Below are 72,089 nucleotides of genomic sequence, written 5' to 3'. Positions count from 1 at the left end.
GCTCTACACAGATCCTAGGAGATACTTGGATGTGAAATGATAATAAGTAAAAAAGTCATTTGTTTGTTTTGTTAGACTCTCACAATCTTTGAGACCTCCTTTCTTCCTTTTTTTTTTTTTTTAATGTTCCTGCGGCTGAAGAGGACAGCAGAGAATTGTTTATTGGTTTGGCTGATGAATTGCATGTTTACAGGGAGGCTTAGAGGAAGCTCCGGAGGGAAAGAGCAGATGGAAGATACAGCCTGATGGGGAATCTGACCAGGAGAGAGACAGGAGTGGGGATGGTGGGGTGGGCAGAGTAGAGAGTCCGATTGGCACAGGGAGGTGAAATGCAACAAGGAGAAAAGCAGGCAGAAGTGATGCAGTGCAGGCCACAAATGAGACATGAAACTAGAATTTGATGTGAAAAGCTAAAAAAAGGTACTGACAGGAGATGAAAAGGACTCGCCAGAGATGGAGCACGTGGTTCCAAGTGATTCAGATGGAAAGACTGGCAGGCGATAAAGCAAGAGGCCTGGTAACTGTAGGTTGTCAAAGTTAAGGAAAGAAGTAATAAAGCTTTGGGACTGAGGGAATAAAAATAATAATGAGTATTGAAAGGGATCAGCAGGTCCCAGAGGGCATGTGTAAAGGGAGGACAGCAAGGCCAGTGCAGCCACCCATAGCTATACCAGAGAGGAGAGGTCCAGCCTCCTGTGCACCCAGTTCTCATGCTGATGCCAACAGGCACCAGGCCAAAGCCAAAATGTGAACGGAGAGAAGGGCCAGGAACAGGTCACAGAATGAGAGCGAAAAGAGCTGAAAGAGATAAATGTGGCCCTCAAATCTGTTGACAGTGTGATCTGAAATGAAGGTTGCAGTCAGGAACATAGTGGCTACCTGCCACCTGAAGCAAGCCGCAGCCCCAGGTGGGCATGCAGGCTGCTCAAGGGATGCAGGTAATGGAATGTGGACGTGAGATTCACAGAAGAGGAGGAACCTAATAAGAGATCCTCTGAGCATGTCAATGTGAGGGAAGAGCATAATTCAGAGCTAGACACTTCTCACCATTCACGCTTGCTTTTGGGACAGACACCCTAAATACAATCAGTCCTGTTGGAGCTGGCAGATGAAAGGAAAGAGAGAACTACTCCTTTTTTTTTTTGGCCACAGACCTCCAGGAATAAGGATGAGGGAGATAAACAGAGGGGATTCTACATAATTTCCTATATTGCTCTGTGAAATGGGTTGATGAAAGGTATCAACAGAGACAAAACGTGTCACTGTGGACAAAAGTGGAAACATTTTCATGCTAGCATCCAGAAGGATACACCTGTGAGTATGTGAGATGATAGCTGCACTAACTGCAGGCCTTCTTTGATTTTAAGTTACCTACTGTTGGAAAAAGACATATGATAAAAATTAAAAGTTCAGAGAGATGTTCCACCATAGTCCATCAAAAACACCACCACCTGAGAACAAGCTGATGATAGCCAGAATAGAAATTCACCCTCAGCTTATTGACAAAATTTTTGAGTGCTTTGAATATATACACTGAACCAGCATGTAGAATTAACAATAGAAAGAAACCATTATGACATTGAGCAGCTCCTTCACTTCTGCGTGCCTAAGGCATTGTGATAATAACTTCCTTTGTAAACTACTGTGAGGTTATTTCCTACAGAGGAAAGCAGATATGTAAGTGCCGTGTATAACTATAATACTGATGAGAAACGGAGCACCGCCTCACTGCCTTTTGTTTCCTACAGAGGAGAATCATTACTCAAGAGGACGATCCTTTTTTTTTTTTTTTTAAGAACTTGCAAATGTTTACTCATTTATCACTTGTCTCTAAGGAAGGTGAATGTGAGTACCTTACAACAATGAAGACAGACACAAATCCAATTTATGAACTGGCCCCCCTTACGGTTCATCAGCCTCTGGCTTGCTCCCCCTTTTATGCAAAGGGTCAAGCATAGTAGAATTCAAATCCTATGCCATAAATCTCACTAGGCCACAAGAGGGAGCAGCTTTCAGAGGTGCAGGCAGACAGGGAAAGAGAAAAAAACCCTCCAATTAACAAAAATAACCACAGGGGAGATGGTCAGTCTCAGAAAAGAACAAAGAAAGAGTGGCACTCTCCCAGCCACATGGGTGATATTTCAAAATTTTGTAGCACATGACCAGCAGGCTCAGCCTTCATGCTGAAGTGGCCAACAGGTAGATATTTGCTCTTCACAAATGACTCAATTTAACAGATATTCCTGTGTTCATTTCCAAACCTTTTCCTGGGCTGATCTTAACACTTTCTTCCAGTGGAAGACAGATGTTGCAGCCTTAACACCTCAAGCCGAGTAGGCATAGGATCTCTTTTCTGAAAAAGAAGTGCTCCCTTGGAGAATAATGGCAGGTCCAACCAATGCTATAAAAACTAATCAACAGACAAAGATTCAGACGATGTTTTGAAGCCACCTGCTGTATTTCAGCACCTTCTATAACACTGTACTTTAAGGTTGTTTCTCCTCCTTTAAAAAACCAACCAACCAAACACCCCCACACACAAGTGCAACTCCACTCCCTGGCCTCCTTTAATCTTGGGGAAGAAATTTGTTCACTTAAGCAAATTGTTGTAAGCTGAAACCTACTGCAATGGATCTTACCTCTTGCAGTAGCCATTAACACAGAAAGCTGGATTTTCTGCATCAGATGAATCTGCATGCCCAGGCATACCAACTGCCCTCCTCATTCTGTTGCACAATCACAGGCTGAAGCAACATTTCTGGGTCAGACAGTTGAAGGCACTGTGTTGTACAGTACCCTGAAGGGTCACATGCCTACTTAGTAGAAGCAGATATTGGTCTCCCCTCATACCTTTTCTGGCACAGACATCGCTAATGGGATGGAGTTATAATACTTTTTTTAAAATCATTGATTAGTCCTCGTTCGGTTTATAATGTGGTTTCAGGTGGAATTTCTCCTGTCTCTGGACTGCAGCTTTCTTTAGAACATGTCAGAATATCCTCAGAAACTTTTTTTTTTCCCCTTGAATACTCACAAAGCACAGTGAAGACTCTGGAGGATGTTTGTCTCTTAAAATGTCACATCAGTGTATCTGCGAACAGTGTTGACCACGTGTCGGACTGACGTCCCTGCCCGCCACGTGGCTGTAAAGCCTGATGTTGCACAGTTTCCTAATTGCCCACGTACACCCACATGTCAGTGTGCAGAGGGACATTACTTTTGCCTCTGCTCCCTAACTCCTTTCAGAAAAGGCACCTGAGTGGTAGAAGTACCCAGTATACACTGGCATACCATTCCTACATGCAGGGCAGATCTTATTGTCGCACCTGAAAGAAACGCAAAAGCCTGGACAGTACAGATGCAGCCAAAGTATACTAATTCAGCTAAACAATTCAAGTTCACATCAGGTATTAAACATAATGGCAGTGTCTAAAGACTCAGTTATAATTTTCTGGAGCTCTTGTGATCAGTTTATGGAATCAGGGGAACAAGGGGAGAGATGACAAAGGCATTAAACTGAGGCTTATGGTCCCTTTGGGATCCTCATTCCCAAAGCAGCAATTCTCACTGCCTCCACACATCATAGGAAGGGTTTGGTGACTAAGAGAGACACTTCCCTGGTGTGAAATGCTAGGGACAACAATGTCTAAGGTATGCAGATGCATGACGCCCAGCTACATCCAGCTGGGGTTCTCAGCTATGGCCCCTCTTTTGGAAGCAGGCAGCTAGGTTTCATTGCTATGGTATTTCAAGCAGGAAGGGCTTTCCTTGTGTCCTGTTGCATGCACAAACAGACTTAACTCAATGGTCCCAAGAGCGAGAGCTTACATGAAGACACAGAGAGACCAGCTTTCAAATTCTGTTTTGGCTTGCTGTAGAGCAAGGACTTGGATTCAGGTCTCCCATTCCCCAGGCTATCCCCAAATGAGCCTTTCTTCTCTTTAAGCTATATAAATCCCTTTGTATAAATAATTAAGTGTTCATTGGGCCAGACAGGGGAATGGGAAATGTAAGGGAGTGATTCTCCAGCCTACTAGTTAGCATGCTCATCTGGGATGTGGGCAAGTCAGGTCCAAACCACTGCTGCAATGACTAGTTAATTATTCATACAAAACAGAACAGCTTCTCTGGAAGAGAGGGAGTGCAATTATCTAACAGATTGGTAGTGGATTTACTCTCCTGGGATGTGGGAGAGCTGAGTTCAATCCCCACTGCAAATCAGGGTGAGGGAAGTTTGGAGAATGGCCTGTTACTTTGCAAGTTAGTGCTAACAATTTGGCTGTTGGGTGGAGTGCATGCATGCAGATAATTCCGGTAAACTCCAAATTCTTCTCCCCTTGGTACAACTGCTCTCCTACCATGAAAACTTATGTATCACGGGTGAGACTTTGCTGCATAAAAATAGATTGTACATCAAACAAATAATCTAGATTTCCTTTACAGTAGCGGGAAAAAAGATCAAGGGCAATTTCTGAATGCAATTCATCTCACTAATAAAAATCAGTGAGATAATTTCTTCTCCAGAAGTTTTAGTTGACTGAGCCTAGATGTCCAGTTTAAATGCGGATCTATGTCTAGGAGGTATCCAAAGTCAGCTGAGAAGCCGTGCTCAGGTTTCCATGGTGCACCTTGCACCAGGATGCAGCCAGGCATGCAGCAATGGGAGTACCCTGATGCTCAGCACTAAGCAGCAGCAAAGCCTCCTCTGGGGCCATGAGAGCCCCAGGCCTTGAGATATGACACATGCTCTCCATGCAGTGCTCTCTCCAATAGCCATCTAAAATTGCTCCTTCCTCTTTGCTCCCTTACTTTGGCCTTTTGGTTTTTTAACTGCGCTTGAAATACACATCACAATAGCTGCTGCTTTTTCTAGGGCTTACACCTAGAACTATAAAACATTGTCAACCTGCAAAGAGATGGTATAACTGAGCAGTATGTGATGCAGTTTTGGTTTTAATCAATGTATGAATTCCAAACACTGGGAGATCCTAATTTATATGCCAATGTCAGTTAATGGAAGGGCATAGTACCTCCTTGGTTCTTGTATTAAAACTGCCAGTAGAATCAATGAGTGATGGTGTGCATATCCCACTGACATTAACAGGGATCTGATCCACCCAATATGCTTGCGGCAGCTCTCTCAGTAAGACTAGCTCAATGCCATCCAGATGGGGAAGCCACAAGTGAGTAGAATTAATTTTTTTTTCCTAGGTTGTTTTCAAATTAAACAAGTAATAAAGTTGCATGACTCTGTAGCCAGCATTATGTCTTTAAATGCGGTATTACAATGTCATTGTCATCTCATAGCAGATGGGGCAGGAGTTCCTCTTCATGGTAAAGTTTTCTAGGGAAGCACACTAGGGAGAATGTTTTGGCAGGAAAGCCCCTGACAGTAATGTCATCCAAAATGTAGAGGTATTGCAGGGTGAGAAGCAGGGGAAATGCTTGAGGCTTACCAGCAGGAAAATGAGTGTAGAATCTGGGTCAGAAAACACACTGGGCTTTGGGTTGTTGCCTTGTCTGACCTCTCTTGGAGGTCAGACATATAGCTGAAGGGGCTAACGGGAAGGAGTAGAAAGGCTACTTTGACATGCAAAATGACACTCAGGAAGTACTAAAATCCAAGAAAATAATCCAGAAAACTCATACTTCAGAAGCTGCAAAGCTTGTCTGATCTTTGAGTAATTGAATACCAACTTATACATCCTAAAATGTCCATATCCAGTTGCCAGCATGCACAGGATCTCATAGTTCTGGCTATACAGTGGCTATGCAGGCTGTGTACTTCTGCAGCAGAGGCTAAAGCTCCTTTCTGACACTTCTCTGCATAAGAGTCTAAGAGATGGGCCTCTCTCTTCACAGGCTGCATATGAGTATCTCATTCTCTGCTCCAATGAAGAAACTTGAAGGCTACCAAAAGACAGCGGGGAGTAACTTTGGTCTGTATCTTAAAGAGAAGGAGCCTGGCTCAGTTTGGCAGACAAAGACTGAAGTAATGAAAGTGCTGTGCTCCAGCAAGGAACATCAGCGCTTAGACACAGCTTTGCTCCACACTTGATGCCGGTGACCTCTCTGTAAGGACTTCCTCAGTGTGTGTGTCACTGTGGCTCCTCTTCCTCCGATGCCTCACTCTTTCCAGATACTGAGCCTGGGCTTTCATTGTGCGTCTCTGATTCACTCTGCTGGGGCAACAGGCTCGACTTTCAGGAACCACGAAAGAACCAGCTTGGCTTGCCTTTGGTGATTCCTCTTCATCCATGCCATGCAAAAAAGCATGGAGCAGATCCATGTCTCTGATCCCAATGCTTGTGATTGGGATCCCACATGCAATGTGCACTTCCTCAGTCACTAAAATAGAAAGGGATGTTGGGCAAATTTCTGTACTTCTTTTGTACTTTTTTTTTTCTCCTACAAATTTGTACAAGCAGTAGAAGGGCACAATACATACTTTTTTGCTTTGGAGCTGTACAACATAAGCTGCACAGCAGATGTATTCAAGAAACAGTTTGCAACTTTGCTTAACCTACAAATTTATGAACATTGCTACACAGGTTTTTAGCCAATAAATAGTTAACATGAAAATGAACTACACAAATGCAGGAGTATGTGTACTTGATTTATAGAACTAGTATACGTCTCTTTTCCTATATGAAACTAAAGACATTCAATTATCAGTATAATTACAGGGCAAATCTCTCTCTTCCACATCATGTGATTTTATTTTAGATTTGAACAATACACATGTATGGTTTGTCTGGTATTTAATAGCTACCATATTGCTCATCCATTCTGCTAGTTGTATAACTTTATTTAACATTCCTCATCTCTGCATGGTTCTCAATTTGTTTTTTATGTTTCCTCTTGAAGGGAATTGCCACTCATTGGTGGCAATTGTATTGGTTTCAACTCAGAGCTGATTTCCAAGTGCTGTTCTTCAAGCAGGTATGAACTGCATTTAAAAGCATCACTATATAAATGAAGTATCTCTTACATGGAGTTCACTAAGCTGGAATTGTGCATCGCATGACGTTATCACTATGTAATAATGTTCACAGCTTTTTACTCCGGTCACTCCCTTCCCTGCCTTCAAAAAGCAGGAAAGGGGCTCTCTGTGCGTCCCAGCTGTGCTCTGTGGGACTTACTTTTGGCTAGATCTGTCAGTGGATAGCACCCAAAACACCTGCCCTCAAGTACCACTGCAACATTTTTGCCCAGAGCATCTTGCCACCTCATAATGAAGATTTCTTTTGCAAATTCATTCTGCTGTTACTCTTAAAGTTTGCTGCACTACAGTCAGAGCTACTTGCCTTGGTCATGGCTGAAATTGTACTTGTATATAATATTTAATCTTCACTTTGCAAGGATTCACCTAGCAGGTGTTAGTGAAGGCAAACTCACCAAAGGAGATGTAACTCTCACCATACACTTGGAGGGGAATGGTTCTAGTATTACATGTATATTTTTGCCCAATGATTTTTTTTCTCGAGGCAAGATCATTAAAAAAGTGACTGTCAAATGCTTTCCCATAACATCTGCATTGGTTATCCTTCAGTGCACAAAATCTACTTTGGTTTGTTTCAGTCTGTGTTTATGTCTTTACTTGACCTTGTGTGAATCATCTGTTATTTCAGCTGGTTTTGTCTTAGGCTTTTTTTTCTGTTTGCTGATCAATAACAATAATCCAACTGAGTCCAGTTCCTATGCCATGACAGTATAAGCTTGGTAGCTGCATTGTTAGTGATTCTTAGCACTTTCCAGTATCTGAGAAGTTCATCTGTACATCTGCCGAACTTTCACAGAAACATGGTTCTTTTTTTTTAGTTTTATTGCCAGTGGATATAACAAGAAACATTACATTTCTCTTAGGTACCTATTACTTTTCCAAACTATTTAAGATTTTGTTGGATCTTTCTTTAGTTTAGCTCTAAAGACAGATGTTAAAATCATCCTTTGCCATATGTTCTATATTCACTGTGGCACCCCGATAGCTGTCCTTCCTTTATCTATTTCACATCATTTTCTATGCTTCCCTGGAAAAAGTCCATTTTTCACAAATAACCCATGTATACAGATTGCACCAGAGAATGAAGTATTGCTCACAGCCATGCCTGAAGTCATTCAGTCAGCCACAGCAAAAAAGTTAAGCAGTGAAATTTATTTCACTTCTGGCGCCACGCTAAGAGACGCACTCAAAAATACATTTGCAAGAAAGAACAGCAGCTTTATTGAATCTACTAAGTTATGAGCAATTTTGCATATGCTAGTAGACATTGCCATTTACAGTAATAAATAATTATGCACACACAGAGCCTGCACCAATGCAGATATCTAGAACTCACAAGACTACTGTTTCTTCCTTCCTCATGAGTAAGAAGTTTCTGGCTGCTTGCTCAGATTATTAAAAAAGATAGAGGTCAAACAGAAAACCAGTGCAAAGTGGCAAGAAAAACAACTGTGCCTCCTCTGAAGGCAGTAGATTACTGCAGGAGTTTTCATTTGCTCAAGCCAGTGCTATTTTTAAGCAAATACTAATCTTGAGGTGATAATATCTACCCTCCAATGCCAAGTGACTTTGAAGCTAAGTTCACCATTCATCTACACTGCTTACCTGCTGCAGCCTTTGGTCCACTTTGGGGCTGTTCAATTAGTTCGCCAACGAAAACCTTATGTGTGCACTAAGTATTAAAACATACTCTAGGACACGCTGTCCTGCACTGTGGATGAGCCTCAGAAGTGTCTGCCTGACCCATTACCTCCGTGTGTCCCACCTGCTGTTGTGACATTGTCATGACCAGGGGGAGCAGAAAGCCACTTGCCACATGGGCCAGTGTTTGGTAGGAGCCTACACTTAGACTGTGCTTCTGCTGTCCACCACGACATTGTGAAGACACAGAACAGGATTTTGGAATGCTTCACGCCTTTTCCAGACTCAGATAAAATCAGGCATAGGCAACAAGACCCGAAGCTAAATAAGAAGAGAAGCATTACCTTTGCTTTCTGGACCTGCCTTCTCTTCATCTTCACTAGCAAAAATCCCCTGGATTTATGTTGTATTACCAGGAATAAAATAATCTTCCCTACTGTATGCATGATTTTCAAACAAATGTATCATTGTTTCCTAGGGTAGAGAGTATTAGCAGCAAGCCAAGATACAGGTTCCTGGTGCATCCCAGAGCTCTGCCGATTTCACATGTCCACTCATGCGCGCGCACACACGCACACTCCCTAGAGGCCACCCAAACTCAGTCTGGTGGTAAACAATAACAGGAGATCCACCTACTCCACAGGCATGATTGCATCTTTCAATGCAAAACACATTAGCAGTGATTCAACCTCCAGACACAAAAATCATGCAATGACTTCTACTTATTCAGAAATTTAAGTGTGGTTGAGTCATTGGAAACAGCACAGAGTGCTGTGACTGCTGAAATGGCACAAGACATCTTAAAAGTAATTGTATTGTTTTCTTAGTGTTTAAATTATGTGAAAAAAACTTCAGCCTGAAAAATAAAACATTCAAAATTTGCCAGTAATTTAGAATTATTATGATTGCTTGTTACAATCCAGCTATTAACTCCATGACTGACACCTTTTTCCACAGTCAGCCCTGATCTTGAGGAATATTTTGATGAAGGGAAGCAGAGGCTCTGACCACATGTCCAAGATCTGTATCTCAGAAAGATAACAAAAAAATAAGAATATTATTGATCTGTTATTAGAGTGTTACTGTATTATTACAGTATTACTCACCTATTTGTAGCCTATTCTTAGATATGCTGAAGCCAGGTGCCAGGGTTGCTCAGGAGGCAATGGAAACCTGAAATCAGTTTGCTTAATATTTTCTATCATCTTCATTCAACACAAGCAGAACTGAATTTGTTTTTCACTGAACCTTTCTCCTCAGAAATTTCCTCAGGTGTTACAATGACACACTGACATTTTGTGCAGAGAATTTAACAGGCCTTTAATGCACAGGGAAATGGGAAGGTTTATGCTTTCAGTTATCACAACTGACAACATTTCTGATTGACTGGAAATAATTCCCTGATGACATAAAAAAATCAGGGCTGCACTGTCAACCCTTGCTGAGTATACGGACAACTAGGATTTGAGGCTTGGTTCAGCATCAGTCCAGAAAAATACCAAAAGGGTGCAAGGAGAGGGGAAGTGATCTGAAGCACTCATGGCTAGGCAGAACAAATTGTCTTCATTAAAGACTTCTCTAAAACTACTACTCACAAAGAAAAATATCGGGTCAAATGGGCCTTGCATGGGCAAAACTCTCATTTGCTTCAGCAACTGCCTCTTAATATAAACCATTTCCACACATGGATGTCTCTCTCTACATCTGTGTTTTTAATACCTTGCCATTTGCACTCATGTTCCTTAAGGCAAAACTCTGCTTTTGGTTACACGAGTGGAAATGCAGTAGCTTTTCTCTGTATTAACATTAGCATAGTGAAGAGCAAAGTTTGACCTAAAACTCTGAAACAGTTTCTATATATCTTTTTATTGGTGTGTCAGCAAAATATAACAAATACTCTGCCAGCAGTCAGGTAAGTGGTATTTTCAAAATTCCCATGGAAAGAACAAGAACACAAAGCCTGTTCTGAAAGGGATTGTTTCCAGCACTGTAACCAATTTCACGGCTGATAACACACACATCTACCAGCAGATAAGCAAAGAAAATATGCTTGTGTGATGAACTACAACTCTGATGCACTGTATGGTGCATGAGTTGCACTTCTCCCTTCTCTTAACTTTAGAGCTACTTAGCAATGCTGTTCCCATTGGATTCAACAAATTTCTGTTAGCTTATTGTGAATAGGTCTTGCATGCAACTAAGCATTTCATATTGCAGGATACCAGAAGTGATGCCTGAAAATCCAGAGGGAGACTGCACAAGCATTTCAGACAGAACATAGTTCTCCTGTGTTCTTAATCTGGAGTCAACCCTAAGTGAAGTGGGGCCATCATAAGCAAAGTTTTGGGCACCCAGCACACAGTGAGAAACTTTCCAACATCAGAAAGGTCCTGGTGCTTATGCATGACAAAGAAGTTCCTTCAGCCACTTCTGATGCAAAGAAGAAGTAGCACTTATGGATCTTCTCAAGTTTTCTCTTGAAGAATTTAAAGAACATCACATATAATACTGAATTTTAATTTCAACTTTTAATTTAACTTTAAATAGTAGATTTTGCATAAAGGTATGTAAAATTTTCTTCCTAAAGAAAATTGTCTTCCATGTCTTTTTCTGTTCTGTTAATTTGCATAAATCTCCATCAGATAATGTAAAACAAAACTATCAGTAAAACTGTGGAAGTGACAATAAAAAGCAAGTAAACAGCTTTATGAATCCAATCTAAGAACATCTGCAGAGAAAGGGAGGAGGTTTATCGGAACATACTGTTCTGGTTTAAACCCTTTTCATGACAATGACTTCAGAGAATATCTGGATTCGTATCATCTCCAAACGGGCACCCTTAAGGATCTTCCATAAGGCTGAAATTGCTCCTACTGAAAAGGAGTCCAAAGAACAAAAGATCAGAAAATTCATGCTACGTCATACCACTTACATTCCTTTGGCCAAAGACAGCGGTAAATGACATGAAAAGAGCTGACAAATGTATTTCTCACAATATACATTGTCAGTCTCTGAAGATACAATCTGGACTCTGTATAGGCAACTTCCACCGAGGAAAACATACTATGTTAGTAATAATTTCTGCTGGATGAAACTATGCTTAGGATTTGCTGTATTTTTTAACATTGTATTTTGGAAAATATGCAAGCAATGTTTTGGTAACTAAGGCTAATTATTCCTAATGTAGAGTCAGCTATGCCAGCCAACTAGTTTCTTGCTGACAAAGCCTGTTTTGGTCATGAAGGTTAATATGTACAATAACAGTAAAAGTGCCTGTTAGTGGTTGAAGTTTCATCCAACAGCTTATTATCAGTGGTACAGCTTTACCACTACTCGTGTATGCTCACTTGTGGCCACTCTAATTCTCCAACATGCTTGCCCAGCAGACACTTCCTATCACCAAGTTACTACCAGTGGCCCACTCTAGGGAAATCACTGCATTTCTGAAACACTTTCCTCACACAGCACAGTGAGCTTCCTGTTGCTGCTGTTTGATACAGCAATACAGTGCTAAACAAGAAGAAAAAATATGAAATGGGCCTATATTTATGATCCGAATATATTTCAACAACCAGCTCATAAGCAATATTCATAACTGTCTGTCATGGAAGAAGTATGACAAATAACTAATTTTATGATTATGCAGAACATGGGAGGGGTTAGGACAAAGTCCTAAGAAGTCCTAGATGTTCCTGAATTTAGGCTGAAGTCAGACTTTCTGACCATGATAGTCAATGCAATATATGTAAAAATAGCTTGCCTTTTTTTAATCCTCTTTCAAGAAAAAATAATAGGACTTTGACTATATGAAATTACTTAGATCAACACCCAATACGCTATTGGGTGAAACAAAGTGAGTCATAGCAGTTTAGAAAAGTTTTGGGCAGAAAGAGTATGTGCATTGTAACCAGCTGAAACAAGAGAAGGAGACCAGAGAGGCAGAATAGGTCATATGCCTGAATGGTCACAGTCTTACTCCTGTACTTTAGCCAGAGACAGCATCTTTCAACAGCATAAGCCCACCTTCCACAAAATGGCAACTCACTTTTGGTGGGACATGGGTATCCAGGTACCTTTGGTCTCCCAGGTACCAGATGGTCTCCCAGTACAGTTCTGGAGCATTGGTTTACTTTCAATACCTAGACAGGAAGTGCTGCTTGCTGAATCTCTCATTATGAGCTTAGCGCAACACAGTAACTCTTCTCTGCAATTTCTTCCCAGCCAGGCACTGCCCCACACTTAATTCATTTAAAGCTGAGACTAACAAGACCACGCTCCAGAGAAGTATTTGCCTGTTTCAATACACAATGTGATCAGCATCTTTCAGTGCTATCTCAAGAAACATGGTAATATGTACTAGAAGATCAAAAACTGCTCACACTGCACTTGATATGTTCAGACACCATACCATTTGGAAAGTATAAAAATGCAAGATAAGTACAGTTTTACCAAGAAGATGAGATTTATTGTAAGGTACACTTAGAGAGACTTTTATCTGTAGCAGATTTGCTATCCCTGTTTGCTCTCCCTGCTCTAAACAGTTTTACAAAGTAAAAAAGAAAAGGTGGAAAGACTATTATCCTTATCTTCAAAGTAAAGTAAAGTTCACTGTCCATGATTCCTACAAATGTTTCCAGTTAATGTAATCAATGACACAGAGACTGAAGGTAGATTTGACTCCGGGAATGAAAGAGTGAAACATGTAATTAGCTGCTTCAGATAACAGTTTCAGCAGATGGGTAGGACAGCAATGCTTCTAATGGGCATTTTTTTAACCCAAGGGAGGTTGGCAATTGCTTTTGCTGACTGGATGCGGTATAGAGGGCATCTGGGAGATGAGTCTCTGATAAATGGGTTTATACAGTTTGTCAAACAAGCACATTTGTGAGCAGCGCTTTTGTGATCATTCCCAGAACAGAATCACAAAGATGACTAATCGTTATGAGCCGTCTCTCATGTTCTGCCAAAGACATATAGGTGTATGAAATCTTCCTTTAATTCTCAAATAAATGCTGTACACCATCTCCTGTGTATAGATGATTGGCTGTCACCTTCTCCCTCTCTATGCTCTGTGCATTTTCCCCTCCTCCCTTTGTTTCAGTTATACTACCATATTTTAGAAGATCCCTTGTTATTTTGGAGGTGCATTTTGAAAGTTCCTTACTTTTCCTGTATCCTAAGTCTCACTTTTTAGTAGTTGTCCTAAAGGCTTCACAGGGTCTAAGCAACATTTAAAGCCAGTTGTCACTCAGAAGTTTCACTTTACAGATTGTAGTAAGACTTTGAATTGTGTTTCCAGATAATTAGAAAAAATAGATATTGTGAATTCCCTGAGAATTAGAAATGTAAAAATACTTACACTAAAATTTTCTACAAATAGATTTGCTATTTAATTTCAAAATAATTTGTTGATTCAGAATTATTTTGTGACTATCCTATCACTTGCTGTATTTTCCTTTACTTCGTGCTTGTCATATTTTTTGCAGAATAATAATAAAATATTCTTTAAATTTTTGTTTTTAAATATACTAAGGCAGCTGCTACATAATACTGACTGAACCATCTTATCTTATCTTTAGATCAAAGTATCTCCAGTTCACGCAGTAATGGTAAATTTTGACATTGATATTTTGATATATAGAGCAAGAAGATAAGCATCCGGTGCACTAACAGCAGAAACAGCTGGTTTCAATATCTTTGAATACTTTTCTCTGGGACACCAAAAACTAACACAGCAACATCTGTAAAGTGAGCATGCTTGTAATATTCTGCTTTCCAGGTTCTAATATAGAGCACATCATCACTGCAGCTGATCATAAATGAGTTCAAATTCAACAGTTATTTCAGAAGACATGCTCCAACTGCATTTAAAATGCTGACATCTGCTAAAGAAAATCCTATATTAATGAGATGAAAGGGCAAGATTCATTCTATGAATTATTTTTTGAGATTATTCATGCAGTTAGCTATATATCAGAGATCCTCTGCCATGCTTCTACAAAAAATTTTGTTGGAAACAAGCCAAAGACTGAAAAGTGTTAATAGAAGTAATGCAATTGTGTGAATCACTTCTTGTTTTCTACCAGGAGAAATTTTGCTTTCCCGGTTCTGTAAGTCAATTGGCAATGGTTTTGCAGTCTACAAACTGTTGTTATCCATGCACTTTGGCATTTCTTTCTGGACTATGGACTATTAGAAACACGGAAAGTATTCTCTCATCCTGAGGTAAGTGAAACACAACACACATAAATGACAGATATGCATCTCAGTTAAAATTCAAGCATACAAGTATTTCTTTTTAACTATGACCTTGTTTTTGAGTTATATCTTTAGTGGAAGTATCTCAAATGCACAATGCATTGGAAAGATTTGCTCAAACTCAACTGAAAAAAAGCATGTCATGCTATGGCTTCAGCTGGGAGCCTGTGAAGGGAAAATAAGGTTGGGGTTTTTTGGGTTGGTGGAGGTTTTTTTGGGTTTTTATTTGTTTGTTTGTTTGTTGGGGTTTTTTGTTTGTTTTTCTATTTTTTGGGTTTTTTTGTTTTGTTTTGTTTTGTTTTTCCCCTAGCACATTCTGCAGCATATATATTATATTTGGGATGGTTGTCTTTTCCACTTATCTCCAGTACTGGTCACAGGTGGAGACTGAAATAAAGTCTGGGCTGGTGCCTTCAAGTAGCACAGAGAATGTTTTTATTTTTTGTTGCTTGCTGTCAGATTTTTATTATATGACACCATTTCATAGAATCATCATAGAAACATAGAGTGGTTTGGGTTGGAAGAGACCTCAAAGATCACCTAGTTCCAACCCCCCTGCCATGGGCAGGGACACCCTCCACTAGATCAGGTTCCCCAAAGCCCCATCCTACCTGGCCTGGAAACACTTCCAGGAAGGGGGCTGCCACAGCTTCTCTGGGCAACCTGTTCCAGTGCCTCACCACCCTCACAGTAAAGAATTTCTTCCTTATATCTAATTTAAATCTACCCTTCTTCAGTTTAAAGCATTACCCCTGATCCTATCACTGCATGCCCTTGTAAACAGTCCCTCTCCAGCTTTCCTGTAGGTCCATGGAGGTACTGGAAGGCTGCTCTATGGTCTCCCCAGCGCATTCTTTTCTCCAGGCTGAGCAGTCTCAACTCTCTCGGCCTGTCTTCATAGGAGAGGTGCTCCAGCCCGCATCATCTTTGTGGCCCACCTCTGGACTCACTCCAACAGCTCCATGTCCTTCTTATGTTGAGGGCCCCAGAGCTGGACGCAGTACTCCAGGTGGGGTCTCACAAGAGCAGAGTAGAGGGGCAGACTCACCTCCTTTGACCTGTTGGTCACATCTCTTTCGATGCAGCCCAGTATACGGTTGGCTTTCTGGGCTGCAAGTGCACATTACAGGGTCACATTGAGCTTCTCATCCACCAGCATCCCCAAGTCCATCTCCTCAGGGCTGCTCTGAATCCATTCTCTGCCCAGCCTGTAGTTGTGCTTGGGATTGCTCTGACCCACGTGCAGGACCTTGCACTTGGCCTTGTTGAACTTCATGTAGTTCACACAGGCCCACCTCTCCAGCCTGTCAAGGTCCCTCTGGATGGCATCCCTTCCCTCCAGCATGTTGACTGCACCATACAATTTGATGTCATCAGCAAACTTGCTGAGGGTACACTCAATCCAACTGTCCCTGTCGCCGACAAAGATACTAAACAGCGCTGGTCCCAATACTGATCCCTAAGGAATGTCACTCATCACTGGTGTCCATTTGGACATCGAGCTGTTGACCACAACTCTTTGAGTGTGACTGTCCAACCAATTCCTTATCCACTGAGTCGTCCATCTGTCATGTCCACGTCTCTCCACTTCAGGGACAAGGCTGTCGTGCAGGATAGTGTCAACTGCTTTGCACAAGTCCAGGTAGTTGACATCAGTTGCTTTTCCCTTATCCACCAGTGCTGTGACCCCGTCATAGAAGGCCACCAGATTTGTCAGGGATGATTTGCCCTTAATGAAGCCATGTGGGCTGTCACCAGTCATCTCCTTATTTTCCATGTGCCTGAGCATAGTTTCCAGGAGGATCTGCTCCATGATCTTCCTGGGCACAGAGGTGAGACTGACTGGTTGGTAGTTCCCTGTGTCTTCCTTTTTTTCCCTTTTTAAAAATGGGTGTTTTGTTTCCCCTTTTCCAGTCAGTGGTAACTTCACCAGACTGCCACAACTTCTCAAGTATGATGGATGGTGGCTTAGCAACTTCATCTGCCAGTTCCCTCAGGACCCATGGATGCATCTCGTCAGGTCCCATGGACTTGTGCACCTGCAGGTTCCTTAGATGGTTTTGAACCTGTTCATCTCCTACAGTGGGTGGTTCTTCATTCTCCCAGTTCCTGCCTTTGCCTTCTGCAACTTGAGTGGTGTGGCTAGAGCACTTGCTGGTGAAGACTGAGGAAAGAAAGTCATTGAGCACCTCAGCCTTCTCCATGTCCTGGGTAACCAGGTGTCCCGTTTCCTTCTGGAGAGGTCGCACATTTTCTGTAGTCTTCCTTTTATCACTGACATCATACCTATAGAAGGTTTTCTTGTTGCCCTTGTGATCCTGGCCAGATTTAATTCTATCAGCGCTTTAGCTTTCCTAACCTGATCCATGGCTGCTTGGATACAATTTTTCTGTATTCCTCCCAGGCTACCTGCCCTTGCTTCCAGTCTCTGTAGGCTTCCTTTTTGTGTTTGAATTTGTCTAGGAGCTCCTTGTTCATCCATGCACATCTCCTGGCATTTTTCCTGACTTCAGGCATCCAATTTAAGATCCAGAGGAAACTATCAGGCTAATTTGTCAGACATATTAAGACTCTATTCCTTGCTTTTCTGCAGGGAATACCGATTGCCATGTCTTCATAAGAAAGTCAAAGTCTCCCAAGCCCATGCTCCAAACTTTAAGCCAGGGATGAGCACCATCTCATACAACAAGCTGTATGCCAAGATATTCAGGGACTGAGAGATGAAAGACTTGCATCACATGTTTCTGCAAAGAGGGAAACAGAGAGCACTGGAGATAGGACAAAGGTTAGCTGAGGTCCCACTGCTCCACTGGGAGACATGGCTAGGCTGCATATGACGCTACATCGCAAGATGACCTGGCGGTTTTAGGCTCTTTAGCGCCTATTGTCTTGCAGTTCATGGGAGATTTGGCCACGGCCTGCCACAGAGTATGAGGCACAGGAGATGCACTTGCTGCTTACAAACTGCACAGGTTGTGAGTCACAGATTGGTCACTGCTAGGAAGTCATTGGTTTCCAAGGTCTCTCTTGTTGTTTTTTCAAGCAATGTTACAATCAGAGAGAGCTGATGTCTACGACCTCCTTCCGTGTTTCTAAGTTGTTATTTCTGTGGGTAGGAAACCCTGGTGCAGACACCATCTTGATTTCAAAGCTGCACCAGGATAATTGCGTGCACAAATGTATTTCTTTGCCTAACTCATCTAGCTGCATAAGCTTGCGAAGTTCAGCTCCACTTGCTGTCATTCAGCCAGAATTCAGGCAAACATTTCAATAAATATTACACCCATTTAAAAAAAACCAAACATCAAAACCAAACAAACAAAAAACAAAAGAAAAATGTCTCCTACAGCCCTGGTGATTTTCAACTGAAAGTGCTTGCTGTCCTCCCAGCTGTGCAATTCCTTTAAATAAATCCTTTAAACATGTATCCCTGTTTGCATCTTCATCCATCTGTGTATGGCGGGTAGAGACAGTATGTTTGGAGCTGAAAGGAAGGCCATGAGTTGATACGAGTTCTGCAGTTGAATGTACGGGAGTGTCTGGGAGATCTGTATAGGCAAGCTATGTATTGCATTTCGGGTAAAAGGCAGGCCTTGGGGAAGATCTGTAGCTTCGTGCTGGGAAATGAGCATACTTTTTATAGTGTGCAAGAGGAAGAGATTTGATTTTTAAGAAATATGTATTTAAATAGAGGTATTTAAAAAACAGTACTGTTTCACACAGAACAACAGTGGAATAGTAAGTGAAACAATTGGTAAAAATAATATAAAGAATATAATGGATTTAATTAATCTTTGTGTAAGGGACATTAAGCAAAAGATTCTGTACTAAGATTCCCTTCTGATATGGCTATAGAAAGCTAAATAGCAGAAGTGAGTTAATCTAAGCTTCTGCCTCTGTGAAGATCACACAATTTTGTACACATTACCCTGTGTCTTAGAAAGATACCCCACGGACAGGAACAGTGTGCCAGAAGGAACTAAGTGCCCAACATCATGTCAGCAAAGGGTCTTTTAGCCACTGAGTAATGTCTGAGCCCATTGTTGTGCATCTTAACTTGCCTTTGCCTGTATTTTTTCAACATCATTAAACTCTACTGGCTAGCATTTCTTTCCCTTGCAGTATTTGCATGTAATTACTTTTTGTGATTTCTTCTCTGCACCTGCTACATGCTGGAATATTTTTGCTTTTGGGTCTCATAAGCCATAAAAAATGGTCTGCTAGAAAAGGCCTCTCTTAAGTATTTGCAGATTTCCTTGAGATTTTTTTTTTTCAAATCCTGCTACATTATATCAAGATATAGAAAAACATAATTATCTTACCTAGGAAAACCTTTGTTAAACAAGTAATAGCATTCCAAATATTTATCTTCACTTAAAAAAACCCCTTATTATTGAAAAGCAAATGTAAGTCAAAAGCCAGAATTCACTTATAGCTAAAAAAGGTTTAATGCTTGGCAACTAGGTTCCAGATACAAACATTGCTCTGTCTTTGCAACACCATATATATTAAGTACTTGACACAGCATGTATGGTTAATTATTCCCACTATTTTTCATCCTTTGATGGTAATAAATGTTGAAAACAATTACAGGAACCAATAGAAATATTCACAAGTAAGTAGTGTGTATAAAAATACGGACTGTGGGATTTGGCCCATACAGTACTTTCACAGAAGAGTTCCCCTTTGTTCCTGCTGAGCAACAACTGAAGTCTAATTCTACATGGTCTAGTTATTGCTTTGAAGAATGAAGCATTTGTTGGCCTATGGCAAAGAATAATGCAGTGGAGGGGACTGGACTATATAGCTGTTTGTATGTGATTAGATGGCAAATCTGTATGAGGAGAGAAAATAGTTATAGCGATGTTGGTTTCTGCTACTTAAGGGCTGGACGAAAACATGTTCAAACTCTTTCTGGGTTGGTTAGTTGGTCTGTGTGACCAACAGTGATCCTGTGATGTGTGGAGTTTATTTGGGAAGTATCTGAACAGGAAATATTAATATGGCCTCCTTCCTTTAGGGACTCTTTTGCTGAGTCTGGAGAGTGAGAGCTAAGACACTGGAAGTCCTGGAGTGAATGGGATGGAGATGTATAAGTTATTTATTTTTATATCAAGAGTTTTGGCCAAAGGTTGCTAGAGCCAAAACTCTTCCACATGTCAAGACCACAGAAGCTACTGAGTCAAAATACCTTTCTGAACCCAAGGACCTCAGAAGCTCCATCATTGTATGAGATACTGTGGGTCTCTCTCCTTCGGTGAAAGAGACTACCTCTGCCTGGGATGTTAGTCTGTAACCATGGCTGAGAGCTGGTGTGCCACAGCTGCTGCTGGGACTGATAAAGGTGTTGCTGTTACACCACATTTCCAACATCTGCTTGTTGGATCCAAGTGCTGCTTCTCACTGAGTATATAAATGTTAAGATCTTTGGGGCTGAACCCACCCCTTTAATTTTACAAATTGGATGCACACTATTTTTTGTGGCAAACTTTCGAACTGTTTGGGACTTGCGGGCATTTCTGAAGTAGCAATGAAACAGCCTTGGCCCCAGATGTCTCTTCAGAGTTGCCAAATATGTATAAAGCCACTCTATTCTATCTACTCTAACAATTACAGGTTACTTTCATCCTATGTAAGCTATAAAATCCACATTGCAGCTGTTTGCTTCTATGGAGAGTATAAACTCTGCAAGTACAGTCTTCCTGACAAGCTTTGCAACAGTTTAGTGATGACTCAGGCACTTCACCAAAAATGAAGAGATCCCGTGCAATGTATAAATTCTACTGAGACCCTGCACAGCCTGTGAATTCTCTAGGATCCCTTGCAGAACACTCCAACAATCAAAACAGTCGGAACATTTAAAGCTATTATTATTCTTCCCAGAATCTCCATAATCCTCACAGGCCCAGTCAACAGTAAGAACTGAGTAAGTCAAAATGTGCATTTTGTAATTTCAGTTGTTGTTGAGATACTGTTTGACGAAAGAAAACAAAAAAACTCTACCAATTTTCAACTCAAAAATGTATTTTCCAATTACTATCAAGCCTCCCACTAAACAGTCTGCTGGCAAGAAACTTCCATGATACAATACAAGCTGATTTGATCCCAAACAACTTGGATTTTTGAGGCAATTTAATGTCACTTAAAAAGTAAAGGTTACTGTTCTGGTGCTTGTACTGCCTATGCAATTGCACAGGCAATTGCAGTTTAATCATAATATTTTAATAATTATAGCTCAAGCTTCTAAAAGGAAAAAAAAAAAAAAAAGATTACATGTTTGTGTCCTGGCAAACACTTGTAGGCATTAAAAAGCTCAAGCTTGGATCAGGAGCTGGGAACCCAAGGCATACCAGTAAGCAGCAGAGCACTCTAAAACCAACAATGTTCCCTCACAGGCAAAGATTTTAAACAAAGGACTTCAAATACATGGAACATTATTGGAGAGAAAAAGCAAATGTAATTAACTGGGTTGTGTGACTACCAGCATGCAGTGCACACTTCCCATAGCTCTGAACCCAGGCCTCCTCCTACAGCTGGAGCATCGTCCGAGGCAGCTAGCTGTAATGCCTCTGTAGGTTGTTGCCTATGTTTACAGCAATCCAGCTCCTGGCTATGCTGATCTCTTCCCTCTAAGGGAGTTTCCAGCTGTTTTACCATCAAACTGTTTGCCTATCACCATATTGCCGCTACTTACATTGCCTCTTCATTATCATTGCAGGCTACTGTGTTGGAGACGGTAATCTTTTACTGTCCACAGCTCTCACACATAAAATTCTTTTATTCATACGTTTCTGGACCTTGAAATCAATTTTTGTTTCCTCAACATCCAGCTGACGTCCTTTTAATAAGAATGTCCCAAAGTCCTATGCAATACCCATACAAATAAAGCTTGGCCCAAGCAAACATCTCTCCTTGCCTGCCAGCAGATACTGATGCAGAGCTAAGGGTTTTTCCAGCTCAACAGCTTTCTGCAGTGGGTGCCACACTTTTGTCAGCATTTCTCTTGAAGTGGATTGTCTGTCTGATGGAAAACACTTATCTCCTCCTCTACTTCCCGGAAGATTTTCTCCTCTTAGGCCTTAGCCTTCCACAAGTAAATTCAGAACCACATCCATTGTCCCAGAACTGTCTCTAAACAAACACACATTAATTTATGAAATCCAGGTTGGAACAGAGCACAGAGATTCCCTAAGTCATAACAGCAGCAGGAGCAGACCACCTTCAATTTTGCACACAGGCTTTTTCAAAGTCCCCACTTTGAGACAATGGAAGAGAAAATATTCAACCAGATGTGACCCAAATTTTGTAATTATGGTGACTTTTTACTAACATGTGTAATTCCGGAGTCCAGGACACACACTTTGGACAGGTGGAGAAGAAGCAAATTTGAAGAATATGTGGTTCCCGTTTAAAGAGATCTCATCGAGGTTTCTGTTGTTCTTAAATATTACCTAGCTTTTCTTACACACACACATACTCGTGGCTGAAAGATCCACATAGCCTCTAGCTTTTCTGTGAATTTCCTCATTCTTAATTCTTTTGTATACATGTAAGAAGGTGAATTATTGAGAAATAACATTGAAGCATGAGTCCGTGGATTGCTATTGCAACCCCACAAAAGCAAGAAGCAGATGTACAACAGAAGACAGCAACAGAACAGGATTTATCTTGCACTGGCCTGTGTGTTTATGGAGTTCTCCTCTGTGGGATTAAGAAAATGTTCTCCTGGCTTCCCCGTAGTTCTCTGGCTGATGTTGCTCGTCACCCTTGTGCGCATGGGTGTGTACCTCCGAGAGGATTTTCTGTTTTCCTTCTCCCACCCCTGCCAGTAATTACCAACACATAGTACCAGGGAATGAAGAAGAAGGGAGAGCTCCAAAGGGGCCTACCACCAATTCAATGGGGCTTTGATTTAACAGCTCCCAGTCCTTTGAAAACATTTTGCCAAGAAAAGCTTGCCATCAACACGTATAATCTCTTATCAGGGGCCATTGAAAGCCTGGGCTCCGAGGTTAATTCTCCCATCGCAACGAGTTTCAATCAGTTCAAAACTCACATCGAGATGAAAGCTACGAAGCCTTCTCGCCCGGTTTGTCCCGCAAAACCCACTGAGATCAACCGACTGGGGAGGATTAGGGCATGCTCATCTGCTGGCTCTCCAGCAGGACGGGCAGGCTCAAAAGAAAAACAATAATTAGGGATAATTGCTTGTGTCCAAACACAGGCATTAAAGCCCCTTTCCCCTTTGGTACTTTGTGAGCTGGAATGAAAAAGACACCCCCTGTTTTGACAGCTGGGCAGGCGAGCAGAGCTGGTGACAGATGAAGCGAGACGTCCCCGGGCATCGGCGGCCCAGCGGGGCGGGCCCGGGCGGGACGAGGCCGGCAGCGGCCGGAGCGGCCCCGCCTCAGGCCCGTCCCTCCGCGGGAGGAGCCGCCGCACCGCCCCGAGATGGCCGCACCGCCCCGAGATGATGGCCGCGCCCTCGGGCCGGCTCCGCCCGGAGGCGCTGCCGTTGCCCCCAACGGCCGTAACGGTTGCGGGGCTCTGCGGCGCCAGCACCCCGGCACCCGGGCGGTCCCCGGGAGACGTGCAGTCCCCACGGCGGGGGGTGGCGGCCCTGTAAAGGAGGAGGCTGGGGAAGAAGACGCGGGTTTGTGTGTTGCCCTTCCGCAGCACTGCCGCGCTGCCAGCCCGCCGGGACCCCAGCACCGCGGGCGGGAGGGGGGCGATGGGCTCCGCTCCGGAGGGGGCTGGCCGCGCTGCCGCGGGTAGCGACGGCGGGCGTCCGGAGCCTGCCCGGGGCAGGAGCAGCGCCGGTCACCTTTCTGCCGAGGGGCGGCCTCGAGGGGCGGCGTGCGGCCCCGGGGGGCGCAGGACCGGGACCGGGGCGGGGGGTGCCGGGTGCTCGGTGCCGCGGGGAGCCGAGTATCGGGACTCGTATCTACAAGTGTTACGTTTCTTGTACGCTTAATCGACAAATGCAAATCAGATGGGAACTGTAATGAGCTTCAAAACGACTGACTAAAATTACACTCTTGAGCTGTAATGTATACAACGGCATGAGTGATTAATTAGGGAAACCCACATCCGACAAGAAAGATTTTTTAAAGGAATCTTGGAAAACACTGCAAATACAGCTGGGATCCAGATTAATACATTTATCCAATAAAGCTCTTCCCGGTTTCCCTTCTGTCTCTCGCCTGGTCCTGTCTCCTTCTGCCTCACATTAGGGTCGGTTCAGCCCGCACTTCGCTGCCTAATCGGACGAGCTACACTTTTTAACAAGAGGTTATGTCTGTGTGTTGATGGTCAATATGATAGCCTTAAGGCGTTGGACATTAAAAGACTGGAAAGAGGCAGATGCTTTGCTTTTCCATTTGGGAGGTAAAGCATGGTTATGATCTCTCCTCTGAAAGCGGTGATGAAAATGGAGCTATATTCCTCCAGAAGAATGAGGCACAGGGAGCGTGTTTCGTAAGCGAGATCTTTAGCAGCAGCAGCAGCAGCACTGCTGTGGCAGCGGCGCTTGCGAACATAAATCAAGATGCGTTTTTGAAGCTGTTGTGGCTTAGGTGGTGAGGTACTAATGCAGGCTAACCGAGAATACGGATTATCATAAAAAGCTGGTCTGAAGGGTGACGGATAAAACGAGGCACGGAAAACGGTAACATATCTAATTCCAGCAGAGCGGACTCCACTGCTAGAGCTCACTTTGTTAAAAAAAAAATTTAAAGGTAATTTTTTTTTTTTTTTTTTTTTACATCTGCGTAAAATCCCAAACACCCGGAAGCCGGTGACTTCAGAATACACCGATGAGTAAAATGGATGGGAGGGTTTGAATCTCCCAATCTTATTTTATAGTACTATGACGACCTTACAAACGATACCAGTTTTCTTCCCATTTATCCTCGACTTTAAGCATTCTTAGCAGCTAATCTAAATCTGTCTGCATAGACAGATTGTTTATACATAGAAAAAAAATATTTTTTTAACATATATAAAAGTGTTAAAGATATATATTAAAAATTACAGTCTGTTTCCATAGCTCCAAAACATAAAGCAAGTAAGTTGCCCACATCCGTGCTCCCGTTCCCCCCGAGCCGAGGCAGGCTGGGCAGGCTGCCTCTGCCCCTGCGTTTGCCTCCGCGGTCCACGCCGGCAATGCCGTAACCCCATGCAAAAATCAAGCTTGCAGATAGCAAACTCTGCAAGGAAACACGGTGTATCACACACGGGCAATGCCAGCGAGAGCATCCTCGGGGTTATTTTTTGTTGTTGCTCTTTTCCTCAACTGCACAAAAATAACGAGCGGAAGTCTGAATGGAGAAACATTAAAATAAATACATTACAACACAAAATGCAAGCCTGGTCCCACGGGGAGAGATGGAGCACGTCTCTGTACTTTCTCGAGGCGGCTGCGGATATCTATGGAGCTTTCTCTGTAACTAAATCTCCTGTTACCGGATGGGAAAATGGAAGAATGGAAGAATTATTAAACCGAGCAATAATTGAAGTATCTCTAAATTGGTTCAAACGCAGGGGACACCTCTTTGAGAGTTCCGGGGGTCCCCAGCATATAACAGGTTGTCATTTAAATGCGGTATGTGTGGGTGTGTGGCGTGTGGTTTCTTTTTTCTTTCCCCCAAGGGTAAAATCTTGACAGCTGTTTCTCACGAGAATCTTTCGGGTGATTTTTATGGAGAAAACCTGACAGTGTATCGGCGGTATTTCCTAGCCCAAATGCCCGCTGCAGCCTCACCAGCACGCTGGCACGGGCAAATCCAATTCGAATCGATCCCTAACCAGTCTCCCAGCTCCAAAGTTACACTGCGAAATCCCAATCCTTTTCCTCCCCACTTTCACTTCCTTTGATTAGACAAGTTTTGACAAGCTGCAGAGCCCTGATAGAGACCATACCCTGCCTCCCGGGACGCGGAGGAGTCTACCCAAATCTTTTATTATGTTGGCGTATTCTCTGCTGCTGGATAAATATATTTTACTGGTAGTCGTAGCAATATTCGTGGTTGTGATTATAATGGCAATAATCGTCGTTGACTTGCTAAACGCCGTAGTTCGTTCTGAAAAGCTCCTAGCAATCATAATTACGAAAAATCTAAGAGCAAATAATGCACTAAACTACCTTTCTCCAGATACTCCTGGAAAACCTTCCAACCTAATGCAGGATCAAACACCAAACAAGAAACGTTGAACCTCGGTGTAGACGGTAATCTGAATATTGAATGAGAGACACAAGAGTCATCTCAGTCTACCGCAAAGCAGCCTCCGAGCACGAATGGGAGGACACCACGGGACTGTGCCTTCAGCTCCTCTTTTCCTAAAAAGCTCCTGAATAGATCAGTAAGAAATTAAAAGCAAGGAGGATATACCACGTACCCTGGGGTAGGATTTGTCTTGTGTGGGCATAATTCTCTCCCGATCTTGTTGTACACATAGATAGAGAGGGGAGAAGTGCTCTTTAAAACGAAATTTGAAAGGGTACTTCTACGTTTACTTTTAAAATGAGGTCACTTATTCTTTGACTACAACTGCGTGACAGCCTGCCGCGGCCAGGCGCCTGCACACATCTGATTACAAATATGCGAATCAGAACCCTAGGCTGGATGCTGCATCAGCGCCTGGGGGTTTTATTGTAGATGTTACACTTCGAGGTTTACGTTTTTGTTTGTCTAATACAATTTATGCCAGGTGATTTTCTTCCAAATTAAGCAAGAGACGCCGATAGCTGTAAGAATTAGCTTGTGTCAATTTTTAGGTGGAAAAGGGAATTTGACTATGCTGCAGTCGAACATTTCAACAGCCATTTACCACTAAAGAGCGCAGCTTCCAGAGTTATATACCTTGTACTACAGTTCATAAACTTGATTTATAATGAAATAGAATTGCTGGGTTTTACTGCTCTGGCCCTCCCAGCTGGTAAGAATTTGACTGCAACATGTGGGATTTACAGTGAGCGAAAACAGCATTATATCGAAAGCTTCCTCTGTATACGATATCCCAGTCAACAGGTAATGGAAAACTCTGTCTTGCAAAACCACACACGCATTCAAAACCAGATTTTCGCGGTCAGATGGCGCAGAGGAGGTCTGCGTGCTCCTCCGCTCTCACATTTGCCCGGTGCCGCACCTACAGCAAAAGTGCCCCGGCGGTGCCTTTCAAGGAGCGGGGGGAGCCCACACCGAGGACCCGACTTCCCCGTTCCGGGGGCTACCGCCGGCGATGTGGATGGGAGCAGGAGCAATGCAGGAGGGCGACGGGGAGCCGGCACGGAGATTTTGCGCTCCCCGTTCTCGGGCGCGCATACGCGGTCGCCGGCGGCCGAAGGAAAAATGCGGGCGCTGAATTTTCAGGAACAAATCTTTTCCCGAGCATCCGTGGTTGTCCCGGTGCAATAGCGCGGATGCAGGTCGGGGAACAGGGTGGAATGTGTGCCAGTTTGGCGTGCTAATATTTGTGCCTGAAATAAGCTGTCGATGTAGGCACGTAACCTGATGTGTTTTAATACAACAGGGTGGACAATATTCGGTGTAAAACCCCATCTCACGGCTCGGTCCCCTCATAAAATCATAGCCCAGCGCAACGATACCGGCAAGGACGAGTGTGCTGTAACCAACGCATTATTAACAAAACGGTTGAGAAATCAAAACGCTGCCCCATAGGGTTACCTCCGCAGCCCCCCACCTTCCCGGGGGGCGCACGGAGCTCTCTTCGCGCTCCCTTCCCCCGCGGAGCCGTTCGCACCCTCAACCCCGACGTTACCGGCGGCTCCGCCAGCCCCTGCGGGGGCACCGATCCCGGCGGCTGCCGGGGAAGGGAGCCCCCAGCCCGTCGCTCGCCCCCCCAGCGAGGACACCGGCTTTCCCCCAGCTCGACCCCGGGCTCTGGGGCGGCGGATGCTTCGGGAGACCTCGCCGCTGCGGGGCTTCGGCTGTGCCCGCTCTGGGGGCAGCGGGCTTGCAAGGGGAGCCGCAGGACTCCCCATGCTTTTTGTCCTCCTCCGACCCTCTCCTTTCTACCCACGGACCGCTCTGCAGCCCTGTCCTAAAATGTGTGGCGTCTTACCGAGGCGCTTGACAGAGGGCTACCTCTCACCAGGAAAAAAAAAAAATGGTTTTCGAGCCTGTGTGGAGGACATGGGGTGGCCCAGGAGTGCGGCTTTCGCTGCCTGTACCCCGGAGGGGCTGCGGCTGTGCGGTGGGAGCGGGAGTCTCTGGCACAGCCCCGCTCGCCCGCCGGCTCCGAGCACCGCGAAGCGACACCCAGGGGCATTTTTGTGGGTGATTTGTACAAATCCGTGGAAAACTCAGGAGAGGGAGGGAAGTGGAGGACATTTGGGATAGTGCGAAACCCGTGCTGGAGAAGGAGAAGTTGGCTTTGGAAGTACGGAACTGTATCTTGCCAAGGTGGTAATTGGAAAAATATCCCTGCAAGCCAGCATTTCTATAGGTTTGGGGCTTTTTTTCTTTCCTCTTTTTTTTTTTTTTTCCCCCCCCTCCCGGTACAGCACAAGTTCATGTAAGCTTTCGACAGCTACAGCCGTCAGAGTTTCCATCCCTCATCCAGAAAGCCACTAACCTGCGTTGCTTTTGCAGTGGCTATTTACAGGCAATTATAGGATAGGCATTTGTTACCGAAAAGCAGGAACGAATGTGGTCTTTCGTCCTCTTTCATGCTTTTAATTAAATGGTTCTTTCTGTTGGTGCACACTTAAACACTTCTTTTCTACTTGCCTCCAAAGCTGCTCGCTTAAAAAATACTGCCATACCATAGGTTTTAAAGATTTAAATTTTTTTACTGCCATCCTCTCTGGGCTAAATGAAAGGTGATGGGTTTACTTTAGACCATTCATACGCTGACAAGAAGAGTCAAATAATGATTAACGAGCGTATTTCACTGCAGGGGGTCCCAGGGAAGGGGAGGTTTTGCTGCGCGGCTGGCCGCAGCCTTGGCTCCCCCCGCTAAGCCCCGGCCCGCTGGGTGGGTGCTCGTGGGCCGTGGGAGTGTCGCAGGGGCGGAAGGTACTGTGGAAATAAAAGGTGGCATCATCATCATCATCATCATCATCATCATCATTATTATTATTATTATTATTATTACTACACTTACTGAGAAGCAATAATGTAAACAGGCACTCGGAGATGGCAGTGAGCAACTTCTAGCTTCAGTGGTTTTGCGGGATATATGGCTTCTCATATGGTCTTGGTATTTTGATTGTTGCTCCTCTCGCTGTAGAGTTGTGGTCTTGACACAGCTGAGTTGATAAATCAAGAAGCCAGCAAGAGACAATCACAGGCAGGCTGTCTCCTTCGCTGAGAAATAATAACCGAACACACTGTAAACCCAACGTTATAATCTCAGCAGCAGTTTAATTTATGTTCACCAGTGGTCTTAGCATAGAGACGCTATTTGTAAAAATTTCTCCGTAGTAAAATAGTTCGTTTTCGTTTGAGGTCTCCATGCATGCCATTTCCCGATTTTCTGTGGTGTACATTCTTTGTTTCAAGTTCATGAAATTAATAAAACTGGGTTTAAATACTCCAGAATAGTCCCTTGCTGAGAATAAGTAAGTGTTGTGTTCTCGGGCTAATATCTGCTGTTAAAAAATACTGTTCTTCTTTCCCCCACATGAACTGTCCGGGGAACAGGAAATCAGGCAACTACTCTTTGTTTGCAGCAACGTGGGGGAGACGAGAATCCCCCTTGATAACACTACCACTAGTGATCAGGACATTCAGAAATCTTGATGCTGCAATTGTGTTTTTTTATCCGAATCTCGGTGACTATCCCCTTCCATCACATTTCTCCACACCTCTTTTTTTCGCTCTTTTTTCTCAGCCCAACCTAGCCGCCCCTTCTCTAGACCCAAAAGTTCCTTTTCGCTTAAGCTCTTCAAACCACCCCCCTCTTTTCCCTACACACCTTTAGGACCTTCTCCGTCATTCCTGAAAGACGCTCGTTATTAGGAGACATCCCTCGGGGCGGTGCATTCAGCCTTGACCGCAGCCTGTGTGTCTCCGGTCTGACATACTGAGAATTCAAGAGGCACATGGGATGAAGGTCCAGATCAAAAGGAGATAATCCAAACGACACTGAAGTTTGAGCTTTATCGTTTCCCCCTTCTTTCTAAAATATTTGTTGAAGGGAACAGTTCATTAATTGGAGTAAGATATGATAGCTCTATTGATGCCAGTGGTATACCACAATTTATAGCAATTACATATACATGTCACAATCAAATGTCAACCTAACAGAGGCAGACACTTCAGCAAAGAAGAAAGCCTGTTATGGGGTTGGAGAGGAAGGGACAAGAACTAGAACTGGGAGGTTTTTTTGAAATCTAAAAAAAGGAGGTAGATCGGATTCCATTTGAGGTTTGTGCCATTTCTTATTTTATCCTTGTGGTTCACCAATTCCTTGCTAAACAATAATAGACATTCCTACATAATTTGATATTTAGCTATTAAAACGATTCAACATGTTCCATACATAACTTAATTAAGATCCCACCTTAAATCAAGCGCTCGTGTATAATAAGCCTAAGTCCAATGTGGGACAATTGCTCTGCTGCTTTGAAACCCCAGTGCGGTGTGTGCCCGTGTAACGCAGGGCAATTCCTGGGCTGTTTGCAGCCAGTCCCTGCGGATCTGGGCCTTTCCCTTTGTTAGACATCTGCCATGTAATCTGTGTGGAGGACTGGAAAGGGCAGCCTTGTAACAACATTATTTCAGGAGGATAATAAGTAGCCATCATAAATTCCTTTTTTAATAGTTTATTGCCGGTTGTAGTCTATTGACAGTGCCTGTTTTATAGCATGGAGGAAAACAGTTCCTTGTTGGCACTAGTCACTAAAACTGTTTGATAGCTCTGGCCCTTTTTAGTGCCTTCAGAGAAAACCTAGTGTCTCATGAAATGAATCATAAATAGCTGAGTTGAAGTTGAACAAAAGACGGAAAGAGGGAGGAAAAAACCAGTCTTGCACTTACTGAAATATGTTTACTTTGGACAATAATCTATTAACTAGTTTAACAAAGATACTTTAAGGCTCAGTCCTGCTGTCTTAGCTGGAAGAAAAAATAAATTCCATGAGGATTGTGTCTCGGGCCTCTATGAGGAGACTGTTTAGCAAAGATTGTCTTTCTTCTAGCTCACTGAGTAGTACGTACAAAACTCTTATGTACTAGACTTCACCTTTTTGAAAGCAGAAGCAAAGCAGTCTAATGCTTAGAGCTGTCTTGTCATCACTATCCTGTTATGTAACATTGGACAATTTAAGCAATCTCTTGGGGTAGGATACAATGAAATATTTAGAGAGGGCTGAGAAAGCACTGGATGCCCAGTGGGTCCCACAAAATCCCAGCTAGGCTGCTGTGTAACTCTCCAGATGTTTACATTTACAGTGCCTACCCTGAATAATTTTAGTCTGAACCCTAAGACAATCACTTATTAAGTCTGTTCAAAATCCAGAAACCTGGATATCCCAGTCAATACTGGACTTTGCTGGTCAAGTAGGAGGACTTACATTCTTTATGGGCACCATTGTACAATTTTGTTAAAGGTTACCCAGATTTTCTCATCCCCCTTCCCTCTCCAAGGTCTGATGAGTGCAATATAGATCCCCAGACTCCAGTTTCAGCCTGAAATGTTAATTTAAATTTTTGCCAGTTTTCTCCCTAACCAGCCCTTCCCCATATGACCTGTCTGAGCAGGTGACTTTTAAGCTCATCTAGGACTCATCTAGTCAGCTCACCAGGAACATCTGACTTTGGACCTAATTTATTTTGGATGAAATATTGTGCCGGATGCCAGCTTGAAAGACAGGACTAAATGGTGAAGCCCAATGTGTATATAACACTGAGAGAGAAGTGAGAGACTTGGGTTCAATGTCCTCCTCAGCCAGCCTTAGAGGCTGAAAAATCTTAGATTAAATCTATGTTTCTCATTTGTCATGAAGGTATCTAAGCCACTGCCCTTCTTAAACTGAGCTGCACTGCAGAAATTAATCCAAAACTCGGTGCAATGGAGCACAGCTTTGGATTGTTGGTTTTCAGGCATTCAGTTATGCTTCTGGTACCTGCTCCTGGTCTGCTAATACTTTCCATCTAACACTTTTATTTGTAATTCCTCAGAAGAGGACTCAAAGTCCCAGAACCGCTATGCCTTCCAAGTGATGCTGGTTATGAGGCTAGAGCCATGCTCCTTCACTGTGTCAGTGTAAATTCGTCACTCCGTACAGCTACAAGAGGAATGAGGAACATCTATGCTTTTACAAGTAGAACAGATGCAAACATGAGCCACCAGCCACTGGGCTAAGACAGGAATTCCCACTTCCAGAGAAAATGCTGCAATCCACCTTTTTTTAAAAAACAAAACAAAACAAAACAAACAACCCCTGTATAGCAAATGGCAACGTTTCCTTCACCTGAGATAAACTCCATGGTCTGTGCAGACCATATGATCCAAAGGGGGTACTGGGCCATATTATTCATGCAGGTGAAGACAGCTTTCTACAGAGATATCTCTCAGGTGCTTAAACTGCAGAAGATCGGAAGGGATTTCACGTGCTCCCCTGTCCCTAGCATTTTTTCTTAGTCCATACTGTACAGCTCTACACTCTATCTCATAACTGATCGGGTCCTCTTCCCAGGTGTGTATGCATTGTAGAGGAAACCTGGGCACTTTAGGCTGAATTCTGGATTTCAGTCTGGACTGACTGGTGTCACTCCTAGTTTGTGACAGTTTTCTTCTTTGTTGTATCACACTCTGGTGATTTTATAGGATAAGAATCTGTGATTATTTTTTTCCAAGTAGGCTAACATTGCCACAGTTATCCCTGTCTTGTTCACTTCAGGATTAAATTTCTCTTGAACCTGCTTTTTGGACACTCCTCCTGAACATCATCCATTTCAATCTACTTCTCCATTGTGCCTATGATTTATGATTAGCAGTGGTCCTCAGTTTCGTCCTAGGGCCAACACAAAGATTGGCCTTGTCTGATATCTGAAGTCTTGTCCCAGTAAATGCCTCTCTCCTCATGTCATCTCTCGAGTGTTGGCACGGGCTGAGGAAGAAAACCTAACATCTCTGGTTTTGGTGCATGGAGGAAGAGGTGCCTTTCTTTAGAACCTTTTAGCAAAGAGTCATGATGGTGGAAATTGTGTACCCCCTGTGGTATGATCTGGGGTAGACTGCTCTGAGGAGTGTACAGAGTCTGATCTATTACAGAATGTGTTGGAAATCCGAGGAAGGGATAGGAAAGTCCAAGCAGAAGTTAACAGTAAAAATCAGATCACTCCTTAATTTCTGGCACTTTTTTTTTTTTTTTTTAATTTGCTATATGCTTTGAGTGAGACCTAAGGGCATTAATAAATGAAATAAACATTGCCGCAATCCTGTCTGTTATTTGTCAACCATCTGAAACTACAGATGAAAGACATGATTGGTGCCAAAATGAGTATGCGATGCGTATGTTGCCTATTTCTGCTATGCCAAGCATGAGGCTCACATAAATGGATCGTTGCAGCCACACACAGCCCCAGAGAAATGAACTGTGCAGCTGTTTGCATGCAACAGGCTACAGGGTTAGGGCCACAAGTCTTGATTTGCACGCAGTTACATGCAGGTAACTTTGCACTGATGAATGGTTTCCTTTATTTTTATTGCCTCTGAAGCAGAGATAATTGTCTTCCTTATTTCATTTATGTTGTAAACGCAAAATTGCTTGTATCTTTCAGCGCTTGCATGATCCTGGCCCACAGCAATAAAATAAACATATAATTTATTTTATGTCACTGTTTTTTTAAGGATTCCAGTCACCTGTGAGCATCTGGTGCAACAGCCCATGTTTTATTAGTGTGCTCTACCTTTCTTTCACTTGGGTTTCAAAGTTCACTTGCTAGACAGAGTCAGCAAATCCTTTTTTTTCCACTGTCATAGGGTACCTACAATTTTCAGAATTCTGCAGAAATGTCTGTGTATGGAAAATGAAGAAATTTTTTTTTTCCTCTGAGATACTCCACTTTACATATTCTGCCATAACTTTTTGTCTTTCCAGTTGGTTCATTCAGTATTTTATTTGATATAAAGTCTTAATCCTTTTCTTTCCAGCTTTTCGTCCTGTTGTTGGGACACAGTAAGGTGTGCAAATGCTGTGCAATACTGACACCTGCCAATATCTGTCTGGAGAGCACTAACCAATTTACAAGTGTCTCCTCATGACTTGACTCTTCTACAGGGAGAAAAATCCTCTTGACTTAAGCAGTATTTGGAGAAGACAGGCAGAAATGTTGGGGTCTTCTACCCTTTTCTCTTAAAAATATTTTTTTTTTTCTCATTTGGGGAAAATAGGAGTAGAAAAGTCTTCCAAACCAAAGAGAAATTTATAATAATTGAAGGAAAATACATATGCAACCAATCATTTTAGTGATATATTACTTTGCCTAATCATTAACTTAAAATGCTATATAAGAATTTGTAATCCACAGTAAATCATTTGGTAAGAGTGATTTAAATGTACTGTTGACTAATGTAAAACAGTCTAGTTTCCACACTCAGTTGGCTGCCAAACATTGTTTAAGAAAAAGGGGGGTGGTGGTGTGATCCAAGTTGACATAAGTTATAGCAGATATGCTCCAATGTAGTGGTGGTTTGCAGATTATTTGGTTTAACAGATAGGAAGAAGATGACATATTAAGTACCATGAGGACTGCCAGGCCTATTTTGTGCCTTAATTAGGATGCTTTGCAACTCTGTGTTTAATTCTTCTCAAAGCCTGCTTGGAAATGCCTTTATGTCCGTCTTATCTGCAATGATATTGGAGAAGTGAAGTGCTGCTTAATTTACTAACACAACAGCAAAATAAAGAGGCTACTTCTGTGGTAAAGGCACAAGGTTGCTCTTCTTGCTGTGATGACAGAGAAGTTAGGGTTTAAAAAACAATTAAATGAAGCATACTCTGTGCTGAAGTGCAGAAGGAAACAAGGAGAAGTGATAGGAGACACATCAAGTGGGTGCATTGTTGAGGAGGGAGACTGGGAATGGCCTTGGGCTTAAAGAACAATGATGTGAAAGCAGCAAGCAGTAGTAAACACTGTGTGAGGGAGACATCCCTTAGTCCTTTAATTCAGATTTTGCTTTGAAAGAAAAGAGAAACCAAGAACATATAAATACTGATTTTAATGTAGACAACAGTCATTTCAGTGAAGTGCTTCCTATTCACTATCTTGTAACAGATGTATTATTTCTGCTGTCACAATCAAAATATTCTAGAAAATGAGCCACTTCTGGATTGGACGGCATGTTGTATCTTTTATCTTTCCCTAGACTAAGATTGTATCAGTACCGCAGCGGTGCAAAGAGGGGGGAGGAGATCTGCTCCTCAGCCACTGCAACGTGATGCAGCACAGCTGAAAATCAACTTTGACACTCTTAGTACTCCAGCTGTAGCATCATGGGTGATCTGTTTGAATATTTACTCAGCTTTTCAAACAGTTTGTTCAGCCCTCCATGTTGCTCCTGCTACATGACTGCCAGTACCTGAGACAACTAACTCCAGGCTCTCGTATTGCAGCCACAGCAGTGCAGTGGATCCCAGCAATCTGGGCAGGGTGCCTATGATCTCAGATCCTTTTGGTGCGTTGGAAAACATCTACCCCACGGTGCCCGTCTGCAAATAACGCTGTCACAGCTTTGATCTTGTGTGAGGTATGAGAGCACGTTCCCAGCAGAGGAATGGTAGAGAGATTAGCTCATTCTGCACTATGCAGTTCCTGCAGACAGCCTCCACGCCACCCCCTCCAATGCTCCTTTTGAAAATACATCATGATCAAATGGGTGTAACACTTCTAGACACTGTGCAGAGAAGAGCCTTTGCAGACTCAAGTATTAGTACACCAGACAGAATCAATGGGTTTACAGAAAATCAGAGATTGACAACATTGGAACATTGTGTATAGGAGTATTAAAAGCAAGGCTATTCCCTAGAAAGTTAAAAAAATCCATTTAATTTATATATTTTATAGCCTAAATGGTCACAGGTGACTAATGACTTCTGCATTACTAATTTTTTTGAGTACCCAGCTGTAATACCTTAAAGCTATGTGGTTTTCAGAGTGTTATTAAGCATTTTCTGACAATCTGGTTGCTTTTAGGCAAAGGTATTGAAAAAGCATATGCATCTCAAAGTAGTACTACAAGGCAGACACCAAAAAGGGGAGGAGGTTTGTTAGAGTATGTTCAAGAGTAGGTGACACTGAAGGGGCAGGAAAGGTTTTGTGCAGCAGGAAACAAGCTAGCCAGGCAATTACAATGAAACTAAGATAAACAGTTTAAAGAGAACTATTTGACCTGTTTGGACCTACTTTCTCTTGTCATTATCACCAGCCAGCATCTGTATGCTTAGGGGTAACTCACCTCCCACATGGTGCAGCATCTAGTTCTGTGGAGCTTTAGCCCTCCTGCTTACAAGACAGAAGCCCCCAGCGAGACCTGCTTAAAATAAGGTTCATTGTGGCTGTGGCTGGAGCAGCAGAGCAGAGTCATGGAGAAGCAGAAGCGAACGTGACTCCACTGGCAACATCAAGAGCTGTACTTGGACACAGGGACGAAGTATCAGAGCAGACCCAACAGACAAGAGAGCAGAGGACAGCCACCCTTGCCTTTGTGGCATCTATGTGTCAGGTCAGACCCACTGGTGGATGTGAGCACCAGTCTCATGGAGTGGGGGAACCAGTCACCTTTTCCTCAGATTTGGGCACTGCACAGCCACCTAATCAGGAGCTGGGGGGTAAATGTCCCCCACATATCTCCTGACTCATGTACATGTTAAAGTGTGAACTGACTGGTGGAGTCGTGGTGCCACTGCCTCTCCTCTCTCACTTCTCCTTCACAGGTGACGATGCAGCTGAGCTCTGATCTTGGCTAGGCTAAAACTGACCAATGACATCTGATAGGATCTTGAAGGTCAGGAATTGCCATCATCTCTTGTATGCTACCCATGGCTGTAGAGAGAAGGTGTCCAGTAGGCATGCCAGCTTTCCCTGCAGCAGAAGAGAAGCTCTCTTCCACTCTGGAGCACCAGCTTGACTCCTTCCAAGTGTCTTGGGTTCAGGTTCTGCAGCTGCCTCCCACACCATCCCCTCAGTCACTTCAAAACTTTTTTTTGACAATTCCATAGCTCCTGGCTCAAAAGAAAGTCATCCACCTAAGACAGCTTCAAGGCTCCTCTGCTTGAAATTCTTGCCTGTCCTTTTCTGCCATTTTTTTAATCCTGCGGTCGAACCTGCCATAACCTCTAGAAGCAGAGGTTTGGCCTTTATGGTCCTCCTTCCATCCCAATGCATCCAGCACCTGTGATGCTCCTAAGTGCTTGAACTGTCCCAGTAGTCTGTACTCCCACTGCTGAGGGAGAAACCCCTGCAAAAATGGCACTTTGGGCCACAGCTTTTCTTTGGCTACCTCAGGAAGTCCTGTCTGCTCAGCTGATAGCCTTGTTAGCTGTGACAAAATTAACGCATAAGAGTCATATCTATATGCGTGTGCACATCACTATTTTGTCTAAACAGCGACATCTCCTGACACCCGAGCTGCAGCTGTGTTAGTGGGTTACTACTCCAATAAAGTTGTTGTTGTTGTTACACACAGTAAATGGCCTCCCGAGGGCCACCCTTAACAAGAACCATGTCTGCTCCTGCGTTTCATTCAGTGCCAAGCATGCTGTCAGCACTTAACAGCTATTAATAATAACAGAAGGAATTACAAAGCTTCATGGGATAGAATAAAGCCTGCTTAAAGGCAGTTCTTTGAGGGCTGTCCTACTTTGCTTGTATTCATACATCCAAATTGGATCTATTTAAGATGGTAAAGTTAAAATTACCAATGTAATGTAATTCTGAGTTTGAAGCTTTGCCAGACACTAACTGCTAAGAGTATTTCTATAAACAAAGTACACTTTCTAAAGGAACATTCACTTAAACTTTTAACTGTGATTTCCTAGGGAAAACAGTTGTGTTGGTGAAAATTCAAATATGCGGTTTAGTCATATGTTGATTACAAATTGTTTATAAAAGCAGCAAAGATTTCTGTTTTGGGCATTTTCTGGCAGATGTTTGATTAAAACTGGTTTGAAGACTTCATCATATTCTTTGGCTCCTATAGCTAGTTCATAAATGGCAACAAATACCTGATACGAAGATAATTATTTTACAAATCTGGCGTAACTGGGGCAAGTGACATTATTTTAAATGTTTGCGCCTAGGGAACCATGGCTGAATTTGTTTCAGTATTGCAGGTAATGAGCATCTTAGAAGTTTTCACAGAGGGCTGAAAAACTTATTCACATATGAAGCATGAAAGGCAGTGTGAAATTTTCCACTTTTGAAACAGATGTAAACAGAAGATGGAATATTTATCTGTGAGATACAAATTTTGAAATATTTTTATTACTATACAATGTATTGTAATTCCTGTTACACTGAACAATGAAAATAATTAATGCTCTGATAAACAAAGAACAATAACATCAACTTCTGAGAAATACCAATGGATATTTTTTTCCTAATATTTCAATTCTTGTTTCTCAGTCTTTGGTGACTTAATACAGACATGTGTTAATAGGTTAGATCAAGATGTGTATATTTTAGGTATGCCCACATGTCCATATCAGCTACACACACTCATGTACCCCAAGATGCTCTAAATGGGCACTTGACTTGACTCTGCAATCAAATACTGTTTTCTGTCCTCATTGCTTGTACTGTGCATGTAAAGACTAAAATATGTGTCCTGGTGCAGCACAGAAGCATACAAGTAGAGATCCTGTTCCATGTTCAGGATCCTGTTATAATCTTTATGCCTTTGACAGTGAGTTCTTCAGACTAGACTATTTCTTTTGTATTTCCACATTGATTTACAGTTTACACTGTTGAAACAATAGCAAAAAACAATAGCCAAACAAAAATGATTATAGTCAGTTCTGTTTGCTGGATGTATAAAAGCACATGATGAGTCTGGCAACCATAACATTTTTGTTAGTTGTTTTATGGAGTCTAAGAAAAATCTCTGATTTATATTGCTCTGCGGCAGTTTAATGGTGTTGCTTGTCATGAAAAATTGAACAACCTAATGCTCCCAACACCAGTATAAGCAACTAAGTGCCAGATAAAATGAGACTGAATTCATTAATTTACACCTGCACCAACAATACTCAGGCTGATACTCATTCTGAGCTGATGATATTACAAGTGAATTGTTATCCAGCTAGATCACAAGCCCTGCTTTGATTATGAAAGCATGTTTATTCACATTAAGGTTTCATTTTTTGTTTGGAAGCAAGGACAGAGTTTTGCATCTCATTTGGATTTTTTTTTTTTTTTAATACTAAACAGATGGAGGGCAGCTTGTTTTTTTGTGAAAATAACAGAAAGGTAACATAAAATACTTGAACATGTAATGTAAAAATAAAACATCTTAGTAATGGTACCCTGTGGGTCACTACCTCCTGTTCTGTATGGCTAAGTAAACATTAAAGAGTAACACATTTGTTGCTTGATTTTGATTAACCATCAATATTAAGTGCAACACATGGAGTGGACTGAAAAGGTAGAGGCATTTGAAACAGGTAGCATAATGTGTAAAAGGAGTTATTTTTTTTTCCCTTAGCCGTTACCTGGTTCTTTCTTTTCTGTCACATTGGGTCTTAATCTCTCTTCTTGACTTTTTCCTACCTTCCATTAAAAGCAAGGCCAAATCCTAACTAATTTTAACATGGAGCTTGAACAATTTATGAAAGGGCTTGTGCAGTTGCCTACCACAGCAGGAGCCGTGCAAATCTTTTCCACTTTGATGCTCCCAGGGCTGCAGTCTCTCATCAATTGCCGCATTAGTCCAGTTCCCACTGACACAACCCTACAGTAGGTGATTTTAAACAAGTTATTCTGCTCTTTGAGTGTGCATGCTGGGGTTCATGTGTATTTATGCTTGTATATTCTTGTGCCTCACCTATCTATCTAGCAGTTTTTTTGAATACAATGGAATTTATTCAGAAATGCAGTTCTAGGAGGAAATATCAAATGCACTTACTTGGAAGTGCTTGGAGTGCTCTTTTTTCCCTGCCTTTCCTTCTCATTATAGAAGTTTAAGAATAGAAGCCATCCTCCTCTGTCTTTCCCGCAATTCCCCATTTTTTCTATCATCTTCCCACTTTTCTGGACATTTATGTCTTTGCCCTGTGGCTTTCTTGAAGCTGGATGGAATTTGATGTCACCAAGTTAAGGGAAGGATTCGCAGATGCGATTTGCACCACAGCTTCTTCTCTCTGTTCCTTCCTGTTCTTTCCCAGCCTATCCATGTTTTAACAGGCTGAACAAAACCTCGCAAACAAAAGAATCATTAGACATTTCATACTACTGCCTTTATTCATCCTATCAAGCATCCTGTGCCTCTCAAGATTTCTTAGATACAAATAAAGGCCAGATTCAAGGATCTTAAAAAAACATGAAAAAAGTCCCTATCTGATGTGATTGATTTGTAGGGATGAAGCACATGCATATTTGTGCAGCTTTTATAGACACAACTGTGTTCATTCTGTCTGTGAAAAAAGGCATCTGGTCAAACCCCAACCCTGATGCAAAGGTGCTCTGTGCCCCTGAGGCAGCACAGTGCTGTCTATGGGTGTCCCGACCACTCCCTGTCCAGCCAGCTTGGAGGGCAGGGGGAGCAAGTGCCTGTGTGTCTGCAAAAGACCAAAAAGACATAGAAGACTATAACAATGAAGGGTGTTGGCATGTTGCAAAACACTGAAGTACCTCTGATTTTGATGGCAAAATCTGGGGAAGTGGAATATATAAGGCTTATTTGAGTAAACATGGCAAAATAATATTTATTTTCCCTTAATGTTTTGTAAGGATTAGTAAAGCCTCAGTGTTGATGGATTACATGTGTACAAATTTGGAGCTATGTAACTTCACTATTTAGAATAATTTTTTTATCTTTTTCTGTCGTTTTCCATGGAAGATTTTGCAGGGAACTGTTGTTTTGTGGCAAAAATCTTATTGCACCTCTACAGTTCTGAAGTGATTAATTTCTGCCGAACTCTTAGTAGTTTGTTTTCCTCCCTCCCCTAAGATAGCATAAGCAGAGTGAGGCTAACTGATTATCTAAAGAATGTGATTTTTGAAAAAGTTAATGAAATAGTTATCATGATGCATATGCTGTGGTAACTGCTGTCCTGTTCTACACAAATGTGGAAGGTGGCACAGTGAACCACAAGAGGCAACAAAAAAAACAGCAAAGAGGTGCAAACCACAGCTTTCTAAAGTTGCCAGCTTTTGCCAGGCCTCTGTGTGAGCCGACCACAGTGATGTGTAGCAGGTGCCTGAGGACACAAGGCTGTGACAAGCCAATGCTGCCTTGAATGCTGGTGTGGCCTGTTGCTGGCTGGGTTTGGGTTGCAGAGCAGCAGAAAAACAAGAAGGGCACCCCAAATGGTGTCTGTTAGCATGGAAGCTACCACCAGTTCCATGGTTAGAAGTTTAAAATGCACACCTATTTCTTTTTTGGCAGTCACCTACTCTGACTGCATTATTCAATATTTCCTTAGATATGCCTTCAGGCTAACAAAGCTTGAGGCTTTACCTTAAAGCTAAGCTCTTGATAGCACCCACTGAACCATAAGTAAAGAGGAAGCTGCAGCTATGCAAAACATGAAAATATCAGGCTATCTGCCCAGGGATGTTAAATAGCATGCCCTGTTTGTTAGGTAGCAAGCACAGCGTCTTACATATAGACTGATGATTCACCTGCAAAAATAAACAAAAAGCATCCACTATCTTTAAAAAAATCTGACACAATATAACCCAAACAGGAGAGCAATAATCTCATCCTAGGATTTTTATGAAACATGTGCAGCAGCTACTCTGCTACATCATGTCTCATGGTGTTTGCTAAATAGCATGTGTAGCTGCAATCAATTGCTCATTAGAGTTGCCACACATGAAACAATACAAGCAAACACGGCATTACTGATTTCCCCTTGACACTGTGCTGTTATCACATATGGGGTGAGGCTCAGGAGGGCGTTTTCTGACAGCTCACATGAGCTAGGGAGACATTTTTGCCTGTTCCCTATGGAAAATCTTCTCCATCACTTGTTGTTCAGGAAGACACAAGCCTGCTACATCTCAAAAGTAGACTCCACGTAACTTTGGAGGTGTTGACACTGTGCCCTGAAACCTCTTGAAGTAACCTCCATCAGTACTGGGAGAGGGTCTCCCATGAGCTCACTGGTGTCAGGAAGCTGAGGCAAGCCTCTCATGTAGGTCCACATGGGTCTGCTCCACCACATGCAACTCCTGCAGCTGCTGCCAAGTCACCCCATGCCTGCAGGGAAACGGGTGTTTCTAAATCAGGCAATTTTGAAGAGAGTCTCCCTAGAGTCGCTGCTTGCCCTGTGAGGCTTTGCATCACATCACAGGTGTGAGCTGAGTAATGTCTATTGGATGATGCTGAACCAGAAAATATACCCCAGGAGAACAACTCGTATATTTTAACTGCTAATCGGCATTCAGTCCCCAGGACTAAGTCTGATACAAACCTCTCCAACATGCAGTGAATGTGGACATCGGGATCTCTGCACCTGCTGTTTCACTTTGCAGACCCACTCCTGCTGAGCAGCACTGCTCAGCTAATGCAGGCACAGTCCGTGAGATCCCACCTGGCTGTGCTGTGTGCTTCTCTGCCAGACACACTGGTGCACACTTGGGGATGGAGCGGCAATAGTGACGTTCAGCACATCCTGCTGATGTCTATTCACTCTGACAGCTAAAGTGGAGCCAATAATGATGCTTGCAGCAGGCACAGATTATCTTACGTGCTGTATACAAACAGCATGCCCTAGTTCTTCGCAAATGACCCTTGGACTCCCTCCCTGCTCCTTCATGCAGAGAGAAGGCTGTCCTATTAGGTCACAGGGGTGAGGACGAAGAGGAGGGTGCATGTGAGTGCACTGTGCAGCACGTCTCCCAAAGATGAAGTCTTTCCAGATGTCAACTCTTCCTGTGACAAGTGAGGATACTCAGTTCTTTGATTTCACTGGGTCTTTCACCACAGGTATTCTTTTCCTTAAACAAGCCAATTCTCAGTTGTGTGTGAGCTCAGGGTACTTTTTAATAGCATCTTTAGCATTCCTAGTAAGGGAGAAAAAGCTTCAGCTCTCCTGGCTCAAAAGCCAGGTGGCATACCGCAAGGCAGCAGGTTAAAACGTACCAGCTCTGCATCCTTGCCACCTGCCGAGTCAGCGGGGACACACACGATCGCGCTAACGCCGTCCAATTTCAACTTGGGGCGGGTGAGCAAAACGAGCGCCCCGGCGGCGCCTGCGAGCTGCCGCGCCGCGATGCGGAGCCAGCCACCGGCCCCGCCGCTCCGCGGCCCCGGGCTGCGCCCCCGAGTCCCCGGCCCCGGCCCCGGCCCCGGGCCCGGCCCCGGCCCCGGCCCGCCGCTGCCGCCCCCGACAGCTGCTCCGGGACGCTGCGGCGCCCCCTGGCGGCGGGACGTGGCGGGGGACGATGGCCGGGGTCCGAGGAGGCGTCCGGTCAAGCTGCTCCGGCGGCTTTCGGGGTGAACCCGCTCGGCCGTTGCCCAGCTGGGGCAGGGGAGAGCGGCGCGGCCCCGTGGGAGAGGGGTCTCGGGCTCCGCGCGGCACGGAGGGTGCGGAAGAGCATCCCCGAGCATCCCGCGGGGACCCCGCTCCGGAGGCCTGCCGTGTGCGTAACCAGGGCTCTCTGGAAAGGAACCAGCCTTGCTTACAGGTTTATCTTTTGCCGGAGACCCCGATTTCCTAACTCCCCATTCAGTCTAAAATAACTCTTTGGAAAATTTCAGCACTACAACTTTTGAACACCTGCTTGTACGGGCTCTCTGCATGGCACTGGTGTATGCAGGCACTTGCGCAGGGGCATCAGTGGCAGAAACAGGTACCTTGGGTGAAATTTGGCTTTTGGGAGAAAGTGCTACAAAAGCAAAGCAAAGCAAACCAAACCTTGACTTGCATATCCCTGTACCTCCTCACAGATACAGCAGCCCTAACGTAAAAAAAAAAGACTTTGGATTCAGATTTTATCTGGGAAGAAATTCGCACCCTGCAGCTGCATTTCGCACATGGCATTTAGTGTTTTGAAACAGCTCCTTGATCCTAGAGCAGCTCTGTGCAGAATTTTTACTGCAATGAACAGATCATGCTCAGCTTCGTATCAATAGATGTCTCTGCTGATTTCGTATGTTAGCCAGCTTATGGTCAAAATCTTTTAAATGGAGTCATATTAGGAAAAATCCCAATAACTCATTCAAAGTTACATAGTTGAATACTCACAACACTCTGTTGCTACAACTAGAATTCCAGACACATCTAACCACAGTAAAGCATCATTCTGCAGGTCTGCAGTAGCATTGCAGGCAATGTGGTAATTTTGTTTAAGGAGAAGTAGTTTAAATGAAAAGTGGATTGAGCAAAATCTCAAAAACAATCTTCCAGGTGCTCTGAGGAGTTAAATCAGTATAATGTAGCAGAGCTGTGTCAGTTGACCTTGGTTGAAGCTCTGGTGAAATAGGTTTGTTCTTTCACTCATCACAAGGCAGAAAGAGATTATAATGCTGAAAGGTGAATTCATGTCACAGTTCTATGACTGAAGATACAGTGACAAAAGAAAAAACCCCATATAGATAAAATATTGTTAAAATAGACGAAAAGGATGAAAGTAGAAGGTGGAAAGAAGAGGAGGAAGAAAAGTCTTTCTAGAATATTGCTCTATTAAAAACACTAATCAGCAATCAGTACAGCAAGGAAATATAATCAGGCTGGAGTTTCTCAAATATCTGTGCAGCAGGAAAAGATTCCTACAGAATTCAGGCAGAATTAATCTGATGGGTCAAGATAATTTTAATACCTAGCTATTTAAATTTATTTATTCAGCCTTCTCTCTAAAAAGAAACCCAGGGATCTTTCAATGAACTTACTGTCTACAGAAGTAAACTTTAAAACCAATATGGAGTCCACAGTGCAACCCTCTGGATTTCTCATGTTCAGTCTGAAAGTACAACTTGATGACAGAAAAATAAAGCTGTGATTACCCCACGAAACATGCATATGCCATGTATTTGGGGGGAAAAAAAAAAAAAGAGCAGCAGCGAAAGTCTGTGGTTTCTGACTGAAGGAATTTTCTTGTTGTGGGAAAGGGTGATCAGGTAGAAATTTTGACCCTGGACCTGCAATTGGATCCATCAAGCCTGACCTCTGTGCTCCTGCAGTGCTTGCTGGAGTCAGCAGAACTACATGCTAAGTGCAGGGATCTGTCCACGTGGAACTAACTGGGGATTTGGGACCTTCCACTTTCCTGCTGTGGAGGGAGAGTGAGTTCACCTCTGTGTAAATTCTGGAAGAGGAGCAAGAGATTTCCGTGAGAGAAACTTGCATTTATTTTTAGACTTTCTGTTCTCTCACTCAATCCCATAGAGATCATGCTGAATACAGAGTGCCTGCCTTTCTCCAACTACACATGCCTACCTGCTAACACCAGCTCATCACTGCTGAAAATCAGTGTGCGCTGTATTTCTCTAGTGAGAAAAACCTCACATGTAGTTTGTAGTCATTGTCCCATAGATGCTGCTGCAGTGGCTAATCCAGCTTTGAGTCGGTTTAAATGTTGTGTTCCAAATATGACCTTTGTCAGTGGCATGTCCACCACTGTGGAGCCCAGTGGTTGTCTTGTGCCCCTCCAAAAATGCTTTATTTCTTGGCACCCTGGGACAGGGTGGTCAGTGGACAACTGCAGCTCCATGCAACTGGACAATGTTCTGAACGCACTTCTTCATTCAGAGCTACATATCCTTATTGCTAGCAAGGCTGCATGGATGCTCAGTGACTTCCAGCTGCCAGGTACATCCTGTACCACCTGCCCATGCTCAACACCAGGCTTCTCCAGCCTGCAGGAATGAGATCAGTGAGATCAACCACAGATCGATGACAACTAGCAGGAGCTGAGACAGCTGTGTTGGCAACTAAGAGAAAGTTCATACATTTCATAATGGACACCTGCTTTTAGCTGTGCTATTTCAGGTGAGGAGACTGATCTGCAGAAACACGAGCAGCACACCACTCAGTTACTTTGGACAGTGACCATGGCCGTCTAGGCCGTTTTCTGTGGTGCCTGCTTCAGCAGGTGCGGGCTGAGAACAGCTTTTGGTTTGAGTGCTTTGAAGGAGATGTGCAAAACTGATGGCATCCTGCATGGGATCTGACTTGTCTTGCTGTGTCAGGGCACTTCTAGGCACACTCAAAAGCAGATCTTGAAGAATATGTGGAAATACAAGATAAAAATGAAAGAACTCATGGCGTTCTCTTTGCTCTGAGGTTTAGACCTGAGCAAAGCTTTTTTGGGATCTCCATTCTGGACTGCAGTATCTCAGAGCTTATGCACCTCATGCTTTGTTAGATACAGCAGTAAACCTATTTGTGGATACAATACCTGGAATCACGTTGACTTTGAAAGTTGAACTTGAACAAGAAAGTTCACTGCAGCCCATTGTTGCCTGGATGCTTGGGGGGAATCTACAGCCTGAGTTGTGTGCCTAGGGCCCACATTCAATCAAGAAGGGACCTCAGGAGGGGTTCCACCACAGCTCTCACATAGGTGAGGGTGCAGCAGGGAGAAGCTGTGATTGTTAAAACCCTTAAAACTGGTAGGACCACAAACCTCTGTCAAAGCTTCAGAAAGGTGCAACTTTCTTTAGGGACATTAACCTAGCAGTTGATAGGACTCCTGGTGGGAGACAGTGCTTTGCATCCCATCAGCTGGGGAAGGAAACTGAATTTGATGCATGCAGGATCTCTTAGAGGTCTGTGTAAAAATGGTCAGAGGTCACTATTTGTATTATTTTCTCTGTTCTGGGATGCTCTGGTTCAAGCAGGGTGCTCCAAAAATGCCTACAGGACTGGTTGTACAGGTGAACCAAGCAGAGGAAGGATGTCTGATCTGCAGACTGGACTTATTATTGAGTGAGCTGGTCTAAGGAATCAGACAGAATTAAGACATTATAGGCACTTTCATGGATCAGATGCTTGAGTACTTTTGAAGTTTCCCAAGCAACCAAGAGGGAAAATATATCAAGAATAAATCAAATGTTTTCTAATGATGTTGAATGTCCAGGAGCAATCATGACCTTCCGCAAACTTCTTGTGCATTCACAGTTCATACTGGTTTCAGCAAGTCTGAAAATCAGGCTTCTTGTTGGGGAACCCTAATATGGATTTAGATTCTCAAATTTAATAGCTTTGCTATTAATAATTTTGTCATTAAATAATGAATAGCTCTGCTGTTAAACTGCATAGCAAAGGGCTAATGAATTTTGAGGGAGAAAAAGAAGGGATTGGTTAAATATCTTCAGTGATACTGAACTCTGTATCAGTACCAACATCTTGCTCACACTTGCTTATCATGCAAGTGTTTAAAGAAAAGATTCTTGGGGATTAAAAAGCTGGTGTCTCTTGGAATTGTCATCTGTCATCCATGGTTATTTTATGAAGACAGTGGGTATATTTCCTCATAACGTGGAGGTGACAAGTCATCACAGGCATAGTCTTCCAGCAGTTCTGGCTCATCAGAACTGTCCTCTGACCTGAAAATAGGAAAAGAAGCAGGCACAAAAAGAATTCATGAAACACAAAGCATGCAAGTAACTTCAGTGCTGTGTCCTATCAGCCTTATCTGGGCAAAGCACTTCCTGACTTCTTGAGAAAATGCTACGAGATGAAGTTTTACTGCAATTCAAGCGTTTGCTGTGTTATTTTTGTAAAGTATAAAAGTGTCAGGAGGTTACCTTTGTTTTCAGGCTTTCTATACCTATCACACGTTGCTGAAGATGATGGGTCAGTCAGCAGTTTTTCAAACAGACATTGATAAATGAGCTAAAAGTGACTTGTATTCTAGGAAGGATATAATTCTAAGTAATTCATATAATTAGAATATTTTTCCTTCGAGGCAAGAACAATATAAACTTATTTTGTGTCTGATTAAAGCAGTTTCATACTGCTCTGTAATATCAGCCATCTTGTTTACGCCCCAAAACTAGGAAAAGAGTAAAGGCTGAAAGGTTGCTACACGAGCAGGGGAGCGTGTTGTGACCAGATGTAATCAGGAGAGAGAGCACCTGGTACCAAACTGATTCTTGAATTGTCATAAAAATGGCGTTTGTGCACTGACTCGTGATTGTGTTTGAGTGGAAGCCTCTGGCTGTGCATATAATAACCTTCTGGTCAACAGCCTAAAGGTAGTAAGATAAGCACAAAACCCCCCATGGACAGGAGCATATATACTAATATCTTCAAAAATAACAAGAGATTTAGTAGCCTGAAAATTGAAGTAAGTGAATTTAATTTGGATAAAAATGCTTTCCAGAAAAAGCATGTCTCCATAGTCTTTACTCAAGAGATACTCCTAACAAATAAAAAAAAAAAAGTCTGAAGAAGGATAACACCCCGGACTAGTTTTTGTTTCCTTTGAAACCACATACGGCACTTAAAATACTCAGAAGCCTGTGTCCAAACACACTAAGGCATTTCAGAAGATGTACCTCCGATTCCTGGTATTCTCTGCAGGATAAGCAGCATAGTTCTCGTCTCCGGTAAAAGCCGGGTTATCCAGGGGGTAGGCAGGGCAGAAGTGAGCGGAGCCCAGGGTGGGAACTGGTGAGGCACTGGGGGAAACAGGACCGCAGCAGCTGAGCACCGGGTGAAGGTATCCAGGACTCACAGCAGCGCCTTCCTGGGCTGGGTACGGCGGAGGGATGTACTGTACCACTGTGGCGCCGTGAAAAGTTATAGGCTGGTTAATGCCGGTGAAGACAAAGGACTGTCCACTTGCAGTCTGGTCGAGGTCTGATGTATTTTCCTCTCTTTCTTTACAGGGCTTGCATGTAAGCATGTTAAATTTACAAACAGCAATCAGAATAAAAGTCACCCCAACAGACAGCAGAATAGGCCCTAGTAACTGGGTCCACTCCAGGTGAGTAACGCCATCGTATTTTATCCATCCCATCACGGTGAAAGTGATCCCTACCAGTCCCAAAAACACACCTGAAAAGAGCAAAGTGGCACCGGCTTTATCCCCATCTGACACCAGGACATCAGATCTGTTCGGCTGATAAGGAGTGACAGAAAAGACATTCAAGGAGAAATCTTCCATGTTGTTGTTGTTCTGCTCCATTAGTGAGTATAACCTATCTTCTGCCTCAAGAGAAAGGGGGCTTGTAAGGGACTTGGCAGAGCATTTAAAGTCGAAGGTTCAGGTTAGTTATACAAGAACTTTGTGCGTGTATGGTTAACAGAGTCCATCATGTGAAAGAATAAACTTTGCTTAGAAGAATAAAGGTCTGGGAAGTGAAGCCTGAAGCAACCACTAAAGACTTCTTGAATTACCACCATCATTTCCGAAACGGCTTCACCCTTGCATGGCTGCTTATCTCTTTGTTTATGCTCTTCTTTAATTTGGCACCCACTGATACTTCCTCACTGCCCATGCCAGATGGGAGAGAAAAGAAGCTGCAGCCACTGCAGCTTTTCCTAGGCACCCTGCCAGCCGATGCATCCAACATATGGACAGCATACGTTTAGCAAAAAGCAGTACGGTGACTCTGGCTCTCCTTGGGCCACCACTCCAACAACCCAGACCTCCAGGAAAATGCATGGCCATTGCTGGGAGGGCGTTGCTGTGCTCTGAACCGTGACATTTATAGCCACACCTGGACCTCTGTTGCAGCTTGTTCTGCAGTCCAAAACTTTCATGGTTTAAAATACCAAAGTAGGCTTTCTGATATTTTGCCAAGGGGGTACAGTGTGTGGGTGGGAGTGTAAGGGCAACAGGATGATGAGTGCAACAGGGTGATGGGAGAGCTGCTGGTTGTGGGAGAAAAGGTATTTCAACCAAGCCAAAGCTTTCCAGGTGTTTGAAGGTAGTATAATTGCTCTGTAATGTCCCCTTAATTGTGGACATTTTTTGTTGTGGGATCTCTACCCCTTCCTCAAAGTTTATACTGAATAAAGCCCACATACCCCGAATAGCACACCACTGTAGGAAATGAGAAAGCATCTCCTGTAATGTTAAACCTGGTAAAGTGAGAGATCTTATCCTGTTCTCAGAAGTACCTAGAAGTTTTTTGGTGTTTTTTTTTTTTACATACAATGAATTGTTCTGTTGAACATATGTCCTATATATTAAACAGACAGATAAATTGAATGTTGAGATTTTCTGTTTCCTAACAGTTTCAGACTAAAGTAATTGCTGTCAGAGGGTTCTGGTAGAAAGTCTTTGTATAATTCCTTAAGGAGGAAAAATCACCAACTACTCAATCTGTTTTGGCTAACATGGCAGGAGTACACGCAGGGCAGAGATTACTCCTCAGGTGGTAGAACGTATAATGCTATTTCCTGCTACCAGCAGCTCTGGGGAAGCAAGCTTATCCTGTGATTTATAAGATGAAAATAGCTCTAGAACTAGAAAACTCATCTTTCAGACTGCTTCTTCAAAAATCAGTAAAAGTGCCTTTAGTCTACTCTGCATTCATGTGTGTATTTCTCATTTGTTAGCAGATAGACCTGGAGGAATATTAGTCCTGGACTTCTTTAAAAAATGTCTGGGAAGTTTCCAAAGCCAGTATTATGTCTCTTCCATTACCAAGGGTGCCAACAAATTTTCTGACAAATATAAGATCAAGATCAGCCCTTCTCAATACTCAAGATCAGCCCTTCTCCCAGCACCGAGTCTAGTCAGGACTCTCTGCACCACTTGAGTGTTAGGGCTTGCAATGCAGTGGTTTCATATGATGACAACTAAATTAGAAAGTGCTGAAATACTAGATAAGCTGTCTTTGTATTGGTAATTATAGCCAAAACCTAAGTTACCTTTAACCTTATATTTGGTAAACTTAATGGAATGAACTTCTGTTGCTGCTCTCTGCAAGTCAGGTTTTTCCATTCCATGAATCATTCTTGTTGCTGTTTGCTGAATCTTCCAGGCTTTCCAACATTCTTTTAAAAGAAGCATTATATCATAATAGCTGTCTATCTAATGGTATATACAGATGTAGTATTACCTTCCTTCTCTCATTCATTCAAATACTCTGCAACTGCTACCTGCAACAGGATCGTGCTGGAGAATTTCCTCAGTCCTACGCAATGGTCCTTAGATACTGGCTGGAGTCACAGTTTTCCAAGTTGGGTGTTGGATCATCCCATGGCTGTCGCTCTTTGCCTCTGGCAAAGAACATGACTTCAAGGTTGTTGAACAAGTGCACAGCAGAGCTGGAAAATACAGGTGGTTTCTTCCAAGGCTACTTGTCACCTGAACTTTGAAAATGGGATGGAAAACACTATTTGGTGCAATAGGATCTAAATTAAAATTACACCTTTCCCTGTAAACTGCTCCCTCTTTCTAAGATATAATTTCCTCTCAGCCTCCACATATTTCTCCCATTATTTCCCCAGACAGTGGCAATGCTGCATTCAGGCAGCTGTCAAGGTCTTAAGAGATTACCGGATCACACTGATTTTTTAAGGCCAGTACTTTGCTTTGCCAAGTAAGAGTATGTTCTGGGAACTCACTTAAAGATGCTGATTTACTACATGCATCCCCTTTTATCTGGAATAATTCCTAAACAAATGAAAACAGTTTCATGAAACCTAAGGAATTGGTCAGAGTGAGGTTTTCAGAATGGGTGCAATTTTCAGATCTCATTACAGTTTTGTTCCCATCTGCTTCAGGGACCTTGCCCCTGAACACAACAACTGCCTTGCTTTCTGTTCCTCTACGTAATTTTCTATCATCACAGATGCAGACTGTCCCTGCAGCACTTGCTGCTGGAAGCAGGTTTTCTGTAATGCTCTCTGCACCTCCTCAGTTCTCTAACCTGTTTCAAGAGTCATCCTAGTAAATACTGACAAGCCTTCCCTTAATCCTTTTCTCCTCTCCATCTGCTATTAATTTTTACATAGTTGTTCATATTATCAGCCTATTGTAGTGAGGTTTTATTTTCTTACGTGCCTGTAATATAGTCAGGGACTTAGTCACAGAACATGCAAAAGATGTTGTGTAAAAGAAAATTATACCATGGTATTGCACACTGATTGGCTTTAAAACGAGTAGGTACAAAGCACCACTCCAAAACAAAACATTCAATTGTAGGGAGATTAAGGAGCCAATGATTTGACTGAGAGAGACTTTTTCCTAGAGACAGATGACTGTATGTGGCATCTCTAGTGGAAAATACGAAAACATTATGTAAAAGCAGCACCTAAAGAACGACCATGAGTGGGCCTTGCACCCTGGGGCCCTGTACCACTGCACTGCCAGCCTCAAAGCATAAACAAGCTGTGAGGAGCAGGTTCAGCCAGGTGCCCACAACTGCATCTACATGCAAGGTGGTTTTATATGCTCCTAGGGAATGTTGTCTTGTCAGCAGGCACACCAAATTGAAGGTATTTCCATACCTAATTAACCAGATACATGCATGTATGATAGAGGGAGGGGCAGAGATCTAGATGAAGGCTGACACGTTCACTGCAGAAACATGGAGGTATTGTCAAAAATGTCTGTCTGGACACTGAAATGTCCCCTAAGCCCTGACTCTGAGAGGTAGGATGGAAAAGGGATAGATGGATAGATGAATATATGGATTTGATGGATGGATAACTTGGTGGATAAGGGATTGGCTGGACAGTTGCACTAAAGGAGTTGTGGTCAACAGCTTGATGTCCAAATGGACACCAGTGATGAGTGATGTTCCTCAGGGGTCAGTATTGGCACTGTTTAACATCCTTGTCAGTGACATGGACAGTTGGATTGAGCGCACCCTCAGCAAGTTTGCTGATGACATCAAATTGTATGGTACAGTCAACATGCTGGAGGGAAGGGATGCCATCCAGAGGGACCTTGACAGGCTGGAGAGGTGGGCCTGTGTGAACCGCATGACGTTCAACAAGGCCAAGTGCAAGGTCCTGCACGTGGGTCAGAGCAATCCCAAGCACAACTACAGGCTGGGCAGAGAATGGATTCAGAGCAGCCCTGAGGAGATGGACTTGGGGATGCTGGTGGATGAGAAGCTCAATGTGACCCTGTAATGTGCACTTGCAGCCCAGAAAGCCAACCGTATACTGGGCTGCATCGAAAGAGATGTGACCAACAGGTCAAAGGAGGTGAGTCTGCCCCTCTACTCTGCTCTTGTGAGACCCCACCTGGAGTACTGCGTCCAGCTCTGGGGCCCTCAACATAAGAAGGACATGGAGCTGTTGGAGTGAGTCCAGAGGTGGGCCACAAAGATGATGAGGGCTGGAGCACCTCTCCTATGAAGACAGGCCGAGAGAGTTGAGACTGCTCAGCCTGGAGAAAAGAATGCGCTGGGGAGACCATAGAGCAGCCTTCCAGTACCTCCACAGACCTGCAGGAAAGCTGGAGAGGGACTGTTTACAAGGGCATGCAGTGATAGGACAAGGGGTAATGGCTTTAAGCTGAAGAAGGGTAGATTTAGGTTAGGAAGAAATTCTTTACTGTTAAGAGTGGTGAGGCACTGGAACAGGTTGCCCAAAGAGGTTGTGGATGCCCCATCCCTGGAAGTATTCAAGGCCAGGTTGGATGGGGCTTTGGGCAGCCTGGTCTAGTGGAGCGTGTCCCTGCCCATGGCAGGGGGGTTGGAACTAGGTGATCTTTGAGGTCTCTTCCAACCCAAACCAGTCTGATTCTATATAGCAATACCAACCACAAAAGGCAAGGATGGGGTGGGTGCAATTTAGTGAATGCTGCTATCCTAAAAACATAGCATCAATGCAGAGATCTGAGCAATCTCAGTTTTTAAGATGAGTTAGCTTTCCATTTTTTTAAGCTGCTGGTGATGCAGGAAGAAAGACTTCTCCTAGAGAAGAGGCATCCATTTGTATATTTGTGAATCCTTCTCACATCCAAAGGACTGTAGTGTTGCAATTAGAAGCACAGCAATGTCAGTGCAGGCAGCAAGAGACCTTAACTTCATTTACAGAGGATAAGCAACCCTTACCTCCCACTTTGCCTGTTTAAGTAAGTGTGAATCAGTAACCAACTTGGTTTGCTCCCTAGCATTTGTATGTCAAGCACTTAAGCTAATCTTAGGGTAGAAAGAGGGTTATAGCACCATTAATGTGACAGTAAAGTATCTCACTTCCTCAATAAAAATGCTATTCCGTATTATTTTAAGCTACTTTTATAGTTTTACAAGGTGTTGCTTCCTTTCTAATAGACATTTCACCCCTACTCCGCACATCAAAAATTCCTCCCACTAATGCTGTTCACTCAGTGGTAGCCCTCAGCGTTGGAGTCAGATCTGCTAGCCTTACTTACATTTTCTGACCTTGCTGAAACAGGTTTCAACAACACAGTAAGCAAATACTGTTGCCCTATGTTAGCTCCTTCTGAGCTGAGCAGGTTATGGAGATGCACCCAGCACATCAGCTGAGTTTTCAAGGAATGATTCTCCAAGTCAAAAATAAAAGATGCTAATACAGCTATACATTGAACTATTTCCTAAGCACCTTCTCAAAATGATACAGGGAGAAATTCTGCTTTCAATCCTCATTTTCAGAGGTAACACCCACCCTTCCCAGGAAATTCAGGTGCTGACTCTGAAGAGTCAGGTCAGCAGCTTTCTAAAGCATGAAATAAAGTGATCCATACTGGTCACTCTGCAGTAGAAGGTCAAAACACAATAACCTTTAAGAAAAACAAGATCATGTTTCAGTTCCATAGGACTCAGCTCAGAGTCAACATACTCTACTTCATTTGTCTGGTCTCTTGGGTTCATCTTGGTAACAACAGATTGAGCAGATTGCAGGCTGCACAGAAGGTTAATACCTTTACAGTTAGCAATCAGACGGGACTATATTTTTTTTAAGATGGTGACATATTTCAAGACTTACTTGTTTAAACACTTTTTTACGTTTAACCTTTTCAGCAAATGAGTGTTCCTTTGTAATTCAAACAACAAAGCCAACATGGGTCTTTGTTTGCATGGGATCCTTTAGATAAAATAACCCAGCTTCAGTACTTGTTGTATAATAGCATGACAAATCCAGAAAGAGAGAGAGAAGCTTCTTCGACATGTGCAAGGCTGTGTATGCACGAATCATGCAGGGCAGTGGGCACCGTTAAAAATCAGGTTAGAAACAAAAGCTCTAAAAAAAAAATCAAAAAGATGGTAAACCATAGCTTGGATTACAAAAGGCATTTCAAGGAACAGCATCCTTGAAAAAACCCACTAGGTAAAATGCGCACGAGAGAAAAGAGGACAGAATGTTTGCTGGCTTGTGTGGATCCCCTTTCTTCATATAGATGGTTCCCATGGCTGAGTCATGCCAGTTTAATCAGCTCCCACGTACTAAATCCCTCTCTGTGCTGTGTTTGCTCATTACTCTGCATGCATAAGCCCCTCAGCTTTGTTGCTGGCTAAATATACCTCCCTCACTGTCTGGTTTGGTTCTGTGTGGCTGCACAGAGAGCTGCCCTAGCACAACTGAGGAAAAACAGAGAGGTGGAAATCAATGGCCAAGCACAGGAGCTCCTGAACGCCTCTCAAGAACTCCGCAGGTGACAGGCACACTCACAGAAAGATGACATGAGGCAATCGCCTTTCCTAGGCACAGGAAGGGACTTGAGTGCTTAATTCAAAGCTTGACATGCTGTTAGTCAGGTTCCCTGAAATTTAGCATGGCAGAAGGGAAGTTGAGGTGTAGCTGGGGTTCCAGAGCATGCAAGTGTTCAGAGGCTCAGCTGAACAAGACAGAGATCGCTCCTGCAAGATGTTTTAATGCTGGTAAGTTCACCACACTGAACCAAGCCTGAACAGTAGCTCTGCCACCTTCTGTTTCTGGGCTCAGAATCAGGTCTGTTTTTCGCAAACAGTGCTCAGAACAAGTCATAAAGTGTCAAAGGTCAGCAGTTTTCAGAAAAGCAGAACTCAGTTCCTGCTAATTATCCTTGCCTACTACAAGCAAATCTTTCAGTTTGGGAATGGGTGCAAACATTTGCAAAATAGAACTAGAACCTGTTATCACTCAATTATGTAACATTTGAGATGTTACATAAAAGGCAACTTGAAATTTTTATTAAGCTTTCCAGCCTGAAGGCAGGCAGCTACCGCTAAGTGAGGGGCTGAGCAGGGACATAGGAGCTCAGAGGACTGTATTTTTGAAGGGTCTGTCAAGTGCTGTGACAGTTAAAAACACGTCACATGCGTTTCCACAAAACTGCCTCTCCTGCATTTGCTGATAAGGAACATCTGCAACTGGAAGATACCACTGCTGAGTGGCACGTGCTCTCAGAAAATAAGCACTCCTTGTACAAACCATGAATGATGATATATAACAGTAGTATAATCCCCCTGGAATCAGTCATTACCACAGTTAAACTGTTAGCCTATTAGCTATCCTCAGTGTTGCCTTACGGCTCTTAACTGCTGGCTAAAACTGATTTTCATAGGGATTATACTTACATAAGGACCCAAGAGGGTCTAAATTAAGCTATGGAGTTTTAGTTACCAGGCAGACCAAAAAGTAACCATTTAAGTTCTCTGTAACATACTTGGTCTCCATCAAACACTCCAGTTGTGATGCTCTCAGAGTACATATAAAGTCAATAACTTTGCAAACAAGTATTTTCCACAAAAATCGTATAAAAATATAAATAAAAACACTTCCTAATTATTTCTTTTTTGAAGCTCCAAACAGATTTAATTAAAATAAGCACAAAAAAGTTGGTCCCTACTTAGCGCCACCATTATATAAAGAACAACTAAAAATAGAAACTGAAGCTGTAACAGAACAAAATGAGCATTTAACATTCTTGCAGTGAACTGAATCCCTTCAGACTGCTTGCTCAGAAGCCTAGCATTATTTAGTATTTCTTGAAACCCAAATTCATCATTTATGCTTTTTGATGAAAAATTAGACACAGACAACATTATTGCTTTTATTACAAAATGTAAATAAATTCAAAAATTGTAAATCTGAGTGTACAATTTAATTTAAAAATGAAGTCTAACTGACAGTCCCCTACGAGCTGGTGTCAGATGTGGCTAAAGAAATAGATGAAGAAGATGAAGAAGAAGATAGAGAATATTCATTATTTGTTATTGATGCTTTATCTTCATATTTTGGAGGTGATTCAGAGGAGAGGTATAGCATTGGTAAAATATCTGAAGGTGAGCTGCTTCCAGAAATTGTATATATGGTTTCATAGTCTCTAACAGCAACTGTTCTTTCATCATCTGCAAGCTGTGCTCTATAAAACACAAAACTGCATATTAGCATAATTCATTTCTTTACAGTGAGTGAAATTCCACTTGACTTACATAAACATACATGTATACACATACTCCCTAAAAATCCCTGAAGCAAAGAACTTGCATAAACACTAGGATTTCATTCTGTGCTCTACATTATGAGTCATATGAAAATTCTCTTAGTTCAGAGGGGAAGGGCAAACAAGCTCCCTTCTAACCTTTTGCATCACCAGTCATACCCTGGCTTATAGGTATTAGCTGCTTCTGGCAGGGCTATCTCACAATCTTATTAAATCTTCTTCTGATCCTTATTTCCTAATGTATCTTCCCTTTTGTTGTCTATCACATACATACAGTCTCCTTCCCTTATGAAAGACAGTCACCAGACTTAAAATTGCATTGCAAAAATCACAATCCTTAGCCATTTGAGATGTTACATAAAAGGCAACTTGAAATTTTTATTAAGCTTTCCAGCAATGCATGACAGACATAAGGAGTGGCACTCCTGCTCAGAGATGGAGAACCAGATGCAACTGGACACGACCAGACTGCTAAGTTCCCAGTGACAGCGAAGGAGGGCTAACCATCATAACTGGATCCCAATTGGTTGCACTCACATGGTTCTGGTACTCTGCTCATCTCGCCCTGGAGACGGACCTCAGCACATTGCTTTAACTGCTTCCCAAGAAAGGGGAAGAACTCCTTGTTCCTCATGACTCGCTCCCAGAGCTGACTCTTGCCTGTGTGCATACATCTGTACCCCTCACCAACACTGTGTGAGGAGCAGCAATATAGAGCATAGTCACCTCATCTTGAGTGCCGTTACTGGTGCGTGAGGGTGTGTGTTTAAAGGAAAAAGAGGGGAACGTACTACAGACAAATGCTGAAGTGCTATAAAACAGATTGCAGGAAAAAACCAACCACTTCTGGGATCAGACCATGACTCAACCTTCTATGAGCTCTCTCATCCAGCACAGCCTCAACCACAGCACTTGCTGACTGAACATGGAGCAGTGGACTGAAGAGGCAAATCACATCTGCCTAATAACCAACCACATATGAAAAGGGTATCCCCTTCCAGCTTTGGGATCTTTAACCATGGCACTATGTTAGGAGGAACAAGGCCACTGCTTCTCCTCCACGAAAGGGCTTGGGAGCCAATTTGCACTAATCAAGACGCCATGGCTGCTACCAAGTACTGAGCCATGGGAGACAATCATCAAGTGAAATACTCAGAGGTGGCATCAACTCATAGGGTCTCTGTGAGGACCCTGGAGAGCAGGGAAGGGCAACAGCTAGAGCACCCCCAGCCACAGAACAGCAAAGCAGGAGACACGGGTTTCTGCATCCAAAGTTGAGGTGTTTTGTCCACTCCACTAGAAACTGCCCCAACAAGCTGGGCTACAAACTACCTCTTTGTGTACATATATTCACAAGACAGAGAATTCCAGACAGGCAATCAGTGATGATTGAGTTGATGGGATCACACAAAGTTCAGAGCACGTGGGTTGAAGCAGTTGATCCAGCAGCAGGAGATTTCGTAGGAGAATGGGTGAAGGAAAAGGGGTCACCTGGCACGTGCACCAGCAGGGAGAGCGCACAAAAAGTCTCAGGAACTAGCTTTTTTGCCATTCCTCCACTGCCCTTTGTTTTTCCTTTTTCAGTGCAGGATGTGCTGCTTGCATTCATTCATATCCTTTGATAATCCACACATTTTACCAAGCACATGGGCAGGCAGCCCACACCTGAACTCAGGGCCTGAAAATACAGGGTAGAAAGGACTTGTGGCCCTGAGTTTTGTGCATTGTACTTTTACAGACAGGTGGTACAAGAGTGACTGTCTCTCAGCTGCTTGTAAGGCTACAGCAGAACATGTATGGTCTTGTATTTCTCCCAGTTATGCACTCCATCTTGGTCTTCTAAATGTATTTAAACTGCAATGGTTTTTGAGGGTGCCCTTGGACAATACTTGAATTGGCTGTCTAAGGGCTACCAGAGGTCCAGGTTCACACTCGGGGCAAGTCATTTCTCCACACACATTCATTTGCTTTGTACGTACATCTGGGATGTACATGCCAGAAGGGCGTTACAGCACATGCTAGAGCTGTAGCACAGTGAGGCTCAGTGTGGTGCCTAAGTCCAGGACTACCAGCAGCTGGTATGAAACACCTTCCAGCTGTGGATGCCTTCACCCAGACCACAGAGATTTCATGTAAATTCCTTCTTTCAGCAGCAGGAGTTTATTTTCTCTCCTGCTTGCTCTGGGTGTCCTTTGATTGCAGTAGTATAGTTCTGAGAGCTGATATATTTCACTTGCAGTCTGAGAACAGGCACAGACTTTTATACTTAAGAAAATAAAGTGTTTCTTCACACAACAATTTGTGCACTGGTCTTTGGAAAGCACTTTTGCTTGAAAAACCCCAACATCTCATCCCCACATCTACCTTTGTCATTCTGAATTGGCAGATGTTTAAGGCACTGAGTAATCAACAGATTCTCATCAGCTTTGTACAAAAGGTCCTCTCTCTGAAACAAGTTAAGTGGAAAAACAGCAGATTGAATGAACTGTGCATAGCTAGGGTTTATTATGCATTGCATCCCTCAGCACAAGTCATCAACCTCAAGCTGGACCTCAAGTCAGTGGGAATCAAACACTGAGTGTCTCCCTTTCCTAGATGCATGATAATTTTTTTTTGTTTGGGGGCCAGTCCCATTGTGCGCTAGAGTGTTGCACTAGTAGCAAGGAAGAGTGAGTAAAGTGTATTTTCTGTGTTAAAAAAGTGATTTTGAGAAATGGCAGAAGGACAGTCTGGCTTGTGGTAATAGCAACAGAAGGAGGCATCTGCTGTGTCCAACAGAGATGGAGAAAATGTCTGGAGGAGGGCACTAGGAAATGGAAGATAATATAAGGAGCTGTTGACAGTGATTGACTAGAGAACAGAGTGCCTTGCACAGTGTGGCTGAGCCTCACGAATCCACCAGGTATACTTCAAAGGATGACAAAACCACAGACATGGCTCACACAGCTTGGTAACAAGAATAAGCACCATTGCTAACACAAGTATCCTCCTCCTGTAGCATTTAGGTCTTCAGGCAGGAAGAGGGTTCGTGCTTGCTTGGTTCAAAAGGAAGATTAGCACTAGCGTTTTGAAGTACCAACATCAGGCACACAGCTGGTACAGCTGGTCACAGAACATACTGCCTCATGTGAGCGAAGTCTGGAGTATAGTGGAAAAGCTATTAAAGCAATGGCTCAACAACTACTATGACTGGACACAGCCACGCAGCCTGGGGCTCTTGCTGCAATGATGGTGCCTAGGATACTGCAATGATGGTGCCTAGGATACTGCAGGTACAGTCTTGCAAACTAGTCATCCAAAGAAAAAGTCTTACACTGACTCACAGTTCAACAAACAAGCTGACACAGGACCTTCCAAAAGATAAAGCCAACTCAATTCTGGATCATTCAGGGGCTGAAAGTAAGTTGGGGGCTCTAGGTGTGTGGCATCTAGCTCTCCTGGCCAGATCTAGTTCTGACTCCTGGTACATGACTCTTGCAGTGACCTCTTTTACCCTCAAGTTAGCAGCCTGCTAGTGGTAACCCACAGGGGATAAATAACCTTGCAAGTTTTGTGGTACAAACAACTTTTTGTCAGTCTCCCTGAGTTTAGTGGCAGCAGCATCTAGCAAATCAGCTGTACTCAACAGGGAAGAGTGGCTGCATGGGTAAGGTACAACATCTTGAGATGAAGTTGGCATTGCAACCTCCCTTTTAAGCTCCCTGAAGTCTCCTGCTCTTCTGCCATATCAAGGTATCCTTTTATCTTGACACACTGCCACAGTAGGGACAAGGCACACCAGCATGGCAGGTCTCATTTCCTCAGGACAGTGAGGCAGTGAAATACGGGTCACAGGGAGAACAGGACACACTAAAGTGGCATTCCCAGGGTCACAGGGCCTGTAGATAGATGTCATGAAGGGCTTGCTGCATTGGTTCTACAAAGGGTTCCTAAAATCTGGCAGTCTGGCTATCATGCCACTGGGGCACTGCTGTCAGGGGCACCTTCTCTTGGACAATCTGTGGAAGAAATCTATTCTAAGTACATTTAAATAAAGGCCACTGATTTAAGGCTTTGTTTTCACTTCAAAAGTTCTTTTCAGTCATAATAAACTGGTAAGAATTTAACCCTCATGAAGGACACTCAGTACTTTGTGATTCCCCTTTTATACTAGGATATTTTAATGCCACTTCAAGTAAGATATCTGCAGTGAGTCAAGTGATGTAGTAGAAAACTTTGTAGTGTTTAGAAACCTAATTCACAATGATTGTTTAAGAACATGTTTTTGGATACACTGAGAAACATATCAGATTTCCCAAGACAAAGAAGGAAACAGTCTTACCCATCACTGAAGATAGAGTGGTATGGTGGAGGATTTTCACTTGTAGGCAAACCACTGGACATAAGACAACGTGTCACAGTTGGTGACACAGGGTCAGCAAAATAAGGAGGTGGTGGAGGTGGGAATACCATTACAGCATCACCTAGGAAAAAAACACCAATTACTACCTCTGAAAAATTGAATGCCATTGTTTATTCTAACTGTATTCTAGAATATTTCCTGTCTTTGGAATTACAATATTTGTACTTGTCCATCTTTTAAGATAAAGTGCAATGATCTCACATACAGAACTGTTATGTTCTGGGCTGTTAAAGTACATTGGAGGTATGTTCAAAACCAAAAATATCCCAAAATATTCATAAGTGGAAGATTTCATTTAGAAAATACAGCTGGGGAAAGGAAGTGTTCCATCTAGCTGAGAGACACAAACCTCTTCACTGTTGACTGTCTTCAGAAACTGGAAGTGCAAAGCATACAATTACTGTTGGCTCACTTTGAGGGTAGGCAAGTATTTAGTTTTCCTCACATATTTAAAATAGGGCAGTTTAAGTTTCTCTACATATACTGCAGTGTTATAAACAAAACTATTCAAGTCATTAATAGTTCTGATGATTGATTTTGTGTGCCTTGACAATTTCCCTGTTAAATTACTTGTAGCTGAAGGCACACTACTAACACATATAATGGTGTTGTAGTACTAATAATTCCCTGTTAAGTGTACTGTGCAGCATATCTGCCAATTTCAGCTTTGTAATTGAGGAGTTTCATATTTTACTAAACAGAAAGTTGGTGTCAGTCACTAAGCTTGCATAATCTATATAAACATTCACAGCTGTCTGGCACCATTTTCCCTTTGTAATTTGTGTGCAGGGACAGGTCAGGGAACATCAGAAATGTTGAGTGAGGTGGGGAGTACTTTCTAGCTGAGTCACCACTGTTTCAGAACGTCATTATGCCAACTAGACCTCAGTCTTCAGCCTTTCAGTTTTACTTTTCCTGATAGAAGTATAAAGGAATCCACTAATTTTGCTTTCTCACCTTTAAAGACAATCTGAATTCCTTTCTACAACCCTTTGATTTATCCTGGTGGAAAACCAACATTAAAGCTTCTAAGGATCACTAAGTTACAGGTCCATAAATTGATTTGACAGGCAGAAGGAAAAAAATTTTGCACAATGGATTTCAAGTCCAATCAGTCAGATGACAGTCAAGCAATACTATGATTGACTCACTAATCCTTTCCGAGAGCTAGAAAGTTATCAGAATTATCTATGCATAGAATGTATTCATGGGGTATTAAAAGCAGTGCTATATGCAGGGGAGCATTCCCTGCTAGCATACCACATTTACTCAAACACTGTGCAATTAACAGAAGCATCTTGCAATTACATCTCTGACTGATGGAAGATGTGGCCATGATTAAAAAAACCAATACACTGCTTATGAATCAGATTCTCCTGTTTAAGGGGTCAGAGCTCAAGGCTAAAATAAATCTTAAATATAGTCACAGAAGTCATTAGACCTGTGATTTGCAGTGTCAGCTACATCCTTTGGGAAAGGAAGTGGGATTGGACTAATTTGTGTCAGATTACGTGGCTTTTTTTGCCCAGTCAGACTTTTCTTTTTATGCCAAAGGAGAGGTTTTGTCTTGAGAAAAAGGTAGCTGAACTGACCATACCAAAAACATATGAGACAAAGCAACATTATTCTGTTTTGGCTGGGCTTGACATGCCAGAACTGACATGCTTAGAGCTCAAATGAGTAATATTCACAGGTAAATCATTAGTGGACCCCCCCCCCCCCCAACTCTCAAATGTAAAGTTCACACATTATTTACCCACCTACTGTAACCTGAAAAGATTCAGGGCTCTGAGGATGTTCTTCGGTTTCACAAGATTCTTGGTTGAGATTTAAGTTTTGTTTCTTTTTAACATGAGCTATCACGAAGAAACACAACCCAGTGAGCACAATCAAAGGTCCCATGATTTGAAGTGACAGGAATCCACAGCCCTGGATGTCCACATCAGAGCTTTCGGTGTGGTTGAGCTGTATGCTGTGCCAGCCGGGACTGCAGCCAGGAACCCAAATGCCCAAGATGCTAATTAGCATTCCACTAGTTAAAAACAGGAATCCAAATATGAGAAACTGGGCAAACTGGCAGCTCCCACGACAGAAAACAAGGCTGTACACCTGCTCATTTTGCAATTGTCTTTGTCTTATATACAGCCTGGCCCTTGATCGTGCCAGTAAAACACAAACCAGTCCAGCTACAGCCAGCACAGGTCCAGCAGCCTTAAGGACCTCATTACAGTCATGGAAGGTTCCAGATGGGCATGACTGGAGAATAAAGACTGAAAGCAAGAATCCAGCACAGAGCAACACAGCTCCAAAAACAAAAAGGAAAAAAATAAGTTTCCCATGTTGTCCATTATTTCCTTCACCTCCTGGTGCAGGAACAGCCACTGGATACATTACAACAGAATCTCCTCAAGCAGATGAGTTGGGGTTTGTTTTGGTTTTTTTTTTTCCTGTTAGCATTAAGTGGCACAAAACTATAGTAGATCTGTGAACATGAAAATACACGAATCAAAAGAAGGAAAAAAACCATCAGTGGGACTAGCTACATAATAATATTTACTTCTGCATTTGCTATTCAGCCTATATTGTGTACTCACAGTATATTTTCTGTTTTGGAGTACCTCCACTATGGATTAAAGGACCTCATCAAGTTTGCTGCTGTTGAACACCAATGAAAAGACAGAACTTGTTTACAGTTAGACTGAAAACAACTCCAATTGCTGTTGCACAGCTAAATGAATTGCTTCTTTAGATACACAGCCTTATGATTAAGGGGACATTATTTTCAAAGGCTGAATCTTGGGAACAAGGACAAGGTAGCTTTCTCCTTGAAAACAGAAAGCTAGGGGAAATTTCTGTAGTGAATGGCAGAAGTGACAGCTCTTGAGAAAAAGAACCTTAATGCAATGAGTATTGACGACCATTGGACTTTTTACCAAGTAAATCTTCTAATACATACCTTTTCAAAGCATATAAATCTTGCTTGTCCTTCCACAGGCAATAAAGACTTTTCTGTTTCTGTCCTTAAATCAGCTTCCTGTCCTATACAGCTGCAAGAGCAAATACACAGAAGATTTTTGGTTCCCTTCCGAAAAGACAAAAAAAAAAAAAAAAAAGCCATACTAAAGACTGTGTACTTCAAGTTTCACTGATTCCATAGTTAGAGTTGGTAAGCATACTGCTCCCACACTTCCTCTCAACTTCCCCTATTCCTGAATCCTTTGTCTGTGCTCCAAGAAAGTTTTAAAAGAAATATAACAAAAGTGGTTCCCAGAAGGCTTCTGATCCCACAGGAGTCTAAATTCACAAGTAAACCAGAAGCAAATAGAATCCAGTGCTGAGGCCAATAACAGTCCATATTGTAGCATGGATGACAAATCTGCTGGATGTGAACAAGCTGGAGCAGGGAAAGCCTGACTGAAAATTAGGACAGAGTGCCATTCAGTGAGCTCTAGAAAAAAAAAAATTATTTCTGCCATTACTCACACAGAAGTTTGTGCTGCTCTGACACTCTGGCCTACGGGGCTCAGATGGACACCTGCACTCCATACCACAGTGACTAGCAATCATGGAGATCTCGGTCCAAGTGGCTACCATCCACCAAAAACCAACCCAAAACCCAGGGAAATTTCAGAGTATGGAAAATAACAAGTCCGGATGGACCATGAGAAAGCTGTTCCCTACCAAGTGTAGGAGGTATTTAAACATGCTCATTTTCCCCTCACCAGGAGTCTCCTGTGACAGACAACTTCATCTACCACTTGGATATATCAAGAAGAATATAAAGGGAATGGAGGAGTTTGTTACAGATGGAAGCAGGGAATCAGCTTAGTTACTGCTGTTTGCTAGTTAAACTTCAGCCTTTCAGCTACCAGCTTGTACTGCCCTGCTACTAATTCAGATGACTGGAAGCTAGAAGTCAAGTTAGATTGATTCCTCCATACATATGCCTCAACAACAGTTATTCCACAAGAAAAACAAAGTATTATGTGCTTTCTGGAAGGAAACTATTGAACATGTGTCAGCCACAACAGGCTTCATGTCACTCCCCACTGAGATGAAAACAAAACACAACCATGAAACCCACTAGTCACTCAAATACATAATTATCTGTCTGCAATGCAAGGCAATCTATCAAGTCACTGTAATTAGCCACTTGTAAGAGTAGGACCCAATTAAAGAATCATCTGAGCAGATACATGACTAATGAAGTTATTAGAAGTTTTACTGCTGAACATCAAACCAGACCTCCAGCAGTATGGGAGAAGGCAGAGAGTAGTATGCAGGTAAAAGACACAATAAACAGGAGACTTGACAGGCAAGGAAACAGGCTGCACCACACACCAAGAAGGGCACTGCAGGAAGCAACAAAGTCTTCCAGCTGGCTATCTCGAACAGCAAAACCAAGGGACCTCCCTTAATACATCCCACTACCGTGGTCAGTCAATTTGTAAACTATGTCTGCTAAGTGTTTCTTCACTGTTCTGAATTCAGTCTATCCCTCTATTAAGATAGGTTTGAAAAACTGCTAACTGAGGCTCCCTTGGTAAGAGTCACAGCTTCACTCTGGGGAAAAAAAAAAAAAGCGTTATAGAGCACTAAACTTAGGACAGTATCTCACTAAAAAGAAATTAAAAAAAATCTGATAGATTTTGAACTGAAGACCTTTAGCCAAGCACACTTTCAGTACTGCATGAGCTGAAGTCAGTTTGAAGGCTCTACTTCTGAGCAGAGGAAATGGATTAGGTTGTTCACTCCTCCTTCCTTGATTTCACTGGTCTTTCCTAAGTTAATAAAACTGGTTCTTATAACTGCATATGTTCCTTCATGTCTAGACATTTGTTCCATTTTCATATTTGATCTGAGGTGGTTCAGATTTACTGGCCTACCAACAATGCACAAAACTGAGTAAAGAGCCTCTGAAATACTAAAAACCCACCCCAAAATCCAACAAAGTCCAGTTTCAGACACAACTGTCTTGAGATATTTTTCTGCTGAGGCACATTAACCATTATAACAGCAATACACTATAATTAGAGAGAACTCTGAATCCTTTCTTCGCAGTTCCCTCTAGGGAAGAGGACATGGACATAAGTACAAGTAAATTAGGACAAAAGGAAATAATGTGAAGAAAAAAAAAAAAGCAAACGTTTAGCCCTTAAAAAGAAAAATCTAGATATTTGTTCTCATTACTCCAACATAGCGCCTGCTTCTCTTCCACCGATCTTCTTGTTATGACATTAAGTTAAAACACACATTAGAAATGAAGCATGTGCATATTTTCTTAATTCTTTCAGGCCACAAAAGAAAAGAACATTCAGAACACTCTGTTGTGGCTTTGAAGATGAAAGCCACAGATTTTATGCTGCAAAATCCAAGGGAGGACTAATTTTAATTTACACTACCACCAAATTTTAATAGAAAACTCAATGCAGGATTAAGCTTTGTTTCTTGCGTTTCAAGAAAAAGTATTTTAAGAAAGAAGCAAGCCTTATATTGACTATGTACTTGAAATACTGCCATTAGATCAGGTATCTCCACAGGCATATTAACATAAGGGAATTTTCCCTTCATATTGACCCTAAGTCTGAGAGCAGACATGGAAATACCAGGTCAGAAATTGCTAGAACAAAATGCAGTGGTGTGCAGGCAGTTAAGTAGGAGGGAAGAGGGAATTGGAAACATAGCTTGTAGAGGAAGTCTGGTTATGAGCTTAACTTAAATGATATAGTGCTTTACCCTTTTGTAAGTCTGGCCCATGCCAGGTATACAGAACAGGAAATAACATCACAATTTCTTGTCATTTTTCTGTGTAACATTTGTATTACTACTTTCACATTACGGAAACTCCAAGGATTTTAAAATACAAGTTTTAATGATGAAACTGGGACTTTCTGCTTTCTGTTTGAACCTTCAGAATTCATACTATTCAAGATTTCCACTGCAAACACCAAGGCTATAAATTTAGTCCCCCTTACTCATATGAAATTTGATAGCCTCATGCAGTCATATGAATTCAGGAACTAAGGATTAAAAGAAAAAAAGTATTGGAAGAATTAAAAGACTGCTGACCCTCTATTTTATGTTTCCCAGAGTGGGCCCTGTTCCTGCTCTTTCACTTGCAAAAGTACCCAAATCATTTCATGCAGAAGTTTCAGGTCTAGTTTGTGTTGTTATTTCAAGAACTACAGTTCCCTGTCAGTTGTAGTCCACAATGGAAACCTCATTAGAAGTCACAAACCATCCTTTTCAAGAGTTTTCCATTTAATGTTTTCACCCATACTTCCAATTTTTGAACTGCTACTGGAAAGTTTATGGTATTTTAAATTTTTTTTTATTTTTTTTTCCTCCTGGTTTCAAATTAAGCCATGACTCCTGGTAGAACAAGCTACCTGGAAGGAAAAGTCCTCTCAACTTCATTCAGTTTAACTTCCATGTCAAACCATGACTGGCTCTTCACTTCCTCTTACTCCCTGTATCTAACATCCGCCTCTGTACCCATGCCATATTCTGTTCTTTATCATATCACAATTTCCTCCCCGGATTGTACTCTTAACACTCAGCAGCAGTACCCATCCATGAGCACAGCTGATTAAACTGAAGTAAACTGGAGTTTGCCACCTTCATCCCCACACTCTTCCCTCCCCATGGTGTTTTTAATCACTTATATGAAGAGCTAGGGGAAAATGCCCAACAGGATCTACTTTCAGTTTTCTACTTTCAAGCAACATCAAGACTACAAGCACTAACAAGTTTCAAGATGCCAAATATATCCAATTTGACCTCTCGTGTATGCGGTCTCTAATTAGTGCCTGCCAGTGCTCTTATCTCACAGGGCATACAACTCTGATATCCCAGGAGGAGTATTTCCAAGGTTTAGACACTGCGCGAAAAGATCCCTAAGCAGGCAGCGGATGCCGTAAACTCTGCCCATGTAGGCTGACACAATGATTGTGTCAACTCACAGTACAAGAAGGGTAACACCATGCTCTTATTTATGACCACTGCAGGTAGGGCAGGAGTCAATGTCTGGAGAGGTGCTGGAAAGCAGCTGCAGTAGGAATTTCCAGAAAATGGGATTAATCCTGCCAGTCTTCAGACACATGTGCGCCAGGGATCCTTCTCACCACAAACTGAGAGAGCCAGGGATTCTGACCTGTGCCAGGCAGAACTGTGCTCTGTGAAAAAGCTGCAAACTACTATCCCTGTGGGCTACAAGATAAAAACAGCTAGAGTAAAAGCTGGTCCACAAATGTTCCCCGCTCACTTTGATAGGGAAGGGAGTCCTGATGCCACAGTTGCATGCAGAGACCCCAAAAGGGTGCCTAGACACACACAGGAGCTTGCAAAGCAAAGTTTGGTAACCCATTGGTTGGATGCCATGGAGGGACCAAGGTCAGCACCTAAATTTAACAACAGGCTTTGAAGGGTCCCATGTGCGTCAGTGGGATGCTTTGTCCTAACTACACACTAGTGGCACACAAGAGCTGGGGACAAAGCAGCTTCTATTTTCCGGAATACTTGAAGGAAAACTGGGGACACAGTAGACAGATAGAGTCAAAGCCTGAGTTGACTTTCTTCAAACAGGTTACACAAGGCAAAGCAATTTCTGGCAAGTTCTGTGAAGGTCTGTCCCATGGGGCTGATGTACCTTAAAGCAGGAAAAGGCACAAAGAGGCTTACAGATCTTTGAGAGGATACAACTGTGTCCATCAGGAAGACGTAGGACTCCAAAAGCTGCCCAAAGCCTTCCTGTCTCAGTTTCTTGAGGTTGGTCTGCAGCATTAAACCACAGCCAACTCATGGACAAGCAATTACACTCTACTTCATCTGAGAAAACAGCGTCCCATGGCATACCCTTCCTCATGCACCAGCCTGTCAGACATGCTCTCTTCTAAGTGACTAGGTCTTGTAAGTCACACTAAGGTCTTCAACAGCATGGACTGTGCCCCAAAAGCACAGCTTCCATGCACTGTGCTGGAGGGATGGAGGGCAGACTGTCCACCACATCCCTGCGAGGGAGCAGCACCTGGCCTGCACAGGGCCAGCCCATCACCCCAGCAAGAGCCTCCTCACCAGAGCACTCCCAGCCGTGTGACACCAGCTGCAACTGGAGCATTATATGTCAGCAGAGTAATTTGTAGAGGCCCCTTCAGAGACATCTCATCCTCTCACAAGGATGGCATAAAGGACACTGCAGGGAGCTCTCCAGGGAGGAGATAAAGAGGCTTTTCTTACCCTAAGACATTTATGCCCTGGTTAAGTGACACGCAGGGGCACAGCCCCAGCCTCCGCCCTTCAGGGGAGTGAAAAACACGGCAATGACAGCGGCCAAGCCGGCGGCAGCCGCTGGGAGACACGGCACAAGCCCACCCGCTCGCCGCACTCCCCTCACTGTAGGCAGCCGGTGGACGAGCTGCCCTCCAGCAGCGCCCGCCTCCCGACAGAAAGCCTGCCCGCCGGAGGTGCCCCCTCTCCCCACCGCGCCCTGCCTCTCCTCACACCGGCACTCCCAAGCTGCCCCCCCCCGCCCGGAAGAGCGGGCAGGCACCACCCGCCATTTTCGCGCCCGCACGGCCGCTCTTCAACCCGCGGCAGGAGCTATCCCGGCTGCAGCGGCCAGGGGAAGCTCCTCGCCACGGCGGCACACAGCGGGGCAGCCTGCGCGCACCACGACACGGCCTCGGGGCCCAGGCTAGCCAGCGGCCGTCCCCGAGGGGCGAGCAGAGCGGAGCAGGTGCGGGAAAAGGTCGGCGGCGAAGGGCTCCTGGCACCCACCCCTTACCTGGCCGCGGTGTGAAGGACTACCAAGGCGCAGCTGGCGCCGCTATTTAAGCACCCGGGCCAAGCAGCACACCTGGGCGGTGGCGGCGGAGCTCAGGCCTGAGTAGAGCCACCCCAGGCGACCATGGGCGCGGCGGTGGCTGCTGCGGCACCGCCTCCCTCGGTGCTCAGCGCTCCGCCCGGCGACGGCCTCGCCCGACCCGCGTCGCCCCTCAGCCACCCCGCCCTCCCGCGGCTCTCAGGGAGGGGGCGGCCGCTGCGGGTGGCGGCTCTGTCGCCTCTTGCCCACAGGCCCGACTGGCGTCGAGGGGCTGTGGCGGCGGCCGGCTCCGAGTTGGGATCCTGCCAGCTGCCCTGGCGGGTGAGGAGGAGGAGGTGCGACGTGACGCCATGTTAGTCACCCCCCCCTTGAGGTGCTGAGGTAACTCGCCGCCCCTGGACGCTGACGGCCAGGCTGAGGAGATCCGCCCGGCTGGTTGTAAGCTGGCTCCGCGGGTGTGTTTTCCACTCGGCTGGGAGATTTTCAAGCTGATGCGCTGGAGCGCAGGCTCAGCTAGCTGGGCAGGGCCATTGCAGGCGTCTCTGGAGGCATGTGTACGTGGCCAAGGTCTAGTGTGCCCCTGAAATAACCTGTGGCTTCGAGGTGAGGCGGGTGAGCAGCCCTGTCACGGAGGTTGCACCACATCTCTCATTTCAGGAGTTGCTACTTGTCACTTTAGCCTTACCAACATTAGCCTTACTTGGGAACTTGCTATGCATTAAAGACAGGCCAAGCCTAGATGTGACTGATTTCCTTCAGTGGTGAGCCAGTTCAGCCTCTGGAAATGGGGTAAGATGCTTTCTGTCTTGCTAGGTGCAGGCAGTGTGGAGGAAGAAGCTGGCTTTGGTGGGGTAGACCAGAGAGCCGTGAAGTGCAAGAAGCAGCTGTGCAAGAGGACAAGGAGCCAGGGGAGGAAGGTCAGGATGTGCCACTTGTAAGTGGGTGAAGCAGGTGTAGGACCTGAATGACAACAGGACTAAAACTGTCCCACTGGTTAGGCGCAGCCTGCTAGCTGGTGAGGTGTGAGGGAAACAATTTCGGTTTATGTGAATCAAGAGGGGCTAGAACAGGGGTAAAAGGTGGAGTGATGCCCAGGAAAGAGATGGCAGGAGGAAAAGGGAGTGGATTAAAGTCTTGCTTGACAGGGAGATAGTTTGGTTAGATGATGGGGGAAAATGGGATATGTAGGGTTTAGGAGGGGATCAGGATTTGGGTAGAGAACTAGGGAAAACTTCGAATTAAATGAAGAACCAAAGCGCATGTGAAAATACATATGGGGTGTAGCAAGGAGCTTGTGATGGGGTAGAAGGCATCAAGCTTTCCAGAGTTTCAGATTTCTGGGTGTTCGTGACCCTTTGCTGTCTTAACTCTTTTATGTCCCAACTCGGCTACCTCTGACTGGAAGGTGGGGTTCAGTTGTGAAACACTCGGATACTGCTGTGAAGGGTCTTATGGTAAGGAGAGACTGGGAAGTAACAATTCCTGTATTCTGTGAAGAGCGAAGTATTTCAGTGAAGAAAA

General features: G+C 43.4%; 2 protein-coding genes across 2 annotated transcripts; both read right to left on the bottom strand.

Annotated features, from left to right (window-relative positions):
• Window positions 1–43,764: 43,764 nt before the first annotated feature.
• TMEM174 (transmembrane protein 174) lies at window positions 43,765–50,658 on the bottom strand. Its single transcript, XM_010308119.2, has 2 exons — window positions 48,542–50,658; window positions 43,765–47,587 (listed from the first exon to the last, which is right to left on the bottom strand). The coding sequence occupies exons 1-2, from the start codon at window positions 49,171–49,173 to the stop codon at window positions 47,488–47,490; spliced, it is 732 nt and encodes a 243-aa protein (XP_010306421.1). The 5' UTR covers window positions 49,174–50,658; the 3' UTR covers window positions 43,765–47,487.
• Window positions 50,659–56,938: 6,280 nt separating this feature from the next.
• TMEM171 (transmembrane protein 171) lies at window positions 56,939–70,655 on the bottom strand. The gene is made up of 5 exons (XM_075741202.1): window positions 70,530–70,655; window positions 64,704–64,794; window positions 63,508–64,229; window positions 61,667–61,808; window positions 56,939–57,264 (listed from the first exon to the last, which is right to left on the bottom strand). Exons 3-5 carry the CDS (start codon window positions 64,136–64,138, stop codon window positions 57,036–57,038), a joined length of 1,002 nt encoding a protein of 333 aa, XP_075597317.1. The 5' UTR covers window positions 64,139–64,229; window positions 64,704–64,794; window positions 70,530–70,655; the 3' UTR covers window positions 56,939–57,035.
• Window positions 70,656–72,089: the final 1,434 nt, after the last annotated feature.

Source organism: Balearica regulorum, chromosome Z (genome assembly GCF_011004875.1).
Source record: "Balearica regulorum gibbericeps isolate bBalReg1 chromosome Z, bBalReg1.pri, whole genome shotgun sequence".
Classification (NCBI taxonomy): domain Eukaryota; kingdom Metazoa; phylum Chordata; class Aves; order Gruiformes; family Gruidae; genus Balearica; species Balearica regulorum.
The sequence above is the reverse complement of the archived record's forward strand: the minus strand, read 5'-3'. Positions and strand labels throughout refer to the sequence as shown.

Coding starts and splice junctions, on each gene's coding strand:
- TMEM171 (XM_075741202.1), bottom strand. CDS start 64,138: ATGTATCCAGTGGCTGTTCCTGCACCAGGAGGTGAAGGAAATAATGGA. Junction 61,809..63,507: donor ATCTTTTCAGGTTACAGTAG/GTGGGTAAATAA, acceptor TTTTTTTCCTAG/GTGATGCTGTAATGGTATTC. Junction 57,265..61,666: donor CACTCTATCTTCAGTGATGG/GTAAGACTGTTT, acceptor TGTGTTTTATAG/AGCACAGCTTGCAGATGATG.
- TMEM174 (XM_010308119.2), bottom strand. CDS start 49,173: ATGGAGCAGAACAACAACAACATGGAAGATTTCTCCTTGAATGTCTTT. Junction 47,588..48,541: donor GAGAATACCAGGAATCGGAG/GTACATCTTCTG, acceptor TCCTATTTTCAG/GTCAGAGGACAGTTCTGATG.